At 45.3% G+C, this 72,089-nt stretch overlaps 1 protein-coding gene across 1 annotated transcript; it reads right to left on the reverse strand.

Annotated features, from left to right (window-relative positions):
- Window positions 1-7,414: 7,414 nt before the first annotated feature.
- On the reverse strand, window positions 7,415-37,723 carry LPCAT4 (lysophosphatidylcholine acyltransferase 4). Its single transcript, XM_069961553.1, has 14 exons — window positions 37,514-37,723; window positions 20,846-20,988; window positions 20,490-20,707; window positions 17,383-17,495; window positions 17,194-17,254; window positions 17,050-17,108; window positions 15,639-15,673; window positions 14,779-14,833; window positions 12,865-12,947; window positions 12,602-12,727; window positions 11,820-11,961; window positions 11,236-11,334; window positions 10,697-10,847; window positions 7,415-8,153 (listed from the first exon to the last, which is right to left on the reverse strand). The coding sequence occupies exons 1-14, from the start codon at window positions 37,625-37,627 to the stop codon at window positions 7,993-7,995; spliced, it is 1,560 nt and encodes a 519-aa protein (XP_069817654.1). The 5' UTR covers window positions 37,628-37,723; the 3' UTR covers window positions 7,415-7,992.
- Between the last annotated feature and the right edge of the window lie 34,366 nt (window positions 37,724-72,089).

The raw sequence follows: 72,089 nt of genomic DNA on the forward strand, positions 1-72,089 counted from the left end.
TTTAAAGGAGAATTTTGGGCAGGGGGATTTTTGCCAAAGTGCTGGGGAAGGGGAGGATGAAAGAAATAACATGCACTCACCTCCCTGGCTTCAACTTTCTGAAATACACAACATGTACTAGAGTGGTACATGCCAACATCCAGAAATCAGGAACAGGACTATTATTATATACACCTGATGGCCACTTTCTTACAGACATCCGTAGAGCAGCATGTTGGACCTGCTTTGGCCTTCAGAACCTAATAGATTCACCATATCATGGATACAGGGACAGGATGGCTTCTTGTCGCACATTAGATGGAGGTGCTGACATGCTCTTGGCAGCCCATTCAGCCTTATCCCAGAGGTGCTGTATAGAATTAGGATCTGGACACTGTGAAGGCCAAAGTAAGCCCGCTGTCATGTTCCTGGAGACAGTCCATTACTAGGCTATGTTTACAGTGTTTGGGGGAGGGGGTTAACCGTAATCAAAGGCAGCCTAAAAATAGACTTTTTCTTTAGTGTTGGGCTCTATTGAAATCAATAATTAAATAGCCAGTAGACCTGGGTAGATGACTGCTAGGGAAGCTGATCTCACCAGCTCCCCTCTCTCCTGTCAGACCTTTCAGGCCGTGCTCCATCCCTGCTGCCTTTGTAACTGACCTGCCGTACGGACCTTCCGTGCCGCTCTGAGCTTAGGGAGAGAGCAGGCTATGCCCTTCCTCCCCAAACACAGAGCGACACGGAAGGTCCAAACGGCGGGTCGCTCAGCCAATCAGTGATTGCGGTGGGACACTGCCCCAGTCAACAACTGGCTATAAGTGCAATCGCTCAGCTGGGCTGGGACGTTGTAGCTGGAAGAGCCATACCCGGTTTTCAGCCAAAAATGTCAGTCAGTGGGACCGGGGCAACACACGGACAGGTGAGTTTAGGTTGTTTATTATTTTCCCACACCCCCTGCCTTCCTGCCTTTTTTAAAATTTGGTGGGACTTCCCATTCTAACTAGAGATGAGCGAAATGGGTTCGAGTCGATCTGTTCGGTATTTGATTAGCAGTGGCTGCAGAACTTGGATAAAGCTCTAAGGTTGTCTGGAAAACATGGATACAGCCAATGACTATATCCATGTTTTCCACATAGCCTTAGGGCTTTATCCAATTTCAGCAGCCACCGCTAATCAAATGCCGAAAGTTCGGGTTCGGATCATCTCTACCTCTAACTTATCCAAGTGATTCTGAGACTGTTTTTCGTGACATGCTATTCTTTAGGTTAGTGGTAAATTTTGGCCACTATCTGTTTAATTTTCTTGTGAAAAATGCCCCCATTTCATGAAAACAATAGCATCATTAGCATTTTTCTACATTTACATTTTCTCTGGTCACCATGCAGATTTTCTGGCTCAGTTGCCCCTAGCAACCAATCAGATTCCACTTTTCATTCTTCACAGATCCTTTCAAAATGAAAAGTGGAATCTGATTGTTTGGTAGGGACAACAGAGCCAGGTCTACTTTACACCAGTTTGATAAATCTCCCCCTATGTGTTTATTGTACTTTTTTTTTGTTTTTTTGTTACCACAGTATCTATAGGGTTAACTTCCAGAAACCGAGCATGGCTCAGGTCCCAGCAGTTGCCTGGCCATCACTGACCACTAGGGCCCACCATCATCCACGGACGCACCACAAAAATGGACGTACAGTCAGCTTTTTTCGTTTATTGGAATTGAGCTGGAAAACCACAACCAATATTTAGATGATTGGTGCAAATTCTAATAGTAAGCGGCCATGTTTTCGTAAGCCTGGACAAGGTGATTAAAGCTTACTTGTAATACCACACATCCTGAGAAGAGATGTAATGCCTTTTTTTGTAGTTATGTGTTTTGGATAACACTAGGGACGAACAAATTTACAGTAACAATGAAACAAAACACTTTGCTAGGTTAGACCGGCAGCCCGTCAGGCTGCTGGCTCCAAAGCGTGTGTTGCTCCGCGTCCTGGGAAAAGCTGGATCCAGTCCTGGGACACAGAAAAGTTTCACAGGACTGGATCCAGCTTTTCCAAGCACAGAGTGGCACAGACTTGACAGGCTGCTGGCCAAACAGAGTTTTGCTTCATTCTTCCTGTAAATTCGCTCATCCCTAGATAACACCATCTGTATTTTTTTTAGTTGCCTATGCTAAAGTTGTTGCATAAGCTAAAAAAAATCTCTAACATCCTATGATGAAAAGAGCAGAGTCCATATAAGCATTCTAAAAGGCATGATGTTAGGCTTGTTTATCCTGGAAGGGACTTGTGCAATCCAGACCACAGCTGGGGACACCAGTGTTAGGACATTCATGACCTCTCTAAAGTGCATTGACTCGATAAGTAAGAGCCATTAGCCTCTCAAGAGAGGTCAATAACTGACATTAGCTGAAATAGAATATTCATGTTAGGATTAATAGGGGTTGCCGTAGGTTCTTCTCCAGCTGCAGCACCAATAAGTTCCCTAGCTGAGAGATGAGCTAACTTGCCGAAAGTTTTCATCACCGGGTTATGTTCACAGCAATGCAGCACATGCATGGATTTGTACATAAACATACCTAACAAAAAGTAATCTTTTATGGGTATATGTCTGCATTAACACTGTGAGAGACACACAATAGTAGTACAAACCACTGCTGTCTACAGTAGATTCCCTAGACTGGATACAATAATGCTCTCAGTAAGGGTATGTGCACACTGAGCAATTCTCGAGGAATTGTAGCTGAAAGTTTTCAGGCAGAATTCAAGCAGAATTTAAGCCCCCCATTGACTTCTATAGGATTCCTCTAGCAGCTCTACAGCAGAAAATTCTGCTTGGAAATTCTGCAGTGTGAACAACAGAGCAGAAAACCCATTGAACACAATGGGACTTTGCTCTGTACATATTTTACGGGAGGAATTTCAAGCTGAATTCCTCGCCTTTTCCTCAGTGTGCACATACCCTAAGGCTATGTGCACACTGAGGAAAAGGCGAGGAATTCAGCTTGAAATTCAGCTTGAAATTCCTCCTGTAAAATATGTACAGAGCAAAGTCCCATTGTGTTCAATGGGCTTTCTGCTCTGCTGTTCACACTGCAGAATTTCCGAGCAGAATTTTCTGCTGTAGATCTGCTAGAGGAATCCTATAGAAGTCAATGGGGGGCTTAAATTCTGCTTGAATTCTGCCTGAAAACTTTCAGCTACAATTCCTCGAGAATTGCTCAGTGTGCAAGGGCCCTCAGGGTTCACACTGAGTAAATCAGGCGGAATTCTGCCTGCCTTGGTGTGCCTGGGAGAGCTTGCGCACCTCCGCTGCCGCCACTCTCTGCTCAAAGAATTGACAAGTCAATTCTTTGAGCGGAGGCACACAGGCTCTCCCACAGACAGGCTATGGCACACCAAGGCAGGCGGAATTCTGCCTGATTTACTCAGTGTGAACATACCCTAACGTTGGATTCATATACGCAATACGCATAATGGGTGCATCTTTGCTCAGCATGGAATCTGCAACATTCACTGAGGATTTATTGCAGGTGTAATGTCAAAGGGAAACCTCATAATGTAACCACATGAAGTGACATGTTGCATATATAAAATCCGCACAGAAAGTCAGTATTCATGTTGATTTTTTTCTGCAGCAGGTGCATGAGATAGATAAAATGTCATCCACATTGCTCATTGTGTCATATGCTGTGGATTTTTTGGATCCGGAGTGTATCTGCAATGCAGAGCTCCATCCTCATGCAGTTCCAATGTGTTTTTTTTTTTTTTTTAATGCTGCAGCTTATATACAGTCAAGGAGCAGGTAAAGGGCTTTACTTATATGAGGAATACGCTATGTGCAAGTGTGAAATACCACATCCTAAGGCCTTATTCACACATCTGTCAAAGTTGTCAGTGACTGAAGATCCACAATCAAGGATCAACTTAGTGCCCATTGATTTCTATTGTGCTATTGACACGCTTTGTCACGGATCCACAATCCGTTCTGTAAAAAAAAAAAAGAAGAAAAAAATAGGACATGCACTAGTGTGGATTGTTATTGCGGTATGGATTAGCCAATAGAAGTCTAAGGGATCCGTGTTTTTTTGCAAACGTCACTGAACATGTGAATGAGCCCTTAGGTTTTTTTATTTCACGGCAATATAGATGGATAATTGGATACCCATCTATCTATACTGCAGTCAAAGTGAAAAATAAAAAAGGACAAAATGCCAGTTCTGCTACTTTTGCAGTATTATTCAGGCAATTTTTAGCCAGTAAGAAAAAAAAAAAAAAAAAAAAACACTTCCTTATTCATCAGGCGGATTATTCAGTTCTCTTAGGCTGCCACTACAGTTTTTGAGCCGAAACTAGGAGTGGATTAAAAAGGAATAAGAAATCTAAAGAAAGCACTAATACTTTTCAGGGCTCCAGATGGCGACCAAAATGGTCGCCAATGCGACTGACATTTTGCAAATGGCGCCCAGATTTATTAATCTGGGCGCCATTTGCGACTGGCCCCGGCGGCAGCGCGCTGTCTCTTTAAGATGCGCGGCTGATGCGCATCAGTGAGCTGCCTGGGGCCCTGACTTCCGGCACAGGAAGCGCACGTCAGAGACGCTTCCTATGTCAGAAGTCACAGCCCCGGCGTACAGGGAGCTCACTGATGCGCCGCGCTGCCGGGGATAGGACGGGACACCCCCGGCAGCCGCGCATCAGCCAGGGACAGCGTCCGAAGAAGAAAAGGATCGCCGGGGGAGCGGGTTGTCAGGTGAGTTTGTGTGTTTGTTTTTTTTAAATATTGCTTAGCATAGAGGAAAGGGGGGGGGGGCATCTATAATGGGGGGAGAAGAGGGGCCAACTTCAAGGGGGGGAGAGGGGGCCATCTATAAGGGGAGGGGGTATCTATAAGGGGGGGAGAAGAGGGGGCATCTATAATGGGGGGGGAGAGGGGGCATCTATAAGGGGAGGGGGTATCTATAAGGGGGGGAGAGGAGGGGGCATCTATAAGGGGAGGGGGTATCTATAAGGGGGGGGAGAAGAGGGGGCATCTATAATGGGGGGGGAGGAGGGGGCATCTATAATGGGGGTAGAGAGGGTCATCTATAAGGGGAGGGGGTATCTATAAGGGGGGGAGAAGAGGGGGCATCTATAATGGGGGGGAGAGGGGGCATCTATAATGGGGGTAGAGAGGGTCATCTATAAGGGGAGGGGGCCATCTATAAGTGTAGGGCAAACTGGCTGCATACACTGGGAGATAGATATATGCACAATTATTATTATCAGGGCCCCTCAGGTGTCTGTATTGTAGGGGGTCACTTGCATTAGTCACTAGGTGAGAGATATATCTATTTATATACACATCTTGTGGGGGGTCACTATGGCTGCAGTCAGAAGTCTAGCTCAGTATGTATAGACTGTTGCAAGCTTTTAAAGGGAACCTGTCACCCCCGGTGCCGGGGTGACAGGCTCCCAACCCCCCGTTAGAATCCCCTATACTCACCTCATCGCGCCGGGTCCCGCTTCTGGAGGTGGTCAGGTCACGGAGATCTCAGCCGCTGCAGCCCGGCGCGCACACTGAGAGATGAGTCCAACACTCATAGAGAATGACGGAGCGCTGGACTCTCCCGTCATTCTCTATGAGCGTTGGACTCATCTCTCAGCGCACGCCGGGCTGCAGCGGCTGAGATCTCCGTGACCCGACCATCTTCAGAAACGGGGTGAAGATGAGGTGAGTATAGGGGTCTCTAACGGGGGGTTGGGAGCCTGTCACCCCGGCACGGGGGTCGACAGGTTCCCTTTAAGTTCAAGTTCAGAAGAGTAAGCCTCATTAAAAGGCTAGCCAAGTGAAGCTGAAGTACTGAGTCAGACTGTATATGGTTGTCAAGTTGCAAGTTTCCATGTTGAACGTTTTCAAACTAAGAAAAGAAAGGATCTAAAGGAGGAGGAGGAGGAGGATGCTGCCGTGGCCTCTGCACACAGTAAGTCCCATTTAACATAACATTAATTTTACATGGTTTAAAATGTTGGCGACCAAATATTCTATTTGGCGCCTAAATTTTTCAGGTTAGGAGCCAATGGCTCCTAGGTAAATTTTTTAGTCTGGAGCCCTGCTTTTGCTTTTTGCTGGATCTACTCTCGGCCTTGGTTCTAAAACTGCAGTTTAAAAAAAAAAATAAAAAAAAAAACTGGTGTGCAATGTCCTTATACCTGCCTCAATGAATACCTTTTCTCCAACAACGACGTTCTCTATGTAGCTCAATGGTCTCCTACTTCTGCCCACAACCTGGGATAGTGATTGCTATATTTTGAGCCCTATTTTATTTTTCCATCTACAGGACTGTAAATGGCTGCGATTCGATGAGTGAACTTGAAGAGCACTCTGGTTCGTCCAAATCCAAAGAGTCAACGTTCTCGAGGTTCACTCATCTCTAATTGTGATATGTATATGTCTCGCAGTACCATTTTAGGGTATATTGGACTTTTTGATCACATTTTATTCTATACTTTCTGTGATCAAAAATAGGCATTTTTCCAGCAGTGCATTTTTGTTTTTATCCTTTACAGTAGTCACCTTGCAGGATCAGTGACATTATGTTTTATTATTTTGCATCAATACCAATTATTTGAAATGAAAACGAGTAAGTGGGAGGGTTTTATAAGCAACCATTTCATTGTTTATACAGTATCACTGTAGTATTGTATTGCAGTGCACTGGGGGATTGGTAATCCGCTAATACAGCCTGTCTGCGGCAGATCTGTAATAGCAGATCTACCATAGAAGCCACAGAGGACTTCAGATGGTCTCTGGCAACATGGCAACCAATCAGAACCCTGTGATGTTTGTCAGAGTTGCAGATGGAAACTCTTGGTGTGTTTACATGAAACGATTATCCTTAGAATTTTCGTTATTTGAGCGAATTTTCGTCATATGAGCGATAATCGCTCTTGTAAACACAGTGAACCATCAAGCAACGAGCAAGAAATCGTTCATTGTGATCTTTCAACATGTTCTCAAATCGTCAATGGATAAAACTTTTCAGATCGCTTTGTGTAAACAGTCTTTCACAGATTCACCCTGTGTGTGAGATGGGCTTAAACGATCTTATAAACAATCGCAATAACGATTTTTCTAATAAATATTCTAACGATTTGTCTAAAAGCTGATCATTCTAAAAACCAAATCATTGCTTCAAAATCGTTAAACGAAGGATTGGGCGAATTATCGCTTTGTGTAAACGTAGCATCAGTGTGGACAATTGCCAAATAATTGTTAAAAGTAACCATTTAAAAACAGATACGTTAAACGATATCTGGGCAGCCCAGCCTAAAGACAGAGACGTTTTTCATCGGAGATGATCTTTTTTTGATTCTTCTTCTCCAGCTATCAAAAAGCATATTGCACAATACTTGAGTATTAGGTGATAATAAGCAATAACCACAATACACGGAAATACTTTTTTATGAAAAATAATTATATCATTCAGAAACATGACAATAGCAGTAATACATGGGGATCGTCAGAGATAAAATGTTGAAATAAAGGTACAAATTTAAAATTCTTTGGGGGAAGGGAGGCTGTTTCCCTGAGAGCTAAGATATTTGGGATGCAAAGGTCACCCCCACTCTGCACCCACACCTATCCAGGCTACAAACATGCAGAATATTGCTCCTTCAGCATAGCTTTATCAAGTTCTGCCCTATTCCATTTCAGTGCATGACTCTCAATTGAATGTGTATTCCTTAAAATCCAGGCTCCATGTTCCCGGCTGCTATGCATACTACACTTCCCATTAAATTGTTGAACCCAGCTTTCAGCTAAATGAGTTAATGGAAATTCATGAGAATATCTTTCCCAGTATGCACATAAGCACATCTTATTGCATGTTCTCTATCTTCTGATGATAGAGCAGCTGGGCATGCTTATAGCAACCATGAAATTACCATAAAACCCCTCCCTTGTTAAGAAACCTTTGGAGTGAAACCCTCCCACCTCCCCAACCCCCAAATAAAACCCCTAACCCTTAATAAGTCAGTCTGACTTGGGTCTGTGCTCAGGATTATTCTTCCTGGCACAGTCCCCGTTCTGCTGGACACGTGATGGCTTCTTACGTCCTGATGCTGGAGGGCGCAGATAGAACAAGAAGAGATGGCGATAACAAGGATGGCTTAGAGCAAATTTCATGAATCCATCTGGGGAAAAACAAAAAGACAAATAGCTTTAGGGAATTCTCTGAAAAAATCCTCAGAACTGTTCTTGCTCGTATTTTAGATTTAACAAACCAGTGTTAGGTACCCAAGCACTTCAGAATTGAAATATACAACATGCTGAAATTTGGTCCCCAAGCTGTTTTGTAGATGTGACCATAAGTAGACCTGTGTTTTCTTGGCATACATACAGTATTGGTAGATCACAGTGTAAACAGACAAGGTGTTCACAAAGATTTCTGTACACACCATTTTCACACAGACTGCAAATACATAGGTTGCCATTTATTGAATTAGGTCTTAAATTAGGCCCCGGCCGAATTCACTAAGAGGCGCATGCTTCCAGCAGATTGTGGGTACAGAGTCGCTTTAAAACCCAAATGTCCCAATAAAGTGCTAATGCAAAGTTAACAAGATGGGTCAATAAGAAATGGTAGAAATACAAGTATAGAAAGAGGATAACATCACATGGAGATGGAAGGTTAACCACTAAAGTGCTGTATACTGTGGGGTGTTTCTTAGGCGTGAGGCCCGCACGGTATACAGCACTTTAGTGGTTATCTGTCCATCTCCAGCTCTTGGCATTTGTTTTGTATGTGAGCTTATCCTCTTTCTATACTTGTACGTCTGACATTTCTTATTGACCCATCTTGTTAACTTTGCATTAACACTTTATTGGGACACTTGGGCTTTGAATGCCACGCATATTTATTACTCTACTCACAGTGGTCCATGTAATACTGGTGGACAGCATTTGGCCCATACATTTTGCCACTGATTCTTTATATATTGCACTTTTTTTTTTATACATGTTTCAACGGCCAATGTGTGTCTAATACCTTTGTACTAACCATGTGGTTTCCTCCCCTGCTGCTATTGCCTGTCTACCTCCATGTTTACATAATCATGTTTTGTTTTTATCAAGGTAAGGTAATTTTCTTTCAAATAAAAATAGTATATTTTGCTTATATAAGCCTCTGATAGTGTTGAGCGGTTCTGGCAAAATGTTTGTGCTCTGCAACATTATCCAAATCTGAACACTCAACATTTGATGACCCGCAGCTGAAGTAGTAAGATTCTGCTCTAGGGCTGCCAGGATAATATACATACAGCCTATGGCTATGTTCACACTACGTAAAACTACGGCCTTAGTTCTCGTCACAGAACTATGGCCGTAGTTTTGAGTGGCGGAACATAACCTTACTTTCAATGGGATCCCGGCCGGAGCGTACACATATCGTACACGCTCCGGACGGGATCCCATGCGGCGCTGGAAAAAACTGACAGGTCAGTTTTCTGCGGCCGGAATTCAGTGAATTCCGCCCACAGAAAGACCTGTCAGTTCACACAGTGAAGCGAGCGGCTCTGGCCGCTGGCTTCACTGTGGGCTATGAGAAGCGCTGATGCGGGCGCACGCTGATACGCCCGCATCAGAGCTCTGCAGCCAGAAAGATCACCCCGGCCGGTACTTAAGAGATGATCCGGCCAGAGACTGGCCGTACCGTGACCCCGGCCGGGGTCACGGTACGGCCGGTCTCATACGAAGTGTGAACATAGCCTATGGCTGTAGCCATGTTTTCTATGACTCCCTAAGGCAGCATCCAACTTCTGCAGCCGCGGGGAATCAAATGCAGATCTTTCGGGTTCGCATAACAAGCACTTTGTTTCCACTTGGCACTGCTGTGTATGGATTTATGGAAAGCCTGAGAGACTAAATCTACACATGGCACAATTGACTTTCCGGATATATCCAAGCAGTAAAAAAATGTAAACAGTGCTTAGCCAAGTGCTTTTTCCCAATCGTAGGGGGTACATGGACCCCCACCAATCAAATCTTGTTAGAAGTATTTTGTAAGTAAATTATGAGTGAATTAACTAATAGCTGTGAAACATGTTTAGGGTATGTTCACACGTACCGCATCCTCAGCGGATTTGACGCTGCGAGTTAGCAGCAAAATCCCCTGCGGATCCAGTACGGTGAATATGAATGGGTCCCAAACACGCAGCGGAGCTGAGTGTATGGTACCCGGCCTCTTTAACCCCCGCGGCACCGACCGAAAGTCTGCCCGCCCGCAGCCCCGGCCCCCTTCCGCCCTGAGCATACATTACTAGCTCGGCGCTGCGGCTTGATTCAGGCTCCCAGCTCCCTTCGCTCCTCTTCAGCCAATCAGTGCTGCCGTGCACTAATTGGCTAAAGAGGAGTGAGGGGAGCCGGGAGCTTCACACAGCCGTGGCCCCTGAGCAGGTAATGTATGCTCGGGGCCGGGGCTGCGTGCGGGCAGACTTTCGGCCAGCGGTGCGGGGGTTAAAGGGGCCGGGTCCCAAACACGCAGCAGATCCGCTGCGTGTATGGGACCCACTCAAATTCACAGTACTGGATCCACAGCAGATTTCGCTGCTAACTCGCAGCGTCAAATCCGCTGCGGACGCGGTACATGTGAATGTACCCTTAAAGTGCTGCAATGTTTGTTGGTGCTAGATTATTATTACATTATTTGCAGTAGACAGTTCTGTGACGCGCTTCTTACCTTTTTTAAGGCCCCTAGTCTCATGTGGGCAAAGCTCCGAATATACTTTGCCACTTTCTGCAGGAGGAGATCCCACAAGTGAACGAAGAATGGACGAAAACCCATCAGCAGACAGTAAAAAGCAGCCATCAGCATCACAGGTGGAAAACAACTGGAAGGTAAACATTAGAGATAAAGTAAATAGCAATACAGCTAGACTGCCGAGTCTTAAAGGGTTTGTTTGATCAGAAACTAGCACTTTTAAAAATGTGGCCCTTCTGGTGATAAGCCAGCAACCCACCGAAAAATAGATTCTTCTGGGGGACAATGGCAGTCATTTTGATGAATGTCCCTCCTTGTAATACAAGGATAGCTCTGGTCTAGCCTATTAGGAGCTGCTTGTACAGAGCAGCTCTCCATTCTGCCTTACAGAGGAAAGCCCTCACCCCCAAGATGTACATATATCCTAATAGAGCAAATGGACAGGGTTTGTCTTCATGCGAGTTCTATTGTATTCATTAATACAACACTGAAAACCCAGCAGAATGTCAACAACTTACATCAAAAGCCAGCTTTGCCAACTCCTCCGCAGAACGCGTGGCATCCTGCGCTGCTAAAACTAACGAGACTTCTCTAAAATCAATCATTCCGCTGGCATCCTAAGGGGACAGAACAATGTCACATTATATACTACTTATAATGTGCAGATTAAGAAATATAATAGAAGATTATACGACTGTACAGTACATCCAATGTTATATATGTGCTCATCAAACTGCGAGGTGCATCATCATAATAACACTGAACATATAAGATTCAGACAAGGCCCCTACAACTTTTGCTAAAAAGAAAAAAAAAAATCTATGCACTGGGAATGCCTGCTTAGGCAATCACTGATTGGCCAAGTATGTATTACCTGTGTGTCAGTATGGGGAGAGGAAGTGGAGATCAGACACTGTCAGAATAGCAGCAGTGAGGGATTCGCAAGATGCCTACACAGTGAGTGGCGATAGTAATACATAGTAGTACATTGACCCAAATGTAAAATGCACTATATGTCTAAATGTATAAAAATCAAAAGTAATCCAAGAAAGTGATCAGTCCACTTTTTTTCATACTGCCCCTATGAGCACCAACTTCTCACCTTGGGGAAGTAGCTGAAGACTCGGGAAATGACATCAGTCTGTGTAAGCCCCAGCTTCTCCGCCAGCTCATCCAATCCCACGCGTGAACAGACCCCCTCCAAGCAGAGATCAATCAGCCCCTGTACACTGTCAAAGGAGAACCTGTGGGAGAAGGAAACATACTGATCAGAAAATGCAGGGTTCTTTTTCTACAGGACCACAGTTCTATGTTTTCTGGGTAATGCTGGTGTCACACACAGTTTTCTGTGCTGCAGATGTTAGCTGAAAGTCATTAATATATAACACTAGGAGGAGTGTGTAAAATCCTTACAGATGTCGGTATAACATGGTAATACTTTTAGAAGACTTTATGTTTTGGCCAAGGTGAACCTTGACCAAATGATCCTGTCCCCCCCCAATTCTCTTAATGACAAGATTGCAATTACTCCTCATGCCCAAAATTATTTAGTATTTAAATTTTCCCCTGACAAGTTCTGTAGCATGTTAACTGAGCCAAGTATAAACCTTCACTTGTCTACCGAAGGATCTAAAATGTCATGAGCTAAGAAAATCCGGAAAACTAGAGGAAAGTGTAATGAATTCCTGTCTGGGCGCTGCAGAAGGATTCTCTCCTCTACATTAGGAGTATCCCACCATTGGGACTGTCTGGCCAACAGGCCAGAGAATATATATGCACAAAGGGCTTCAAGGTTAGAGTCCACCTGGAGTTTGTACAATCTGCTGTATCTGCATCAGTGTGACAAGATTACAGGAGGCCTCATCCTCCTTACTCCTCACTTACCCAGCCTTCTTAAGAATTTTTCCAATTTCCCAGATTTTGGGATCCAGAGGAACTTTCAGGTGTCCCAGAGGTGAAACTGGTGTGTCTCCTATCAGCTCAAACTCAGTAGCTGGTTTTCCAAGCGCCCTAAAATTCAATAAATGGGAAATTTCCATTGAAGTCGAGGAACATATACATATATACACTCTAACTAAAAAAAAAAAAAAAAAAAAAAAGTCATTTTTTTCACTGATGACTTCACCACTTTCCTTCCACATACTCACTTTGCCATAACTTTCTGCATATTGTTGGCATATAACACAGGATCTGCTCTCTCTTCTGGACTAGGGTTATACACTGGCAGAAACTGCAAAAGATAGAGAGATTACATGAGACTGCTGAAAAAAAGAAGTAGATGGTACAGTGTTTATATAGGTCACTCATTTTACTGAATTTTTAAAGGTTCCTTGAAAGCTTTTTTCAGGTTTTCCACATGCTACGCCACCAGGGTGTGATTGGGAGAGTGCTTAAGCCTGGCCCCCCCGCTGATCAGAGAGCACCTGCATTGGCACCTATACACATGGTGCCAGAGGCAACGGCTACCCTAAACAGCTGATCAGTGGGGGTGCGGGGTGTCAGCACCCCACCAATCAGACACTGACGGCCTATCCTATAGACAGGTCATTACTGTTATAAACCCAGACAACCTTTTGGAACCCCATCTTTTATCATATATTCAGTATAATTGTGTGTTATTTACACACTGTAGGACAGATGTATCAGGGCTAGCATAACTACTGAGGCCCATGGCAACCAATCGAAATGGGATTATTTTTGGATATTTTTGGCCATGGATAGTTTTATTTTTTTTTTCCTTTGTGCCATTTTACATTAAATATGCCCTGTGTATTTAGGCTGTTATCAAGGAATACCCACCAAGGACTTAAAAGGGTTTATTCAGGAAAAACTGGATAGAAAAGTTTATAATGTTGCAGATAATCACAGACTGCACAGTCTCAAAAGGTAGGAAGAGTGACAAGCAGGGCACTGGAAGAACTCGTTTTATTTTTCTCAATGCTGCCCCAAAAAACTTTTTAGTCCCCAGATAATCCCTTTAACTGATCTTGTATATCGGTATAAACACAGATAATGTAAAAGTGAGATTTTAGATTTTTGTATACCAATACGTTTTTGTGGTTAAGGTAGTGAAATACTATTATAGTGACTTGAGATGCCTCACTACCATTCCCTTGAAGTGTTACAGTTTGCATACAAAGATAAACCAACAAGCTTCTTCCCATTAATAATTGAGATTGAGGTGGTGTCCCATGGAAAGCCACCCCATAAATCAGATATCCTGTCTCTCAAGTAACCATCAAATCAGAAAAGTTACAAGGGGAAGAGAGAGAGAGAGAGAGAGAGAGAGAGAGAGATTGTGCCAAGAACCTTACTAAGAGGGTTTGTATAGTACACCATTTCTACCTTTCAATGAACTTGTGTGTGCTAGTTACACAATACAATTGTGGTTGTGACATTTTACAACCACATATAACAAATTACTTTTCCTGTCCTGACCACACAACAAGCAGATCTGAACAAAACAAAGCTGTGTTGATTTTTTAAAGGGACGGGTCACTAAGGCTATGCTGTCCTATCCGAGAGCAGCATAAGCTAGTTATTAAAGAGGAGCGCAACTCTAGCATGCTCAAGTACGATCGTTCGGCATTTGAATACTGGTGGCTGAAGATGGATGCAGCCCTAGAGAGTCCGAGACAACATGGATACGGCCTATGACTGTATCCATGTTTTCCAGGCAGCCTTAGGGTTGCATCCAACTTCTTCAGACACCAGTATTTAAAGGAACAGCCTGACAAATATTTGCAGTTAAAATACAGATATACTTTCCTCTGCTTTAAATTCAGAGGCAATATTTAGATCACTATTATTGACTTAAAGGGGCACTCCAGAGAAAATAGAAATGGCAGGACTCCCCTTTAATGCACCACTAACAATAAAATACACGAGTCATACTGCACATGAATAGTTCTGATAGAATGTGACTTGTTCTCCACTTTTCTCGTGTAGTCATGTTCATTGTGTAATCCAAATATCTGTGTATTTGTACAGAACAGTTCAGCAAGATTCCGTTAGACATGCCATTAAGTCCAAAGACCAATATGAGCGTTACAGTTTCTTACTTCAATCTCCAGGTTGATGTAAAACTGAGACATTGTCAGCCAGAGGACCTTTAGCCTGTAAAAAGATAGACTCATAAGGAACTGATGTAAACAAATAACTATTACATGAGTAAAATACAGGAAAAGTAACAAAAAAGTAAGCCCATGTAAATAAAAAGCACTCCCTAAACTGGAATATTGGGGAGGGGGCATAAAACACAAATGTAACAGAAAAATTAAAGGGGTAGCCACTCAAACATAACTTTTGATATGTTGCTGCCCATGGTGAGAACAACAATTCCTTCCATACTTATTATCTATTCAGTTATCTATCCTTCCCTCAGTTCTGAGCTGCTGCTTTCTGCAAATCTGTGGGTGAGCTGTTCTCTGTCTCTAACCCCGCCCCCCCTTCTGCGACAGATGGTGTAAACAAGCCCCTGGCAGGATTTATCAACCTGGTAGTTAGGGTGATGCTGGGAGGGTTAATCACAGTGAGTTTATTAGCAACTTGACCTCAGATTAAACCTCACAGCATTTACAGTGAAGCTACAATGTTGCAGATAAAGCCTGACAGTGACCTTTTAACATCAGTTGTCTTAGAAGGGAGGGGGAGGAGGGGAAGACAGAGAGAACAGCTCATACACAGATAGTTGTGTCTTCAGCAGAAAGCAGCAGCTCAGAACTGGGAAAAGGAGAATAAATAGATAATAACAAGTATGGAATGAATTGTTAGTTTCACCATGGGCAACAACATATTAAAAGTTATGTTTGAGTGGCATACCCCTTTAAGGGGATACAAGAAGGAAAATGCAGCCAGAAAAACCACTAGCTAGAAACCAAGTTATCCGAAGCTCATTAAAAGAAACAGAAACATTACTTACACCCCGTTCCCTTTCCAAGTCCAAATTGTTGCCGGCTGCAGAAAGAAAAAAAAAGAGAAAAGTTACAAAAATAGATAAAATTAACCTCTTTAAGATAACCTGCTGTTAATGTCCCTATAGTGCACGGGGCGATTAGAATGAAAGTTATTTTCTTAACTTGATCCTTAGTGCAGTTTTTGGGAAAATTTTAGTTTATACCCTATGCAAATTAAAAGGTGGGGTGCCCACCCGCCTCTCTGAATGAATATTCAGCCGTCACTCTGCATAAGCGTCTAAATGATGTAACTGCAGGACGCCCCCTTAATATTCATTAGGAGGGTCAACAGGGGCAGATCGATGAACTGAGGGTAGTAGTCCTGCCCCCAGTGCGCCAAACGTTCTCACTTGCATAGGGAATAAACTATGATCCTCCCAAAAATGGTGCTGAGGATCAAGGTAAGGAAACTACCTTCATCCTCAACAACCTGTGCGCTATAGAGACATATCAGCATGTTAGATGCTTCTAACTTGCTGTCAGTTCCCCTTTAAAGTGTAACTGTCAATTAAGGTTTTATTAGGCAAAAAGTTTATTTCTGTACTCAAAAAGCAGTTTTTCAGCCTCCCTGCCTCACTTCTTATCTGTTCATTATCAGAAAAAGTTGTCTACATTACAGAGGAGCAAAGTAAAGACGGGTTTGCTGTGTCCATTATAACCTATGGGGGAGGGGCAGAGGGGGATGAGTGAGCAGGAAGAGCATACGAACAACCCTGCAGTGTGGAGACTGCCAGGGAAAATAAAATGCTGGATTCAGAGGTCAGACTGCTCAGTGCTGGTCTAGGAACTTGGTGAGATAAGATTGCAGGGTGATGTGCTGTGCAAGTCTGCCTTTTCTCCTCTCTGTGCTCACTCATCCCCCTTGACCCCTTCCCCCTTCATAGACCATAATGGACACAGAAAACCTGCTTCTTTCTAAAGTGAGGGAGGGGAAGTAGGAAAACATATTTTTGAGTACAGAAAAAAAAAACTCTTTTGCTAAATAAAACCTATTACAGAGTTTCCTAAAAATCGCTTGTACTATTGATTACTGCATAGTGACATTTAAATGGATACACTTTACGGGTTTAATCACACTGAGTAAAGTCAGGCTGAATTCTGCGGCAAAATTTTATGATGGAATCCTGTCTGTCTTAAGTGACATGTCACCTCTTTGAGTGGAAAGCGGAGGCACGCAAGCTCTCCCATAGACAGGCTATGGCACACAGACAGGCGAGATCCAGCAGCGGAGAGTTCCGCCATGGAATTCCACCCGATTTACTCAGTGAGAACATAGTCATAGCCTTGATATGAAAGTACATGGATAAACCTTTTCTTTTAGATGTTTGTAACTTTCTAGCCAATCTACACTTTCCATATTCTCTTCATATAACTTACCTGTCTGTTAGGATATCTCATCAACACTGGCTGTACAGGCACTCCAGCCACAAAAGCACCTGCAATAGTAGGGAAAAACAATTTGTAAGTATGCATAGCAGTATATGGTTTTTCCCATTTATCGGTAAATTAACTTTTACTTACCAGGTTTAAATTTCAACAAAACTTCTCCATTACCATTTGTGCCCTCTGGGAAGAACAAAACCTACAGAAAAAGATGCATGGACTCAAGTATAATAAGCCTAATGGACGTACATGCAGAAGGAACATGGTGGAATGGAGAAGTTGACGTCAGTTAATAACGTTCTAATAAACAGGAATTACAACTCCAACCTGAGGCCACTCTCCTTGCGAGGTTGCTCTTCTTTTCACCTCCTCCACTACTTTTTTTCGTGATGCCGGATCATGACGGGATACCATAATAGATTGATTGAATCGAAGGAGTGCTGAGGGACAGATGACATAACTGTAGCAAGATTCGGTTCAAATGACTGAATTCCTCTACAAATAACTTAACAAGCCATACATCACAAGAAAGTCAACAAGCTTTAAAGGGCTCGTCCAATTTTGAAACCCAATTTTATAACTGAATTAGGGAGTTCTGAGTACTTACAAGGAGCGTCCCGCACTCGCTAGTGTTGCCTTATCCAGAAAGCTCACTGATCTATAGGGACACTGTGTAATATTTCTTTTCCCCTGTGGTGGTGCTGCATGGAAGTTTTACAATTGCTTCCAGGAATTTGCATCATTAACAGCTGACTGCTGGAGGTTCCTGAAGATGAGCTTATTGTTAAGGAACCTTTCTAAGAAGCAGGAATTGTCCAAAGCAGAGAAACCCTTTAAGGGTGCCTTCACACCTACCGGATCCACAGCGGATCTCACTTCTGCGGATTCGAAGCGAGAACCGCTGCGGATCCGGTACAATTCACCCCTATGATAGCACATATTTGCAGCGGGATTAACATCCCGCTGTGAATATGTGCTTTAACCCCTCGCTGTCCGCAGCCCCGCCGCCGAGAGCATAAAGTACCTGCTCGGCAGCGCGGCTGCAGTGAGGCTCCCGACTCCGGTCCCGCTGATGAGCGCGACCGGAGTAGGGAGCCTCACTGCAGCCGCGCCGCCGAGCAGGTACTTTATGCTCTCGGCGGCGGGCTGCAGGATGCGGCCGGGTATAGGGGATGCGGCCGAAGATGGGGATGCGGCCGAGGATGGGCTAATGCGGCGGCGGGGCTGCGGACAGCGGGGGGTTAAAGCACATATTCACAGCGGGATGTTAATCCCGCTGGGAATATGTGCTATCATAGGGGTGAATGGTACCGGATCCGCAGCGGTTCTCGCTTCGAATCCGCAGAAGTGAGATCCGCTGTGGATCCGGTAGGTGTGAAGGCACCCTAAGGATGCGTTAACAGGTATAAGATCCGCAGCAGATAACAATGTAACTAAATGGCTAAACCCAGCATTAAATGTGCAGTGGATCCTGTAGGTGTGAACGCACCCCAAGTAAGCAAGCGTGCCCACTTCTAAATTACATAAATGGCATCTCTCTGTAAGGGTGCGTTCACACGTACAGGACCCCAGCAGATTTGATGCTGTGTTCAGTCCAGGGGCGTAACTACCACCATAGCAGCCATAGAGACTGCTACGGGGCCCACCACATCAGGGGGCCCAGTGGCCCACTTCCGCAATACACCGGGTCCCCTGAGCAGTCATCATTTGCAACACACGGTGACCGAGTGGGCCTTCAAATGATGCATATATCCCTTTAACAGCAAGTGGTTCTGCCGAGCACTTGCAGTTAAAATGTTAAAAGGGTATGACTAGAATTAATAGGTTTGTGGTCAGTCACGAGGAGGGGCCCAACCAAAAGTTTGCTATTAGGCCCAGCCATTTCTAGTTACGCCCCTGGTTCAGTCATTTAGTTACACTGATATCTGCAGCATCAAATCTGCTGCGGATCCTGTACACGTGAACACACCCTAAATGTAAGTTCATAATGACCTTACATTTTAATTATACAGTCATTACATCTACATGAATAGTTTCATAAGCATTCTCATCACAAGATGGCTACTGCAAGTACAACTTTTTCATGTTCCTAGAAATTATCTTCTAGTTCCTGAGGCCTCCATGTATGTAGAACATAGACCGGCCACAGGACATGGGAAAAGTGGAACCTGTGCTAACCTAGAAACGATTTAACTTGTTCAATGGAAAACATAAAATCCCTTTATTCAGAATCCTTGAAATAGTATCTATTGGTTTGAAGGACCTGACCTGCCTTATAGAGGACCCATTCATGTGAATGGGCATTGTGTAGCTATTAAAGGGTTTATCCAGTGCTTCAAAAACATTGCCATTTTCCCCCTCTCGTCTCCAGATTGGGTGGGGTTTGGAACTCCGTTCCATTGAAGTATATGGAGCTTAATTGCAAACTGCACCTGACCTGGAGACAACAGAGGGGGGGAAAGTGGCCATGGTTTTTTTTAGAGCTGGATAACCCCTTTAATTTCTCCTGTGAAGTCACTGCAGAAAACGTGGACACTTACTGCCAGATCTTACCATAAATTACAACTGATCACTAGGATCCAAGCAAGAAGACAATTTTTGATCTGCTGATTATAAAGGACAGTTTTTTCTAGAGGATCCCTTTAAACAGTAAAACATATAGGGGTTTGTTATGCAACATGTCTCCCCAATCGCCTGTGTTAAGTACTTTCGGATGGCAATAAAGAAACATTTGTTCCATTAGAGCACCAGTAAAGATCAGCTATAGCATGCTTAAAGGGTTTATCCAGGATTAGAAAAGCACAGCCACTTTCATGCAATAACAGCCCCACCCCTGTCCTCAGGTTATATGTGGTATTATAATTCAGCTACATTCACCCTATTGGAACTGAGCTGCAAAACCTACAACCAAACTGAGAACAGGAGAGGTGCTATTTCTAAGTCAGCCATGTTTTTCTAAACCTGGATAACCCTTGTGAAGGTAGGGTATTTTGGTGTTTTAAATTTATTTATATTGCAGGGGCTAGTAATAAGAATACATACTTACATACCCCCAGATCTCCACAGATCCCATTCGACCCCTTCCACCTCCCCATTGCTTGTCTCTTCTGCCAGCTTCCAAGACCAGGGCAGCGGTGTCCCATCTCGGTCAGTGATGGACCTGCCTGCTCAGAAGAGACAAGCATTGGGGGATTTTACGGAGCTGGATAGGAGCTGCAGTAGACCAGGGGAAGATAAGCATATATTATATAAACAAACTGAAAACCCCAGAGTACCCCTTTAAAAATGGTGGAAGTCCAAGCTAACAGACTTTGATGTGATCTCCTTACATACATGAAAGGCATTCTGAGTAAATAGGCATTCTGAGTAAATATTCCTATGTAAATCTCCAAAAAGGCATGGGACCCTCCTTAAGTTGTAGATATTCTGCTCACCTCCAATCACAGGAATGTTGAGATTCTCCACTCTGGACACAACGGATGGGAGGTCACAAACCACAGTAACAATGGGATCAAAGAAGGTGGAGTGAGGGGCCACAACCAGAAGTGGGGCCTCAGAGCTGGAGGCACGGCGTCCACGGATGGTGATCCAGTGGAAACCACACATGAAGAACATAGTGCGGCTTAGAAGGTAAATCAGGTGATGCAGAATGCTGTGTGCATAAGGAGACAGATGGAATGGGGAATGGAGGGGGAAGAGATGGGCATAAATGAACATGTTGAACTGTATAATGGGGACATAAAACTCTATATACTTAAAATACAACTATTGTGACTGGCTTTAGACTTACGTGCGTCTATGTCTTATTGGTCGGCTGAGCTCTTCCTTTGTCATTCCAGCTACCCGAAGAGCGGCGATTGGCCACATCAGAAAGAGGAAGATGGCAGCCAGTAAAAACCGCAAGGGGAATAGTATTGGACCCAGGACATAGAACTAAAGGTGAAAAAAAAAAAAAAGCATCACAGTTAAAAATGAAAACAGAATCTGATTAACATAAATATACAATCACCCCTTAGGGCCCTATTACACGGAGCCATTATCTGCTGAATCAGGCCGATTCAGGCAGATATTGCTCCATGTTATCAAGACCACGATTAGACGTGGAACCAACGATCGGCCGATCACAGTCTTTCATTGTGTTAAAAAACATTGGCCACCGGCCGCACATTGCTATGTGTAACAGCTGATGTGAGGGTAATGAAAATAACAAAGTAGCATACTTACCTGCCCACATTCCTGCAGTATTATCCTGCCATGTTTTTGTGGATTCCCACTCACCGCAGCCACCTCCAGCACTACCACACCCATCTCTGAAGTGACAGAGGCTGCTCAGCCAATCACTGGTCACAGCGTTGTCCTGTCTCGGCCAGTGATTGGCCGAGCAGCCTGTCAGAGACGGGCCCAGAAGTTGAACCCTTTAAAGGAGAAGTCTGGCGAATTATAAAATCCTCCCGCAAGCCGGGGTGAAATTGATTACAAATACTAACCTCCCTCTTCCCGTGCCTGTGGTAAGTGGCAGGCCCAGCTGCAAGACCCCCGTCGTTAGCCATTTTCCCCCCAAGTTGTGATGACGAGTAGAGGGAACTTAGTACTTGTAATCAATTTCCCTCCCTCCCCTCCGGCTGCAGGATTTCATTATCTGCCAGACTTCTCCTTTAAAAAACAAAAGGGTGTTGTGTAGGTGACAGTACTGCCCTGCCCGATCTGACACAGAGTGTGGGGACATGCAGCTGCACACTGGGCAGTAAAGTTGCTTAGGCCACTGACTATCCTGTGTGCACCTCTTTAATAATCAGATTTGTGCACAGTACTTAGTAGGTGTTGTATAGTTGCCTTCAGCCTAGTGTGCAGTTATGGCTCTAAACACCACGGTACATGTGTGCGGTGTTACAATTTATATCGAGCCATTACCACTGACACATACAAAGTATGGTATATGAAACCATTGATAGCAAACAGCAAAAGCAAAGGAGATTCAGCTCACCCAAGTCCTTAGGCCTGTATATACCAACCCTCAGTGGAGCACGGATGCCGATGGGCCGACTCCCATCCAGAAATACAGGTGCAATGTGCAAAAAACAGCAATGTAAATCCAGTTCCAGCCAGTGCGATAAAAATCCAAATTTATTCAAAAATACATAATTAAAAGTACATGGACATCCACACAGGAAAAAACAGACGCGTTTCACAGCCTAAGCTCCTTAGTCATGGCTGATGTGGCCATGACTAAGGAGCTTAGGCTCTGAAACGCGTCAGCTTTTTCCTGTGTGGACGTCCATGTACTTTTAACCCCTTAAGGACAGAGCCTGAAATGGCCTTAATGACAGAGACAAATTTTATGAATATGACCAGTGTCACTTTAGTCATTAATACCTTCGGGATGCTTTTACCTATCCGGCTGATTCTGAGATTGTTTTCTCGTGACATATTGTACTTTACATTTCTGGTAAATTGGAGTCGATACTCATAACAAATCTTTATGAAAAAAACCCAAATAATGTGAAAAAATGTGAAAAAATGCATTTTTCCAACTTTGAAACTTTTTTGCGTATACAGAAAGTGGTTATACCACATAAATTATATATTAAATAGCATTAGCAACATGTCTACTTTATGTTGGCGGCATTTATTAAACTATCTTTCATTTTTTTTAGACGATAGGAAGCTTAAAACATTAGCAGCAAATTTCCAAATTTTCAGTAAAATTTCAAAATCAGATATTTTTAGGGACCTGTTCAGGTTTAAAGTGTATTTGAGGGGCCTGTATGTTAGAAAGCCCCACAAAGCACCCCATTTCAGAAACTGCACCCCCCAAACTCTGCAAAAGCACATCCAGAAAGTGTTTTAACCCTTTAGGGGAGTCACAGAAATAAAAGCGAAGTGTGTAAGGAATTTGAAAATTTTAATTTTCTGTGCAGAGATTTTATTGTAATCCAATATTTTTCATAATTATAAACCTATTACCAGAGAAATGCACCCCAATAATTATTGCCCCGTTTCTGCAGTTTATAGAAATACCCCATATGTGACCCTATTGCGCTATTTGACGCAACCACAAGCCTCAGATATAAGGGAGCGCCTAGTGAATTTCAATGCCTCCGTTATATTTGGTCATTTCTGACTGTACCACTTCAGGTTGGCAGAGGCTCTGGGGTGCCAAAACCTAAAAAACACCCCTAAAGGGACACCATTTAGAAAACTACACCCCTCAAGGAATGTAACAAGGGGTGCGGTGAGCATCTGGACCCCACAGGTGCTTCACAGATTTTCCGAACAATATGGCGTGAAAAAAGAAAAAATTATTTTTTACACTAAAACGTTGTTCTAGCCTTCAATTTTTCATTTTCTTAAAGGGATAAGAGGCAAAAAAAGACAAAAAATGTGTAGCGCAGTTTCTCCCGAGTACAGAAATACCCCACATGTGGCAATAAAGTGCCAAGGGGGCGCAGGACGAGCCTCCAAAGGGAAGGAGCGCCAATTGGCTTTTGGAAGCTGGATTTCACTGAAAAGGATTTCAAGGGCCATGTCGCATTTACAGAGCCCTCGTGCTGCCAAGACACTGGAAACCCCCCACAAGTGATTCCATTCTGGAAACTACACCCCTCAAGGAATCTAACAAGGGGTTCAGTGAGCATATGGACCCCACTGGTGACGGGCACAAATGTGGAACAATGTGACGTGAAAGGGAAAAATTTCATTTTTTCACTTTCATGGCACAAATGTGTCCGTCATCAAGGGGTCCATATCCTCACTGCACCCCTTGTTAGATTCCCTGAGGGGTGCAGTTTCCAGAATGGGGTCACTTGTGGGGGGTTTCCAGTGTTTTGGCAGCACGAGGGCTCTGTAAATGCGACATGGCGTTCATCATCCATTCTAGCCAAATCCAACCTCCAAAATCCAAATGGCGCTCCTTCCCTTCGGAGGCTTGCCCTGCACCCACATGGCGCTTTATGTCCACATGTGGGGTATTTACGGACTCGGGGGAAATTGCTCTACACATAGTGTGTTTTTTTCTCTTTTAACCCCTTGTGAAAATGATAAATTCAAGGCTAAACCAACATTATAGTGTAAAAAATGTAATATTTCATTTTCACGCCACATTGTTCCACATTTGTGCCCGTCACCAGTGGGGTCCATATGCTCACTACACCCCTTGTTACATTCCTTGAGGGGTGCAGTTTCCATAATGGGGTCACTTGTGGGGGGTTTCAACTGTCTTGGCAACACAGGGGCCTTTTGAATGCAACATGGCCCCTCGAAATCCATTCCATCCAAATCCAGCCTTCAAAAACCAAATGGCGCTCCTTCCCTTCGGAGGCTTACCCTGCACCCGCATGGCGCTTTATGTCCACATGTGGGGTATTTACGGACTCGGGGGAAATTGCGCTACACATTTTGTTTTTTTTCTCCTCTTTTAACCCCTTGTGAAAATGATAAATTCAAGGCTAGACCAACATTATAGTGTAAAAAATGTAATATTTCATTTTCACGCCACATTGTTCCACATTTGTGTCCGTCACCAGTGGGGTCCATATGCTCACTACACCCCTTGTTACATTCCTTGAGGGGTGCAGTTTCCATAATGGGGTCACTTGTGGGGGGTTTCAACTGTCTTGGCAACACAGGGGCCTTTTGAATGCAACATGGCCCCTCGAAATCCATTCCATCCAAATCCAGCCTTCAAAAACCAAATGGCGCTTCTTCCCTTCGGAGGCTTACCCTGCACCCGCATGGCGCTTTATGTCCACATGTGGGGTATTTCCGTACTCAGGGGAAATTGCTCTACACATTAAATGTTTTTTTTTATCTTTTAACCCCTTGTGAAAATGAAAAAACATGACAAGATTAATAATTTAGAGTAAAAATTTTACAAAAATTACACTAAATGTTGGTCTAGCCTTGATTTTTTTCCATTTCCACAAGGGGTTAAAAAAGAAAATGAACACAAAACGTGTAGGGTAGTGTCCCCTGAGTACGAAAATACCCCACATGTGGGCATAATGTGCCATATGGGCACAGGGCAAGTCACCAAAGGGACAGAGCGCCATTTAGAGGCTGGAATGGAGGATGGAGGCCATGTCGCAATTACAAAGCTCCTGTGCTGCCAGGTCAGTAGAAACCCCCGACAAGTGACCCCATTCTGGAAACTACACCCCATAAGGAATCTAACAAGGGGTGCAGTGAGCATATGGACCCCACTGGTGACGGGCACTTACGTAGAACATGTGCCGAGAAAATAAAAAATACAATTTTTTTCATTTTCACGTCCCAAATGTGGCCGTCACCAGGGGGCCATATCCCCGCTGACCCCCTTGTTAGATTCCATATGGGGTGTAGTTTCCAGAATGGGGTCACTTGTGGGGGGTTTCTACTGTCCTGGCTGCACAGAGGCTTTGTAATTGCATCATGGCATCCTCTAATGGGAATGGCGGCCATACCTATTTAGCTGGGGAAAAAGGGACAATTCTTATTTATTTGGGGGTGTTAGGCCAATTATTAGTTTATAAGGTTGAAAATGACAGGTGTCCATCAAATTCAACCTGTGTTGATCCAGAGGAAGGCAAAAAACCCTCGTAATGCAGACGACAGTAGCCTCATCACAGGGGAAAAATTCCTTCCCGAATCCATAATAGCGATCAAAATAATCCCTGAATCAACGTGACCCCTGAAATAGGAATAAGGGACAGAATTTAGATAATGTAGAACCCCAGTGACGTGTGGTGCGCCTTGGAGCGATCCAGTATGCAGAGGTCGGGGCGATCAGGACAGGTGTCACACTGGAAAATGGTGTCCTTCCTGATCCCCCTGTTACCCCACACTCTGCACTTCTTCTGGAGTCTCCTGTTCTCCAGTGTGGGGGACGTCACCTGGAGAATGTTGTCCTGGTGCGATACGGGGTCCTTCATATCCAGAAGCGCTGGGTCCGCTCCATGGCTGCTAAATATTAGGGCGCTATTACTACTTCTGATATTTACGGATCGTGCCGCAAGCTACAGGGCAGCGAGGGACCGGAAGAGGGGGTGCTGGTATAAAAGTTATCCCCGTACAGGTGGTGACCTTTATCCAGCAGTGGGAAGATCAGTTCCCGGACGATCTCCCCATTAACTCCGAGGATGGGGGGGGAGGGGGCATCTGGGGGCTGGATTCGGGTGTCCCTTCCTTCATACACTCTAAGGGTACGTGCACACTGCGGAATCGCGACAGATAACCCTTCGTGCATTCCACAGCTGGCACCCGCCGGCGGACTGATGCGGGCGCACGTCTCCACACGTGTCATAGACTCCATTCTATGCACGGGCGGATTCCGCTCTCCGTCCAACGTGTTCATTCTTTGGATGGACGACGGATTCCGCCCGTGCATAGAATGGAGTCTATGACACGGATAGAGACATGCGCCCGCATCAGTCCGCCGGCGGGTGCCAGCTGCGGAATGCACAAAGGGTTATCCTTCGCCATTCCGCAGTTTGCACGTACCCGAAATCTGTAAGTGTACCCTGAGGTACTCTCACAGAGTTTGTAGAATTTCACACCATACCGCCATCTCTTATTGGGACGGTACTGGCGGAAAAGACGTGTCTGGGGGGCAGCGTACGCTACGCTACCCCCAGACACGTCACTGGATGATGAGGATGAATGGAGGAAAGAAGGATCCCCCCCATTCATCCTCACTGGCTGTTTCGGTGTCGGAGGCAATAATAACGTATCCCTCTGACGCCGAAAACACCCTGGGGGCCATCTTTATATGGGGATTGGTATATGGGGTATGTAGTGGTGTAGTGTCAAACTTTATTCAATGTAGTGTGGTGTAATGTAGTGTTTTTTACGTGTTTTTTTTACAGTAAGTATAAAAAAAAACCTACGCCAACAAAGGAGTTGCTGATAAATGCCGCACTTATGTGCGGCACTTATAAGCAGACCGTGGCAGTAGAATATAGAAAAAAAACACCCTACGCCAAAAAGGAGGAGTTGCTGATTAGCAGCGCACTTTCGTGCGATGCTGATCAACACTCAGCGGCGATAGGGTGCGGAAAATAGAAAAAAAAAAATTTGGGAAAAAAAAATAATTTTTTTTTATATTCTGAATATCCCTGTAGCTGCTGATAAGTGTATTACACATATCAGCCGCTAGGGGGCAGCAGAGCGCAAAATCCGGAAAATGACGAGGCTGGAGCCGAAAATAGCCGAAAGAAGACGACGAGGACCGCCGGAAAGACCCGAAGACCGAACGGAATGACGGAGGACGCCGCGAACCCGGAAGACGCCGATCAGGAGCCCGGGACAGGTGAGTAATGTACAAATACCTGCTCTGGACCCCTCGGCTCTCTAGCTGAGGGGTCCAGGGCAGGTATTTACTATTTTGTGGGACTCTGATCGCCGTGCCACCGGCCCGATCGCCGTGAACGGCCGGCCGGCCGTTCACGGCGATCGGGCCGGTGGCACGGCGATCAACATTACTTTTTACAGTAATGGCGGTCGGTGCCGTCCTCGGACAGCACCGACCGCCATTTTTTTCCGGGTCATCGGGTCACCGATGACCCGGAAAGGTTCCGATCGCCGCTATTGGCTGATCTGAATTGATCAGCCTATAGCGGCGATCGTAAGCACGGGGGGTGTTAACCACCCCCCGTGCCGTGAAGCTAAGATGGCCTGCTATACATTATAGCAGGCCATCTTCCCCGACCGCTGTGTGTGAACACGCAGCGATCGGGGAAACATCGGGCGTACCCATACGCCCGTTTGCGTTAAAGCCCAGGCAACGGGGGCGTATGGGTACGCCCGATGTCGTTAAGGGGTTAATTATGTATTTTTGAATAAATTTGGATTTTTATCGCACTGGCTGGAGCTGGATTTACATTGCTGTTTTTTGCACAATGCACCTATATGAAACCATTGCACTACTGGCCATACAAACTCTTACTTGAAGTATACGAATCCCTGCTTTATAGCATATAAGGCCCCCTGTATGGGAATACAAATACTCAGCTAAATAAAAAAACAGTACTAAAGACATCTATCCCCTGATGTTGCCGCCCATACTCCCTTTAGAAAACTGTTCATGGAGAGGAGGCCTATTCCTCTGAAGTCCTATGTATAGATCATTGTATACATCCCATTAATAGGCTTCCAAGGCCTGGAGCCAGAACTACGCAAGCCAGAGATGACAAGAACAGACAGCGATGAGATACGGCATCATACAACACTAACATTATTTCTCAGAGACTTGTAGTCAAGCTGCCAAATGGATGACAAACATTGGACAGGAAGCTTGGGTTCACCGAAAAGACAGATCCCATATCTTGGGTGTTGTTGTTTTACTACATATGTAACAATGGTGGTGGCTGCACCTCAGGTTAGAAGCTAAAAATTGACTGGCAGGTTATTTAACATGTTAATGTTCTCCTTTTATGGTTCAGCATTTTGTTTGCTCTGCTATTTCTGTATCTCCCACAGAATATACTAGAGACCAGCCTGAGGTTATGCTCGCTGGCAGAACTGCTTGGATACCCCCTGTACTTCCAAGACTCTCAACCCTTCCTTTTGTTCTATATGTACACCTCCTTACTGTGTACTTTATATATCGAAAATTCAGTTTGTTCGACATTCGCCTCGGGATCCAATCCAACCTGTGTGTCAGCACGTATTATGGTGCTGGAAAACTATGTTGTACTCTAAGGGCCCTATTACACGGGACGATTATCGTGCGAAAAATCATTCGAATTTAAACAATAATTGTAAGGGTCCTATTACAAGGGCTGATCAATACTGTAAACAAGTGCCGATCTGCTAGACTGGCGCTGGTTTACTGAGCCCATTACATGGCCCAATAATTGTTTAGCAAGGACTGCATGGATACTGTTAGCAATGTCCATGCATCCTTTGCCCAAACAGTTTACCTCTTAACGTTCCCAGTGTTCTCCCTTGCTCTTCTTCCTCCCCGGCCCTGTGCGCTGCAGTTTCAGAGCTGACAGGCCGCTCAGCCAATCAGTGGCCGGGATTACCGCAGCCAGTGATTGGTTGAGTGGCCTGTCACTCAGACAGGTCGTTCTTAAGCTGCGGTGCTCAGGACTGAGAAGGAAGCAGAACGAAGGAGAACATTGGGAAGGAGGAGAGGTGATATCTACTGTTTGTTGAATCGCCAGCCATCAGCCGCGCATCGCCAATGATTGTTTTATCGGCTGATCATTGTCTCTATTACATGGAGCGATAATAGGCTGATTATCGCTCCATGTAATACGGCCCTCAGTTGTTACAAGATATTTCACTTTTTATTGATGTTTATGCACCTGTCTTTGTTTGAAATTGGGATTGGTCCCAATGTTTCTGCCTGGCATCCATTTAAATTAAGAATTTTGAAAAAAATAATACAGACTGCTAATCCAAATACTGAACTAGCCAATAGTCCACAGCAAGGATGAGTAATACAATCCTGTCCCGTGAGGCTAAAGGTTTGGGCACTCATAAAAGGTGACTTGTCTTGTCATAAAGACTAGCTACTGTTGTAGAGATTGTGGGGGTCTGTGCTCATGGAAGGTGCAATAGTGAATACCCAGAGGCAACTGTCGGCAAGATTACAACTATCCTATAAGCAGGGAGGCAGGTTATTGCTCCAATGAGGAATAAAGCACTGACCAACAACAACAATATCTGTATGTCAATAACACAAGATTACTGAAGAAGAAGAAAGGAGTTTCTACTGTGCTGCAGCATGGTGGAAGTTGTAAGATAAAAGTCAAAGGTCTAAAGTCAAAGGAAAGCCTGCGATGAATGTCCGTTTCACTCTAAACCTTCTGATAAAGCGGTGTCTCTGGTATTTACCACCGGCCCTGTATGCAGAATACATCACATTGGTCCTCACCCCCAATGGAGCCAACAACCAAAGCTCCTTACGATAAACACAAGGGCCTGTTTGACTGAAAAGACAGCTGACCTACTTGAATGTTTTTGGAGTGTAGGAAGAAACAGGTGTGTCTGCAAGACGCCTAGGAGAACACTCATGCAGATGTTGCCCCCTGGTAGGGAACAAATCCAAAAGCACTGCTGCCGATGTCAGCAATCTAAGAGTGGGGTGCTGACGTCCGTGCCGTCAATAAGTACAGGACAGTCAATAATGCTGCGTTTACACAATGCGATAATTCGCCCAATCGATCGTTTGACGATTTTGAAGCAAGCAACGATTTGTTTTTTATACCAATCAGCGTTTAGACGAATAAATAGTTAGAGAATTCGTAAGAAAAAACGTTATTGCAATCATTTTTAAGATCGTTTAAGCCCATCTTTCACATAGGGTGAATCTTTGAAAGACTGTTTACACAAAGCGATCTGCGAATTTTTAGCGAACGACGATTTGAGAACATGTTGAAAGATCAAGCGATGAGCGAGAAATCATTCATTTTGATCATTTGCTGTGTTTACGCGGAACGATTATCGCTCAAAGGCGATCGTTATTGCAAAAATTTGAACGATAATCGTTCTGTGTAAACGCAGCTTAAGTAACTGAGAACCTGGTGTTTTTGCTTATTATGGAGCACATGTGGACGTTGTTGCATTCTTAAAAGGGTATTCTGGCCTATTCTCATCTCCCCACCACTTCCAAGACTGACTCTCTCCGCAGTGACAACCCACTCAGACAATCACTGGCCACGGCATTGTCCTGCTTCAGTCATTGAGTCGGCCGCCACTGCCAAGACAAATCAGCCTCAGAAGTGGCAGTAGAAGCATTCGGTGGGGCATCCGAACAAGATCACCCCAGTGAGTGTGGTGAGAATAGGTTCTTTATTATTTTTCATATAAGGGCAGCAATACGTAGAAAACATTTTTACAGGACCGGAATACCCCTTTAAGATATTAAAAGGACATAACTTTTGCAGGGGACCAACTGCTGGGGCTCCCTGCTGATTAGAGAATCGGCAGCATTCGGCTCTCTTCGGCGGCTCCATAGAGAATGAATACAGCTGTGGCGCACATTTGCAACCTTTCTCTCTATTCTGCTGCGATTTCGAGCCCCTCATTCTTGAAATCACGAAGGGGCCCCAGCAGTCAGACCCCACCCCAAACACAATCTTAGGGTACTATTACACGGAACGATAATCGGCCCGATTCGGCGGATTATCGTTCCGTGTAATAAATACAACAATCATCGGCTGATGGTTCATATAGGATTGAACCTATATTTGTCTGGCGTCGTTAATCGTTACTATGTTCGTTATTGCGATCGTTACTATGATCGCTTATTCCTTTTGATTCCAGAAAAACAAACAATGTGCAATTACACTGATCGATTAGTGAAAAAAAGCGGAACTTGAGCGAACGAACGTGGAATTACAGAGAACGATTAACGATAATTTTAGGTTCAGATATAAAAAAACGATCAACGACATACAAACGATTTTTCGATCGTTGCCTGCAATTACAGAGCGATTATTGTTTAAATTCGAACGATTTAACGATTTTTCGTAAGATAATCGTCCCGTTTAATAGAGCCCTAACACTATGTCTGGTCCTTTTTTCTCTCTACAATTGTACACAGCCCATGTGATTCTTCATCTACAGCCTATATGAGTTGCCCTTCAAGAATTTCTCCCTCCTTATCCACGATCATGCCTTATATTGTATTCAGCAAACAAATGCCCCATGCCCACCCACCACGTATTGGCAGGGGAAGGACACCGCTCTGTACATTGCACTTCCTGTGTGAAGAGGAGGAGACCTGGAAGAAGAGCATAGGAGGAAGCAGGGCACTGTCAGAATGGCATTCAATTAGAGGTTATATTTTATTATTATTGAAAAAGGATGGTTTTGGCCTAATCCTTGTGGAGTACATTATCCAAAGTTCAGGTGCAGCAGGAAGGTGCTTCTCTACAACACTGGAAAGACATTTATAAAAAAAAAAACTATAACCAAGCTATAAAAGGGTGGTGTGTGAGCTATAATAAATGATGCCCATAGAGTAAATAGAAATAAAAAAAATATACAAAAAAAAATAATTGAAAAATCTGGCCATTTGCTTGTACAACGCAGAACACCTTTTAAAGTGGTTGTCCCAAGATAAACGTTTTCCCCTAGGGTATTTCTATCTGATCCACAGGGTCAGGGTCCCTCAAGTGAACGTTGCATGCATGCTTGGCTACCACACTATTCCCCGTATGGGACTGAAAGCACCTGAGCACATTCCTCTTGTGACCAGTGGGACTCCCATTGTTCAGCTAGTTATCTCCTATCTTATGCAAAGGGCTTAACACTTAGAACATGGTTCCACAATGCCCTCTCAAAAAAAAAAAAACTGAAAAAAACCTATGAAGACATCATTAGGCTATGTGCCGACTACGTAAGAGACCGGCCGTTCCATGACCCGTCCGGGTCACAGAGCATCCGATCTCTGAAAAGATCCCAGCCAGTACTGCAGTACCGGCAGGATGATTTTTGCAGCCGCAGAGTTCTGATGCGGACGCATCCATATTGAGCACTGACAGTGTCTTCTGCGGCTGCTATTCATTGAATAGTGTCCGCAGAAAACTGACATGTCAGTTTTCTACGGCGCCGCGACAGATCCTGCCCGGAGTGTATACTATGTGTATATACTTAGGTCGGCATCCCATAGAAGGAAAGGCAACACATATCTTTTATAAAGTTTGGGCGCTGTCGCCGATTGCAACAACGGACGTACTTTTATGAAAATATACGTTGTGTTAACATAGCCATACAGCGGATTTTCCAGGACTATACACACTGCTGATCATGACAGTTACAAGCTCAGCCTGAACAATGGACCAGCCATGCTTCCCCTCAATCAGTAGGAAATACCCACTGCCACCCTGTATATGTACTATTCTCTAACGTATACTAGTTCAGCTCACATCACCACATATATCATCACAGAACCTCTTTACCAGTTAATAAAGTTTCTGTTTTGCTGCTTAAGGTCGTGCGTTTTTGTTGAGTCTTCAGATACATTTTTGCACCATTTCTGCCACGATTTTGCCAAAATTGTGACAAACGTCCATTTTTTTAAAAAAAAAAAGAAAAATGCTCCAAGCAACGCCTTGCATGACCTCATATTTAGAGTACCTGAGGAGTCTGCAGCCAAAAGGAGCGCACCGAGGACCTGATGAATCTGCAGCAGAAGGAGCGCGCCGAGGACCTGATGAATCTGCAGCAGAAGGAGCGCGCAGAGGACCCGATGAATCTGCAGCAGAAGGAGCACACCGAGGACCTGATGAATCTGCAGCAGAAGGAGCACACCAAGGACCTGATGAATCTGCAGCAGAAGGAGCGCGCCGAGGACCTGATGAATCTGCAGCAGAAGGAGCGCGCAGAGGACCCGATGAATCTGCAGCAGAAGGAGCACACCGAGGACCTGATGAATCTGCAGCAGAAGGAGCACACCAAGGACCTGATGAATCTGCAGCAGAAGGAGCGCGCCGAGGACCTGATGAATCTGCAGCAGAAGGAGCACACCGAGGACCTGAAGAATCTGTAGCAGAAGGAGCACACCGAGGACCTGAGGAATCTGCAGCAGAAGGAGCACACCGAGGACCTGAAGAATCTGTAGCAGAAGGAGCACACCGAGGACCTGAGGAATCTGCAGCAGAAGGAGCACACCGAGGACCTGAGGAATCTGCAGCAGAAGGAGCACACCGAGGACCTGAAGAATCTGCAGCAGAAGGAGCACACCAAGGACCTGAAGAATCTGCAGCAGAAGGAGCACACCGAGGACCTGATGAATCTGCAGCAGAAGGAGCACACCGAGGACCTGAAGAATCTGCAGCCTTAGAAGGAGCGCACCGAGGACCTGATGAATCTGCAGCAGAAGGAGCGCACCGAGGACCTGATGAATCTGCAGCAGAAGGAGCGCGCCGAGGACCTGAGGAGTCTGCAGCAGAAGGAGCCCGCCGAGGACCTGAGGAATCTGCAGCATGCTCATATTTCCATGCAGAAAATGACTGCAGCACGCGGATGACCTCTGTAAAGTCTTCTACATGTGCAAAGCCACAGATAAAATTTACAGCATTTCCATCATGTGTGAATTTAGCCCGATATGGTTACGACACAAAGCAGGCGGTCAAAATACAATATGCAATAAACAATAATAAAAGTAGAAGCACATAGAAGGTAACTGTACAGTGCTCCCTAATCATGTCATTATCTGTCCCAAGGTTCAGTATTATCAGTCCCTTATCAGGACTTCACAGCCACACAGGAGCTAAAGGCGTGAACTGTATGCCACATTCTGTTAGATTACTCTTCAATAGATCAGTAAAACTTATAAGCAATGCGGTCACTTGTACAGAAGGTAATAGACAGTGAGGTAATCTTCCAGATCACTGATCCTTGTGAATCATACAACAAGGCTTTTTCTGTGACTTTTTCTTGCAATTATAATCTGGTCATTATAGCAGACTGAAATACTGAGCTGTTTATGGTTAGAGTTGAACAGATATGTCACTACAGTACCCCGCCGGGTCAAACAACGGCTGATGTTCTTGCTATGTGTGAACATGGACTATGACTGTATCTATGTTTTCCCGGACGCCCTAGGGCAGCACCCAACTTTTGCAGTTGTGAGGAATCATATGCCGATTGTTTCAGTTCGGAGAACATTGCAGAACCCGAACAGTTTGACAGGTCCGCTCAAGACTATTCATGGTCAGAATAATCCAGATTTGAGAACATAATTTAGGGGCCTACACAAACTATATCATGATACCCTCCCAAGCTCTGTGATCAAAAATTCTACAATGACTTGTAGAAGCTTTCTGCAAGCTTCCGTGTGCTTTCATACAGATTATGCCTGTACAAATCCCCCCCCCCCCCCAAAAAAAAAGAAATGTGGCCGCACGCTCCATTACACCCCGGATGTACAGAGGTATACATGAAGCCGGTGTGGCTGTCTGCCCATGTGCATGACACAAACTAAAGCGCACTTTATGATCACTAGTGCAAGAAAAAAAAAACAATAGAGTCGTTTTTAAGGGCGAAAATATCTATTTAAAGGGTATTCCTATATAACAGAATAAGGCCTGATGACAAGCATATTCCCTCACTTTAAGATCAGCAAGGGCCTGACCTCTGGGACACCAACCAATCCTGAGAATAAAGAGTGTGTAGTGCGGATTTAATGCTGTTGCTCCTTCACAGCGGGGCCGCCCCACCGACTACCGAGGGAACCGCAGCAAAGCTCTACACAAGTGCATGGGGCCTACTGCGACAAGGGAGCCGGGAGTGATGATGTGTAGGGAAAAATTAATCAAGGCTGCTCCCCTGGACCAGAGATCAAAAGGTGATGGCATACCATTACAGATGAGCGAACCTGGAGCATGCTCGAGTCGATCCGAACCCGAACTTTCGACATTTGATTAGCGGTGGCTGCTGAACTTGGATAAAGCCCTAAGGCTATGTGGAAATCATGGATATAGTCATTGGCTGTATCCATGTTTTCCAGACAACCTTAGAGCTTTATCCAGGTTCTGCAGCCACCACTAATCAAATACCGAACGTTCGGGTTCGGATCGACTCAAACCTGGTTCGCTCATCTCTACATACCATAGCTATAGTATATGCCGTAAAAATGGCCGATAAACTCAGAGCTATCCTTACATTACCACACATAGCTGCCATATTGGCCGTCACGTTTGTTTCCGAGCAACTGACAAACATTACTACCAGCAAAGTGTCACAGAGTGACGGACTGTGCTGAATGAAGAAGCGACAACAAGCATGGAAGCAGATCCTGTTACTTATCAAGTACTTAACGCAGGATCAGGTTTTGGATGGAAATACTCACTGCAGGGTAACACAAGAGCTGGCACTCGGGCGGACGCTACACCACTTTCACACTGCAGTATTTGGGTCAGGACTTTTATATTAGCGGAACAAATGGAGAGAAAGACTAGAATGGAGAGATTTACATCACTTCTGCGTAGAGATGAGCGAACCTCGAGCATGCTTGAGTCGATCCGAACCCGAACTTTCGGCATTTGATTAGCGGTGGCTGCTGAAGTTGGATAAAGCCCTAAGGCTATGTGGAAAACATGGATATAGTCATTGGCTGTATCCATGTTTTCCAGACAACCTTAGAGCTTTATCCAAGTTCAGCAGCCCCAGCTAATCAAATACCGAACGTTCGGGTTCGGATCGACTCGAACCTGGTTCGCTCATCTCTACTTCTGCGCTTTCCGCTTATATATAGGAAGAAAACTATGGACCCGTATACTACCAATGTGAAGGAGGCCATACATTTATGGAGTCATTGCCCAACCCAAGGCCTAGGGACCTGACCCTACAGCATCATCGATCCCTACAGTCACAACTAGACTAAGAAATCGTCTGTATTACATTCATCTGACGCAGCAGCCAACATGGCAGCACATTTATGCCCCCTGTACACACAATGTGCTATCGGGGCCTATGGCGTTCAACCTCAACACTGCGGTCAAAGCACAGTGTGTGTATTACAACATGTATATTTCAGTTACTAAAGGGTTACCAGGATACACAAGTGCTGTATACACCCCACTGACGCAGGACGCTCCGTCTCCATATACATGGCTATAACAACAAGGCCCAATAACAATAGTGAAGCATCTCGGATGGACTGTTCTAGTTGTGCCATAGGTTCAGCACCCCATTCATAGCGCTGACCTTCTCCAGCCGCCAGAGCTGTCATGGACGACTATTTATAGAGCGATTGTGATCCGGTCAGACGGCGGTATCAATAATGTATATGTGAATACATAATGCCTCCGCTATACGTGCTATTCCAGCTTACACGCACTTCTTCTATAGATGAGGCACAGATCCAGGAACTGCTAACAGCATGAAGTGATGGCTCTGTATACATATATATACACTTGTGTATACACTGCCCTTTGTATACGCGGGACGTCACATGCCAGAGACGGCCATGTTACCGTGGTTACTAACCAGCAGTTAGTGCGGTTAGGCAGGGTACACTGCTGTCTCCTTGTTATACCTCCTTCTAGAAGGGACAGCGGTGTGCACTATATAGCGGTGACCTCAATCTGTCACAGTGGGGACCTTCATGGCAGCACAGACAGCCTCTTCCTATATGACCTTGCCCTGGTCTGCTCACATGGATGACCTAAAGCACCAACATACAGGCTATAGGAGCAGCAGTTGCCATTAGAAACCAGTCAGCTTCCTGTCAACTGGCCAGGTCAGGTTACAGGATGCCAGGGGGCCCTTACCCCTTGTATTAGCTTTGGTACATGGGTCAGTATCAGCAAAATCAGCATCATCAGCAACATTGTGGGTTCCCATCCCTGGCCATGGAGCCGCATTCACACACAAGCCTCAATGCCGCAGAGTTTGCTCCGGTCTCTGCCCCCCAGTCCCTCCCACCCTCACACTGCAGAACTTTAGCCCGGTGGCGGCCCCCTTGTCGGCCCTCACGTCTTCACCAAATCCTCTCATGCCCCCCAGCACGGACGCTGCAGCTCACCCTTAATTTCTGGAAGAAGCCCTCCGGGTGATACTCGTGGAGGAAGGGGTTAAAGGGGGTCCCCTCCCGCTGGCTGCCCCCCGCTGTGTCCCTGGGCTCCTCAGCATCGTCCATGCTCACTGCTGCCGGGATGGGAGCGGGACAGCTGTGCGGCCTGGGCCGGGTGGGATCGCTGCTAGCTGGGGGAGGAGCCGCCGCCGCTTCCGCCTCTCCTCCGCCGTAACCCTCTCACTGCCGGCGCCCTGATACGTGCGGGCGGGAGGGGATCGCCTCAGGGATCTGCAGACGGGATCAACGAGATCAACCTGTTCTGCTGCATGGATCCGTGTGTCTGATATATATATACATATATATATATATATATATATATATATATATTTACTGTATGTAGATGTATGTATCTATATCACATATGGGTCCAGGATGGTGGCAATGCGGCAATGAAGAACTTTAGGGCTTGTTCATACTATGGAAACTGGGCCAAAGAATCAACAACAATTTTTTTTATGTCTTTTTACCTCCAAATTCGCACATGCGCACAGTAGTCTCCAGCTGGATGTGAAAGTAGCGTCGTCGAGCAGACCGTGGAAGTACGGCAATGTTCTTTGAACTCGAACACTTGGCGTTTAACACCCGACGTATGCAGAAGTTGGGTGCGACCATGGGCAGTCCTGGAAAACATGGATAGAGCCATAGGCAGCCTAAGGGCCCTATTCCACCGGACGATTTATCGTTCAGATTATCGTTAAATCGTTCGAATCTAAACGATAATCGTTCGGTTGAAATGCAGTTAACGATTAACGACCGAACGAGAAATCGTTGATCGCTTTATAAGACCTGGACCTATTTTTATTGTTGCTCGTTCGCATTGAATAAGACGTCGTTCGGTCGTTCGCAGTAGATACGAACGCAATAGAGAAGAAAAAATGATCGCAAATACGATAATAAGTAACGATTATCGTTCCATGGAAATGAGTGAACGTTTTCAGGTCTTTCGCAATAGCGGCCGTCTGAGATCGTTAATCGTTAACGATTATGCGAGCGATAATCATATGGTGGAATAGACAGCATGCAACTTCTCCAGATGCCGGGAGTCAAATGCCATGCGTCTGGGTTGAGTGCAAAAAGTTCGGCAAGTCCGCTCAACAGGGGCGGATTAAGGGTACCATGGGCCCCGAGCTGTTCAGAAATTGTGGGCCCCCTGCTAACCATGCCCCTTCTAGCCCTGTCCCCATGCAAACATGGAGGGAACGTACAAACTCTGTGCAGATGTTGTCCTTGGTTGTATTTGAACCCAGAACTGCGCCGCTATTATGTAGCGGGCTTATAATGTAGTCTATCTCCCTGGGCCCCCCCTGTAGCTAAGAGCCTCAGGCGGTAGCCCAGATCCCCTCATAATCTGCCTATGCCGCTCAACACTATCCGCAAGTGAAGAAATACATAGGTGATGTCCACATTAGGCAAACTGAAAATCTGCAGCAAAAATTTGAGAGTACACCTTGGTCATCTTCAACCTATGAACAGTTCATTAGTCCCAAGGGTGTTCGCTCTGCTAAGTGGTCTTGTTCCCTGACGGTGCGGCTTCTTCTGTCATCTCTGGTAATACTCACCCTCACCCTGGATTTAGTCTGTGTCTGGCACTACTGCAGCCAGCAGTGTCTGAGGCCTAATCTACAGCTCCAAACACCATACAGGCCCTGTCTGGCATAAGGTCCTGTTAGACTAAGTGATTTTTTTTTTTTACTCCGATAAACGAGCGCTTTTTCGAAGCACCTGAAGTCATTCACCATAATACATAAAACGATAGTCGTTTGTTCTGATCGCAATTACAATCATAATTACGATCGTTCATATACTCTAGTACAGTGCTTCCCAACCTTTTCCACCTCGGGGCACCCCTTGGAAAAAAAAAATTCCTCGGGGCACCCCTACTAAATAATGTTCTACAAAATAGGAAAACGGTCATACAGTGACTCACAGGTGACGTCTTCTTTGATCTGAGGCGTCACTTTCCCTTTTCCTCTCCATCTTGTCCAGTCCTCCATGATGATTCCTTCCAGATACGTTTCATCTTTTCAGAACCTGTGAGACAAACAATTTAGGCTCCGCACATTTCTAGCAACTTCCTTTCCTTTCTCCCTCCTGTCGGCTCCCAAAGTAACTGCACTGTTTGGTGTTATGTGCAGTAAAGCGAGTAGGAATGTGGGATGCCCCCTGTATGTAGGATTCCCTGCTGTGCCCCCATGAGCTAATAATGCCCCTAGAGGTGGCCCCCATGAACTAATAATGCCCCCATAAGTGCCTCCATATACTAATAATGCCCCCAGAGGTGCCCCCATGAACTAATAATGCCCCCAGAGGTGCCCCCATGAACTAATAATGCCCCCAGAGGTGCCCCCCATAAACTAATAATGCCCCCATAAGTGCCCCCATATACTAATAATGCCCCCAGAGGTGCCCCCATGAACTAATAATGCCCCCAGAGGTGCCCCCTATGAACTAATAATGCCCCCAGAGGTGCCCCCATAAACTAATAATGCCCCCAGAGGTGCCCCCTATGAACTAATAATGCCTCCAGAGGTGCCCCGATGAGCTAATAATGCCCCCAGAGGTGGCCCCCATGAACTAATAATGCCCCCAGAGGTGCCCCCATGAGCTAATAATGCTCCCAGAGGTGGCCCCCATGAACTAATAATGCCCCCAGAGGTGGCCCCATGAACTAATAATGCCCCCAGAGGTGCCCCCATGAACTAATAATGCCCCCAGAGGTGCCCCCATGAGCTAATAAAGCCCGCAGAGGTGCCCCCCATGAGCTAATAATGCCCCCAGAGGTGCCCCCATGAATTAATAATGCCCCCAGAGGTGCCCCCATGAGCTAATAATGCCCCCCAGAGGTGCCCCCATGAACTAATAATGCCCCCAGAGGTGCCCCCCATGAACTAATAATGCCCTCAGAGGTGCCCCATGAGCTAATAATGCCCCCAGAGGTGCCCCCCATGAAATAATAATGCCCCCAGAGGTGCCCCCTATGAGCTAATAATGCCCCCAGAGGTGCCCCCATGAACTAATAATGCCCCCAGAGGTCCCCCTAAAAAAACAAACATCCTACTCACCTAATCCGCGCTGTGTGGCTGCAGGAAGCAGCTCTCCTCCTCTTCTGGCTCCATCTTGCGAGCCGCAGGGACGGGACCTCCAGCAGACGTGATGATGTCACATCATCACGCCTGCCGGAGAGGTCACATCCCGGCGTCCCATAGGATGCTGGTATGAAATGCCGGCAGCCTATGGGAGGGAATGAAGGAGGAGGACGCTGACAGGTCCTGCTCCTGCATTCTGCTCGCTTGAATGTTCCGCCTGCTCACTGTGCGGGCTAAACATGAAAGCGATCTGTGCATCCCGAGAAGCTGCGCGGCCTCAGCTTCTCGGGATGCTTAAAGAGACAGTGTCACATTTCCCACCAGGATCCCGCGGGTTCTCCCGGCAGATCCTGGCGGGTTCTTCCGACACCCCAGTGTGCCGCTGCATCCCGGTTGGGAAACACTGCTCGAGTATATGACTGATCGTATATACAAACAAACGAGTACATACTCCCAAAGATTAGCGAACAATTAGCACTGATTTTATGGTCAGTTAAAAAGATGCGATCAATGACATACAAACAAATTTTCCTTAGTTGTTTGACTGTTGCCTGCATACACACAGAAAGATTATCGCTTTAATTTGAACAATATAACGATTTTTCGCACAATAATCTTTCCGTGTAGTAGGGCCCTTAGAGGCAGACGCTGCCCAAGGCGAGGTCTCTGCATCCATTGTCACACAGCATGACCGCTCCACAAACTGAACTGCACTAGCTCTCTCCCCTGACTCGTCTTCTTGGCTTCACTTCAGGCCGTTCCATCTGCAGTCAGTCTCTTGAATGTTTGTTGCCTTGTAGCCATTACGTGGTGTCCGTAGGTGCGATGACCACCACTTCTGGTTCTTAGTTGCCCCGTCAAGGACTAGTTGACAGACAGACTGTGCTCACAGCATGGGGGATATAAGCCATGCTGCCGCCCCTACACCAGTCCTGGGTCATAGCGCCAGTCCTTCTTGAGCAGTCATGTCAAACTCTAGCCCCTGGTGCCATTATTTTTGGCCTGCCAGGCAATTCAGAGTTTGAATTAAATCTGGCCCGCCATGCAGGGCCGTATTTACCATTAGGCACCCGTGGTCCGGTGCCTAGGGCAGCACCTTGCAGGGGGGCAGCACCAGGGAGCAGGGGGACAGAAAAAACTTTTTTTTTTATTTTTTTTTTATTTTCCCTCCTCCCGTTCAGACTTGCCAGTAAATCTGGTGTCTTTTCCAGGGGGGTGGGGGGTATGGTAGTATTGGTCAGGTCTGATATTGCCAATAGGTGCGTGAAGATGGGGGGCCTTCAGGTTTAGTGCCTAGGGCAGCAGCAGCTGTTAATACAGCCCTGCCGCCATGGCTACTATAAACCAGACTATGGAGCAGGGCTGGCTACTATATAAGAGACTATGGGGGAGGGCTGGCTACTATATGAGAAACTATGGGGAGAGCTGGCTACTATATGAGACTACCGAGGAGGGCTGGCTACTATATAAGAGACTATGGGGCAGGGCTGGCTACTATATGAGAGACTATGGGGAGAGCTAGCTTCTATATGAGACTACCATGCCATGTGCTAGGGAGTGTGGCAGATACCGTATGTTTGGCAAAAGCCTAAAATCCCAGGGGGTGGCACAGTCTGTGAATACAAGCAATTAAAAAAAAAAACATCAGGGGAGATTTATCAAACATGGTGTAAAGTGAAAATGGCTCAGTTACCCCTAGCAACCAATCAGATTCCACCGTTCATTTCCCAAAGAGTCTGTGAGGAATGAAAGGTGGAATCTGATTGGTTGCTAGGGGCAACTGTGCCCGTTTTACTTTACACCATGTTTGATAAATCTCCCCCTGAGTGTCTATAATCTAGGTCTTGACTGGGTAAAGGGGGACCTAAAGTGGTGGTCAAAGCATCTACAGTATAAGACCACATAACTGCTACAATAGGTTCAACACTGGCTGCAGGTGCAACAGCCTGAAGTTAATCTGAAGCATGAGAAGAAAGAAGGACAAGGGAAAGAGAGTCAGGCAAGTCAAGGGAGAGAGAGCTGCTGCAGTTCAGCGGGTTAAAAGAGTCTCCTGTATAAGGGGGCTGAGACCTCGCCTTGGCCAGGGGCCGCCAGAGAAGAGCTGTATGGAGTTTGGGGCTGCAGATTAGGCCTCAGGCGCTGCTGGCTGGAGCCGTGCTTGGTACAGACTGAATTATGGGCAAGGATAGGAAAAAAACAGCGGATGGCTAATAGTAGTCATTTTCGGACTCCTGGAATATCATCATCCCGTGGCTACTCCAGTAATAGACTCTAATCACTCTTATTATTCTGTGCTGTGATATTACTCATTTGGCGCTGTGCATTTTAATCCAACCAGTTTACTAATACACTTCCTTCTAAGTACACCCATGGCTGGAGGCAAAGATTTGTGCCTTAAAAAAAAAAAAAGTTGCATTTCATATATGTTGCTTGTATGCTAAGATATAATAAGAGTAAAGAGCATTCGTGGGGAGTGTATCCATGACAAAACAATCACAACTTGCGCATGCTCATCTCTGCAATTTTCAATAGGGGTCAGAGATCTGTTTTCTGGCTCTGATCCCTATCACACACTTTAAGAGGTTGTGCAGGATATGATCGCACACTTCTGTAGAGGTAGTGAAAGGTGAAACACACCAGTGCACTCAAGACATGATTTTCCATTGCTCTAATGCTGCGTTTACACGGAATGATTATCGTGCAAATTTGCACGATATTGATCGGATTCGAACGATACGTGTAAACTCAGCGAACGATCAAGCGACGAGCGAGAAATCGTTCATTTTGATCTTTGAACATGTTCTCAAATCGTCGTTGGTCGTTCACAAAAAATTCGCAGATCGTTCCGTGTAAACAGTCGTTCACCGATTTAACCTATGTGTGAGATAGGCTTAAGCGATCGCAAAACGATTTTTCCGTACGATATATCGTACCGTCTAAGCGCTGATTGTTATAAAAAATAAAAAATAAATCTTTACTTTGAAATCGTTAATCGTACAATCGTGCGAATTATCGCTCCGTGTAAACGCAGCATCAGGCCATCAGCTTTAATAACTAGATATTTACAGTTCAATATCACAAGAAATCTGCATTTTCTATAAGTAATCAGCACTTACCTATTCATTCAGTTTGTTAGTATACTATCATAGAGGACGTTTCAGTCCTTAGACCTTTATCCACAGGGTAGACATAGGAAGGGGCAAAAAGAAGGAAAGAGATGGTGCTGATACATGAATGGAATAAGGCTGGAGGCCGGAGCTCCATTTCATACACATAGGAGCATGGTCCTTGAAATGTAACCTGCAGGATGGTGCTCCTCCACATTTAGATGTTCGCCAGTACTTGAATGAAATTCTATCAGAATGTCGGATCGACTGTGCCAGAAACTATTCACCCATGTTGTGTTGGCCTCAACGATGACCAGATCTAACACCCTGTGACTTCTTTCTGTGGGACCACATCAAAGGGCCCTATTACACGGGACGATTCTAGTTGGCTTAATTGTTACCGATAAACGATCCAAACGACCGCTATTGCGAAAGACCTGACATCGTTCACCCATTTACATGGAACCATAATGGTTACCTATGATGCTTCTTGCGGTCGTCTTGTCGTCGCTATTGCGTTTGTCACTACTGCGAACGACCGAACGACGTCTTATTCAATGCGAACGATTTGCGAACAAGCAACGATAAAAATAGGTCCAGGTCTTATTAAAAGATCAACGATTTCTTGTTCGGTCGTTAATGGTTAACTGCTATTCAACTGAACGATTATCGCTAAGATTTGAACGAATCGTCCCGTGGAATAGGGCCCAAAGAATCAGCAAATCTGCCTCCCAGCCGAAAGGACCTGAATGACCTGAGAAAATGCATCATTGGAACTATGGAGTCAATATCTGAGAATATGCTAGAATGCATCTGGACTAGAGATTAGAGCAACTCGAGCAACTTAAACAATGGTCACTATGAACTGGGTTGCTAAAGCAATAGACATTCTTTGTTTTTAAAGGGGTTATCCAGCACTACAAAAACATGGCCACCTTCTCCCAGTGACAGCCCCACTCTTGTCTCCAGCTTGGGTAGAGTTTTGCTGCTCAGTTCCATTGAAGTGAATGGAGCTTAATTGCAAACTGCACCTGAACTGGAGACAAGAGTCGTGTTGTCTCTGAAAGAAAGTGGCCATGTTTTTGTAGCACTGGATAACCCCTTTAAGTCGGTACATAGATTATTGATGACTCTGCGGGGCAAACAAGTGTAACCTGAAATTCATTGCAGCCCATAGGTTATCTTCAGGTTTGGTTTATCTGCCGATAGCAGTTTACCCCCAGTTTGCTTACCATTTTAAAACTACATGCTATTATACATACTACATACTAATATATACCATAAAATTGTTATTGGTGGACAACCAAGCTCTGGGCTCTTCTGGCATTTTTCCTACACTTTGGTGCTCTTAGCAATAGACCTCCATTTATGTGAACCAGAGCAATGCTTGCAGTAAAAAAAACTGAAGAAACTGTAGTGATTTAATTCTTACAGTGGTATTCCTGTCTCAACTAACATAGTTAACCCTTTGAGGACCAAGCCCAAAATGACCCAGTGGACCTCGCAAATTTTCATTTTTGCGTTTTCGTTTTTTCCTCCTCCTCTTCTAAGAGCTCCAGCACTTTCAGTTTTCTATCTACAGGGCCATGTGGGGGCTTGTTTGTTACAGGAATAGTTGTACTTTTGTAATGGCGTCTTTCATTCTACCATAACATGTATGACGGAATCCCAAAATATTATTTATGAAGATATAAAATGGTAAAATCGTAAAAAAAGAATGCAATATGGTAACGTTTGGGGGCTTCCTGTGTCTACGTAATGCACTATATGGTAAAAGCGACATGATACCATTATTCTATAGGTCAGTCCGAACACAACCATATGCAGGTTTACACAGATTCTCTAATGTTAGATATTTTTTTTTTTTTGCAATTAATTATTAATAAAATGGGCCTATTGTGACGCTTATAACGGTTTTTGTTTTTTACCTACGGAGCTGTATGGGGTGACATTTTTTGCGCCATGATCTCTAGTTTTTATTAATACCATACTTGTGAAGCTCGAACGTTTTGATCACTTTTTAATACATTTTTTTAAAATATATAATGTAACAAAAAATCTGTAAACCTGGCACTTTTTTCACTCTTTTCGTTTATGCTGTTCCCGATGACGATGGTATATTTTAATAGATTGGACAATTACACACACTACAGTATATAATATGTACATTTTTTTATTTATTTTTATATGTTTTATTTATATAATGTGAAGGGGGGGGATTTTAACTTTTATTGGGGGAGGGGCTTTGGGGTAGTTATAAAAACATTTTTCCTTTTTTTTTTTTACACATTTTAAGTCCCCCTAGGGACACTGTACCCATAAGGCATAGCATTGATCAGTGTTATAGGCGTTCTGCTCATTAAACCTGCCTGTGGTGAGAGACCTCCGTCGGTCCGATACAGCGATCAGGACCCCCACAGTCACACTCAGTAAGTGACAGGGGACTGCGGTGTTTAAGGGGTTAATGACACGCTGCAGCACGATTGCTGCAGCCTGTCATTAACGGTGATGGCCGGGCTGCTCACTGCAGCTGGCCCCCTCCTCCGCTTCATAGCACAGGACGTACCGGTACGCCCAGGGTTGTCTGGGGACAGTCACCCATGGCGTACCAGTATGTCCTAGGTCACCTAGGAGTTAAAGGAGAAGGCCAGTGAAATTTTTTTTTCCAGTGCCCTGTGTCGCTCAGTGTCCCCCTGCCATCATCCTCTCCAGCAGCCACAGCCCGCACAGCTCTGGGAGTCGGGGCGTGACATCACCATGTTATCCAGGAAGTGACATCACCATGTTATCCAGGAAGTGAAGTCTTGATGCAGTAGTAAGTGCAGGGAAAAAAGCACTTTATAAGCATTTCCCATAATAAGTGTATATTGGTGATTTGTAGGGGCAATTTTTTGGGGGCAATACAATACTTAATAAAAAATTTTTGCTAGACTTCTACTTTAATCTTGTAGGGCTCATCAAGTTAAATGGGTGCTGTCACTAAAAATAATGCCGGAAGAGTGATGTACTTGTACATCTGCTCCATAGGAATAAATAGAGCTGCGGGTCAAGTGCCGTATACTGCATGGCCGGCTGGTGATTGGATCACACTACTGCAATCTCTCCCCGGCTATATCTTCTGATCACAGCGGGTCTCAGCAGTGAGACCCACTCTGATCAATAACTTTTTACATCTCTGATGATATAACAAAAGTTATTTTTAGAGACAGGTACTTAAAATACTTTTGCAAATACATTAATTTACCAAACCTGCCTCCTCTTGATATTCCTGCTCCTTTCCTCCCATTGTTGACAGAACGTTGTCTAGGTTACTAACTACTCCTCCGCTCGAAAAGCAGCAGTCTGGCTAGTGCATACAGTATGAAGCTATATTATACATCTTTATATGTATTATACAGTACAGTGGTACCTTGGTTTAAGATTAACTTGGATTGAGAGTGTTTTGCCATTAAGAGCTCACAGATTTTCAAAATTGTAACTTGGTTAAGAGCATTGCTTTGGTTTAAGAGCTCCCTGTGCTGGGTGGGAGGGCGAGTGGGGGAGGGGCATGGTCTGCATAGCGGGGTCTGCAGCACTGTACTCTGACCCAGGAAGTCTCCCTCACCTTCCAAATCAGAGCAGATCCACTTCAGGCTGGGGCTTGCATCAGAAGACAGAACTGTAACCCCTGTATGTGCCCACATCTGTCCCGCTCTTTCCTTCATAATCCCTACATTCTCTGTCAGTCCTTGTGTTTACCATCCTCTCCATTCCTGCTATAATATGCCTGCACTAACACTCAGCTATGCACACTGCTGTATGTGAAGAGCGGAGCAGGTACAGTATGCTACGACTGGTGGGGGGTTAATGGGGCTGTCACTTTCATACTCACAGCAGCATGACAATCCCGCTTCAAGTATGTATTCTCATAGAAACTGACAGGCAAGGAATCCGCAGCAGATTACGCGGATCCACTGCGGATCCGGTCCATGTGTTTGTACCCTTACAGCGAATCTGTACCATCCACCACCCACCCAAAACTGCCAGTACTGTCCGGTCCTGGGGTCTGCCTTTCCCCTGGGGCCGGTATTGTGTCTAAACAAGTTTTATTCTGGCGGCGCCTCAATGAAGCGGCGCCTAGAGCATCCATGCCCTAGGCCTGCAGCACCTCACTCCATGCCTCTCTTCTTTTTTTACATGCCCCTGGGCTGGATGGAGGCGCTGCAGGCCTAGGGCAGGGATGCTTTGGGCCCTGCCTCATTGACTCACCGCTACAATAAAACTTGTTTAACACCAGCCCCCGGCCCAGGCATTATTAGGGTTGCAGCCTAGGCTCTGGTTTGAGCTGTTTTAACAGCATTTAGTACTATGCTTTACAGCAAACCCTGTGGACATCTCCAGGCCCAATACTTTGTATGAGGAAAATTTGTAAGCATGCTTTGTGACATGTGCAAAGGTCATACCACAGGACAGGAGGCAAATAGAATAGCAATTGAAGGTGAATGACCACCATAAGATTGCAGTGTGAAGATAACATTTAAAATAGCTTCTGTGCCTTTTAGTGCACTAACCTCTTCATTCTAAATTAGACCCCTCCGATCACTGATATGAGGCATATGTTATTGAAATAGTATTTCAGTATATTCTTGTTCAAAGAAATCCTCTACCCATGGGAGCAGTCTAAAAATAATACTCAGGACTTCAAAGAATTTGGAGTTTCCCACGCATTTCTGCAGAGCCATCAGTATGTGTTGTCCTAAAACTGAACTTGCTGCAAGTGTTCCTGGTGTGTGTTCGGCAAAGTATTCCATCCCTAGGCCAGATTCCCTCATGCAGCTTTCAGAGGTAGGAAGACTGAGGAAAAAATAGGTATTTACAAGAGATGAGTGTGACTTGGGCATGCTTGAGTCGGATCATTCAGCATTTGATTGCCATCGGTGGCTGATGAAGTTGAATGCAGCCCTAGGAAGTCTTGGAAAACATGCATAAAGCCTATGGCCAATGGCTGTTTCCATGTTTTCCAGGACTCCCTAGGGCTACATCCAACTTCATCAGCCATAGTTATCCAAATGCCAAACCATCCAAGTTGGCCCCAAAACGTACTTTAGGTCGGTCTCACGCACACAGAGGTATTTTTGCATCCATTTTATGGCCTCCAGTCCTAGTTTCACTATTTCACTAAAGACCAAAACTGACAGCATCATAATTCATTATCACTCAAGACGGCACTACCGAGACATTCAAGAGGGCTGATGGGATGCACTAGACCAGCGTTTCCCAACCGGGGTGCTGCGGCACACTGGGGTGCCGGGAGAACCCACCAGGGGTGCCAAGGGACCCCAGTGGGAATTGTGACACTGTCACTTTAATATCTCTAGAAGCTGCGTCTGTGCAGCTTCTAGGCATATACCAATCAGTTTGATGTTCTGCCGCTCATGGTAAGCAGGCGGAAGATTCAATTGAGCAGAATGTCGGAGCAGGACCTGTCAGCGTCCTGCTTCTACATTCAATCCCATAGTTTGCCGACACTTCATATATGCAGCCTATGGGACTCTGCGACGTATCCTCTTCAGCAGGCATGATGATGTGACGCCATCACGCCTGCCGGAGGTTCCGTCCCCGCGGCTCGCTAGATGGAGCCTGAAGAGAAAGGAGAGCTGCTCCCTGCAGCCACACAGCCCAGATTAGGTGAGTATGATGTGTTTTTTTTTTTTAAATTGGTGCACAGCATGGAGGACATTATTACTAGGGGCAGAGCAGGGAGGGGGGCATTTATACTGAGGGGAAAAGCATGGGGGAATTATTATGATTAAAGGAACACTAGGGGGTATATTATTACTATATGGAGGGCACAACAGTTGGCCTTATTACTATGTGGGGGCACAGCATGGGGCATTATTAGTATAAGAGGCACAACATCTGCATTACTATATTGAGGGCACAACAGGGGTGTTATTACTATATGGAGGGCTCAGCAGTGGGGGCATTATTACTATATGGAGAGCACATTAGGGGGCATCATTACTATATGAAGGGCCCATTAGGGGGCTCTATCACTATGTGGGGGCACAGCATGGGGCATTATTAGTATTAGGGGCACATCAGGGGGCATTATTAGTATAAGTGGCACATCAGGGTTCAAAGAAGACGTAACCTGTGAGTGACTAAATGGCGTTTTTTATATTGTGTACAACATTATTTAGTAGGAGTGCCCTGAGAAAAATCTTTTTTCTAAGGGGTGCCCCGAGGTGGAAAAGGTTGGAAAACACTGCGCTAGACTGTGCATAAAGTTCTATAAGAAATATTAAAGCTTGCAGGATATTCTTGATGGGAATGTTGTGGTGCTCAGCAAGCAGTAAAGAAGATGGTTCCACGGGTTACTGCACAAAAAAAATTAGAAAAGTGGAGATTAGCCGCACTCACCAATATCTTTGGCTATTTGGATTGGATTTAAATATAAACATTACATGCAGAGAGATGGATGGTCAGCAGTTGCTGAAGGGGCTGATGGACTGATATTTAGACAGTATATGATATTATATGATACAGTATATGATTATATGAGTATACAAGATTATATGATAGTATTTGATAATTAGACAATTGGGCTTATTTAAAGAAGTCTGGTGAAAATGTTTATTAAGGTAATGTATTGTCCCCCAAAAGTTATACAAATCCCAAATATACACTTATTACGGGAAATGCTTATAAAGTGCTTTTTCCATGCACTTACTACTGCATCAAGGCTTCACTTCCTGGATAAAATAATAATAATAAATTTATTTGTATAGCGCCAACAGATTCCGCAGCGCTTTTTTCTATGCATACAGTACAGAGGTACATAATACACAGTTAAATAATTAGAATAAATAAAAATAACATAAAAATACAAAGTATAAACAAGACCTGCTCGTTGGAGCTTACAGACTACAACTTGAGTTGACACCAGGCTTAAAGCGTAACTGTCATGTTTTTTTTTATTGCAGAAATCAGTAGTATAAGCGATTTTAAGAAACTCTGTAATAGGTTTTATCAGCCAAAAAAGCCTCCTTCTGTACTCAGGAAGCAATCTCCCAGCCTCCCCCCCTGACTTCTTATCTGTGCATTATCAGGCAAACACGTCTTCATTACAGAGAAGCCAGTGAAGACGGGCTCTGCTCTCTCCATTGTAAGCCTATGAAGGGGGGAGGGGCCGAGGGAGATGAGGGAGCAGGAAGAGGTGACATGAAGGTCAGCTGTTTGTAGACTCTCTGGGCACCTAAAACGCTAAATTCAGGTGTCAGAAAGGTCAGTGCTTATCTATGAACTTACTGAGAGAAGATTGCAGGGTGTTGTGCTGTGCAGAAATCCTCCGTGCTCAGTCACTCCTAACAGCCCCTCCCCTCTCCATAGCCACATAATGGAGACAGAAATCCTGCTTCATCTGATGTGAGGGGGGAGGCTGGGAGATTGCTTTTTCACTACAGAAGGAAACTCTTTTAGTACATAAAACCTATTACAGAGTTTCTTAAAATCGCTTGTACTGTTGATATTTAATGTTTTCAGAAAAATGACCCTGAAATGACAGTTACGCTTTTATTTGTCCATGGTCCAGCCATTGTACATAGTTAGAAATACAGGATGAGCCAGTAACAACGCCAATATCTGATTGCAAGTAAACATATAAAGTGCAGGAACCGTCAGAGATAGAGCAAGGGAAACAACAGAAGGGGAAAACAAGATTAGGGAACGTTATAAGCGAGCCTGAAGAGATGAGTCTTCAGGACACCCTTGAAACTGTGAATATTGGGTATGAGTCTGATGTGTTTGGGTAGGGCGTTCCAGAGAACTGGTGCAGCACGAGAGAAGTCTTGGAGGCGGGAATGAGAGGTTCTGATTATGGAAGATGGTTAAGGTTAGATCATTTGCAGAGCGCAGAGCACGGGAAGGATGATAGGTGGAGATGAGGGAGGAGATGTATGGAGGGGCAGAGTTGTGGAGAGCATTATGGGTGAGGGTGAGGAGCTTGAAGTGGATTCTGGATTTAATGGGTAACCAGTGCAGTGACTGGCACAGAGGGGAGACGTCAGTATAGCGGCTGGAGAGGAAGATGAGCCTGGCTGCTGCGTTAAGGATAGACTGGAGAGGGGAGAGCTTAGAGAAAGGAAGACCGATTAGTAGGGAGTTACAGTAGTCAAGACGAGAATGGATCAGGGCGACAGTCAGAGTCTGAGCGGTGTCAGTGGTGAGGAATGGGCGGATTCTGGAGATGTTTTTGAGATGTAGGTGACAGGAGCGTGTAAGAGCTTGGATATAGGGAGTGAAGGATAGATCTAGCATAACCCCCAGACATCGAGCCTGATGCACAGGAGTTATGCTAGTACCACAGACTGATAGTGTGATGTTGGGTTTAGGTTGGTTAGAGGGAGGGAATACCAGAAGTTCAGTTTTAGAGAGATTAAGTTTGAGAAATAGAGAGGTCATAGTGTTAGAGAGCGCTGATAGATAGTCACTGGTATTTTGCAGGAAGGCAGGGGAGATGTCGCGGGAGGAGGTGTATAGCTGGGTGTCATCAGCATAGAGATAGTATTGCAGGCCAAACCTGCTGATGGTCTGTCCGATGGGGGCTGTATACAGGGAGAAGAGGAGGGGACCCAGGACTGATCCCTGGGGAACCCCAACAGAGAGAGGTAAGATAGAAGAAGTAGAGCCAGAGAAGGATACGCTGAATTAGCGGTCAGAGAGGTAAGAAGAGAATCAAGAGAAAACAGAGTCCTTAAGGCCAAGAGAGCAGAGCATGGAGAGGAGAAGCTGGTGGTTCACAGTGTCAAACGCTGCTGAGAGATCCAGGAGAATCAGCAAGGAGTAGTTTCCTTGTGACTTGGCCTTCAGGAGGTCATTTGACACCTTGGTAAAAGCAGTTTCAGTGGAGTGAAGGGATCAGAAGCCGGACTGTAGAGGGTCAAGAAGAGAGTTATCAGAAAGATAGCGGGTTAGGCGAGTTTGGAGATGAAGAAGAGATTTGAAACAGGCCGATAGTGATGTGGTAGTGATGGTGATGTCACGACCCGACTCCCAGAGGGGATCAGCAGGAGGGATGGAGGTCGGACCCCCGCAATCTCTTACTTGTCCGCTATCCTGTGGATAGGGGACAAGTTAATTTTCCCTGGACAACCTTTAAGCAATCTTTTTTCTAAACTAAAGTAAACTGTCATGTTGGTAATGATTCCATTATGACTTCTGTTGCCCAGCTCTAAGCCCTCCCAGGCTCTGCTATGTGCACTGGTGCCCACAACTGCACACAATATTCCAAACAGTGGCAGAACAGTTTTCGCCATTTGCATCTATACGTAAATCTATTTTACACTTTTTGCCTTGGCAGCCGCTGTCAGACACTTCACTTAAATTTACCGGCAGCTAAAATTCTTAAGTCTTTTTCCATGTCAGTATTTCTCATTTAGTATGTAAACTTGGATCATGTAGAAAGTACTGTTAAAATTGTACACATTTACAGCGAGTACTGGCCTGTGGAGGTGTTGGCAACTATAGTGTTAAAAAGAAAACCATTCCCACTTCCACTCCTGTCTCAGCCCATGGTCACATGCCCAGATTGTATTCCTTCTATGGGCCGCACTTTCTGGTGAGGTTACTACAGGGCACAGAGGAGCTGCGACTACAAGACATGAGTGTGGCTAATCTCTGTATACAGCTATGTGGAAGCAATGTTTAGCCTGCGGTGGGGATCAAAACCCTCCAGGCACAAAATATTCAGCGCTCAATATGAAAGTGTGACTGAAGTCTTCTTCTGTTTCCATGACCATACAGGTAGAGTGCAAAACACAGCACAATATGAACTAGTGCTCACTAGAGATGAGCAAACTCGCCAACATTTAGGGTTCACGCAAACAAGAACAATCGGTATTTGAATCCAACTACCTGGATCCACCTTCTCTTTGTTTGTGTGAACCTGAACTTTCGGCAAGTTCGTTCATCTCTAGTGTCCACCTTCTCCACGGTGACAATATTAGCACTTGTCCCATCAATGTTACCTGGGTGCACACACCTTGCTGGCTTTCACAAGGCAGAAATAGCCAATTCATTTGACAAACTTCACGTTCCGGCACACCTCTTCATAAAATTCACTCTTTATTAGGCTTTTTAAAGCATGTATCTTGCATAAAACGCCTCTCTTTACTGCATAGGAAATGGCGTGTATTGTATTAGGTCCTGCCAACACTCGAACAAAGGGTCCAAAGGACCCAATACGTGTGCCATTTTCTAATGATAGGTAATGAAAGTAATTTTATGCAGGATACATGCCTTATGAAGCCTAATAAAGAGTGGATTTTATGAAGAGGTGTGCCGTAACGTGAAGATTATCTAATGAAGTGCTTGTAGGTAGAGCAGCTGTGGCCCACACTTAGGCTGTGTTCACACTGTGTATATTTTAAGACAAGAACAGCCGTTGTTGGTGAGTAAAACAATGGCTGTTCTTGCCTTCAAATAATGCTCTGCACTAGACTCTATGGGAACAACAGCCATTGTTCACACACTGTATTGAACAACAACCGTTGTTCGCTACAGCTGCAGATATAATTGACTTGTCTGGCCGCTAAGGCAGGAACAACGCCCATTGTTCCTACTTGGTTCACACAATGTATGGCCGTTATGTACATTGTACGAACTTCAATGGTTAACTGGATTGCAGGCACACCGCAATAGGTCGCAATCCAAATAAAATAAAGTTAAGTTTCTGCGGCCGATATGGTAATATTGGTCCCGGAACATGTCAAACAGCGCCCATTGTTTGACATGGCTTTAGGCTGTGTTCACACATGTTGGAGTTTCATTGTAGTACCATTGCAGTACTGCAGCATCTTCAAATAAATCATGTAGTACCGCAGTGAAACAGCAAGATGTGAACACAGCCGTTCCTAATGCCCCTATTCGACAGGTCGTTTAGAGGAGCAAACGAGCGCTCTCAGCTCGCTGCCGCTCGTTCCCCGCTCGCTGCCGCCTTTAGGGTTTTATTCCTTTTGGATTCCAATGAGGATTCTGTGTCATAATCCACGTGAAACCTAAGTTTTATTGTTTTAATTTAAAATCCACATCACAGTCTATATGGCAAAGATTTTTTTTCCTATGTGGATTTGTAAATCTCTATGCCAAAGAAATTGTCAATTCGCTTCTTGTCACAGATTCCACACAAAAAACGCTTTGCGTATTCTAGTCTTATACCATCTTATTTTAGGACAATGTTGATAAATCGATTTTTTTTATGTAATAAAGTGGCAGTGCCTATAACTGCATCTTATTCTAGCACATTACACACTTTTCCCTGCTATGGTACGCGTGATGCAATGGAAGACTTTGTGCTGTTGGTGTGACTATATGCAGTGTCCCAGAACATGCAGACTACTACTCCTATTATGGCCATTTCTCTTGCTGTGTCAATGCCTGTTCTGGTAAGTGTTTGCACTGCAACTGCTGCTGGTTTTCCCCTAGTATTCTCTGGTATTGTGCATTTTCATGTGTATTCTCATGTATTCCTGTGTATTATTACAGTGTACAGTGGTATGCAAGGCTGTTGATCACGTGACCTGTAACCATGGTTCCTCCAATGGCCGACTAGCTCTGGCCAGGAGCAACCATGTGACCTCCCACTTCCTGCTGACAAGTTAGTCTTCCCCCTGCTTCCAAGCAAGGAGGTTGTGTGGTTCTATCCTCTCCCACAGAAGAGTGACTGATTCTGCTGCTATATACCAGTCTTCGGCTGTTTCTGCCTGCTCAAGTGACCGGATTCTTTTCTCTCATCTGGGTGTCATTCCGTTATCTCTCCTCATCGCTGCAAGGATTCACAGCAAGTATTATTCTCAAGCTAATCCACCCAGCCCCGCTATTTCTCTCATACTCCTACTCCCATCATCCGGCACGTATTCTCACAGCCTATGCAGCACCACTCCTGCCTTATTTGTCAAAGCCTGCTATATACCCGGTTGCATCCGGACAGAACTGTTGCTACTAGTTACCTCATCTATAATAAAACCGCTGTTACTGAACCCTGGCATTGGTGTCCACTAACTGGTGCCCTGACTAAGTGCAGCGAAGAATCGCATGCCCATCATCACCCGCAGATTCCACAGACCGGCCCTACAGCTGTGCCGCCCTCGGGCCTATACCGTGACAAGTATAACCCCTGCAGCTGCCCCGGTCATTGCCCGCTCATAACACCAGCACTGCGGAAGTGGCCCCCAGGGGCCAGGGCATCGCATTTTTGGCGTCACGAACAGGATACAGACTGTGTTGTGCCAACTGTCAGTGCCCCCAGAACTGTACTGAAACCCCCTAGAGACTTTGCCGATTACTATGGGGGTGATTGAAGTGTTTCGGGCCCTAAACAGTACACAAGATGGCCGCCGTCCTCTTCAATTTCTGGCTGCACCATACCCCGGAGAGGAGGGGGTTAACCGCCATGCTGCCAAAGCGTGGGAATCGCCCCGCGCCATAGACTTTGCTGCTGCCTCCCCTGATTGGCTATATCAGGCTGCTGATGTCATAGTTGCTGGGCAGATTGGGGAGTCGAGCTTTCTGCCCTCTCGCTCCTCCTCCTTCCTCCTCAAAGAGACGCTGGAGCGTGACAAGATGGCGGCCCCCGAGAAACATTTGCCTGCAGCCGCAGCTCCAGTGATACCGGAGCTGCCGGGGAGCAATCCTGGCTGCCTGCTAGCACCGCTCCCATCCTACAGCGACACCAGCTGGGGCGCTGCCCCATCGGACGACAGAAGTCTTCGCCGGGCCTTCATCCCGGCCTCTGCTGATCAGACTGAGGGGACCATAGCTGAGACCAGCATTCCTCCGGGACCCGGTCACTCCAGCCCCGCTGGTACTATTCCTATGCCCACAGCTGCCACAGGGGTGCAGTTCTTCATCGGCTTCTCCCGTCTCTCCGGCTACAAGGAAGAGCCTCCGGACTCGCAGCTCACCCAGGCCGAGGAGGACTCCCCAGACGAGATGGACACTGCTCCAGTGTCCCCGGAGGGCACCCCGGATCCAGAGGAGGTCCAAAAGGCTGCCATTCTGCATGCCTGGCGTCACCAGCTCCAAGCCCTCTGGGAGCATCATCGGGCAGAGGTCATGGCCGCCAATGGGGAAGCCACGATTGCTATCTGGCAGCCGACTGATCCTCCACACCCCGGGCAAGAGTAAGCTTCTCTGGGAAGCTAGGCCGATATGGCCGTCCTAACTGTTCTCACTGTTTCTGTTGTCTAACTGTTTTGTTCCAGTTCCTGCAACGTTCAAGGTTCGTGCCTGGTCCTCCTGACCAAGTTCCCTGTACTAACCAGCCATGAGCTGATGGACACTTACAATAACAAAAAGTTCTCTAGTGCCTGTCCCAGAGCCTTTTACATGGACGATGTCTAATTGCCTAAAAGAGACTCTACCTAACAGAGACACTTAACCCATTCCCTCCTAATGCACTTTCCTGTGATTGTGTGTTCCACACAGGGTATTATTGCACTTATTTCATTATTGTACTTTTTCTATTGCATTCCAGCGTTATCAAAGTCTTTGTATTTCCTCTTCTGAGTAAGCACAAGGTTACATAGATTGCCTCAGAGTAGAGTACCTCTTTTGTAAAACAGTATATTTTTCCAGTGTCTAAGTCAGATAGCTCCTCCTCTGAGTAAGAGAAGTCAGTTTACATATACCTCAGAGAAAGTCCAGTTTATGTAGGAGTGTATTTTCTCATCCAGTCTCATTATTGTGTATTATTATCATATCTATAGCTGGAAAGATTTAGTTGAGCCAGTTTGTATGTAGATTTTTCTCAGATTTTCATTCAGATTTCTCTCAGATTTTCATTCAGATTCATGTGAGCCAGTTCTCCTCAAGACCTCGCAGTATTTGTTGTCTTTTGTGTTTCCCTTCCTTTTTGTTTCCAGTATTTGTTCGCCTCCGTCTTGTCCCAACACAGTAGTTATCACACATAGTCATACCTAACCTTCACACTGGTCCATACATATCGCACCTTGGATACCCTTTCGTGTGTTTGGCCTGTGGAGTGCTTGTGTGTGTGATTGAATGGTATGAAAGGGAGCTCCCCATGTATGTTTGCTTTTATTATTTTGTTCCTTTCTCTTCCAGGTATCCAAGACACTACTCAGACACGCCAAGGTAGTACACAGGTCTTCACAGTTCTCTTTTCCAGTAGGGTAACACATTTAACAGAAAACCTACTGTCTAACTGGCTGGAATATTGAGGGTCCCCCGCCAGCAGTTAAGTTGTCCTGGCTTACACGTCAGATGGTTCACGCACTAGCTACCTGGTCGCCAGAGTACGTTAGGCACCCCTAGGTGAAGTCCTGCCACTAGGGTTTCTCATCCTCTCTCTCTTCTCACCTGTGCCTTGGGCGTGGGAAACACACACCTCATCACACTCACTCTCATCATTCATTCCTGTTGTTTGATTGTCCAGTCTATTCATGTTTGCTGCCTTCTAGATTCGCCGAGGTCGGCTCAAATTTGCTAGGGAGGTATGCAGTGTCCCAGAACATGCAGACTACTACTCCTATTATGGCCATTTCTCTTGCTGTGTCAATGCCTGTTCTGGTAAGTGTTTGCACTGCAACTGCTGCTGGTTTTCCCCTAGTATTCTCTGGTATTGTGCATTTTCATGTGTATTCTCATGTATTCCTGTGTATTATTACAGTGTACAGTGGTATGCAAGGCTGTTGATCACGTGACCTGTAACCATGGTTCCTCCAATGGCCGACTAGCTCTGGCCAGGAGCAACCATGTGACCTCCCACTTCCTGCTGACAAGTTAGTCTTCCCCCTGCTTCCAAGCAAGGAGGTTGTGTGGTTCTATCCTCTCCCACAGAAGAGTGACTGATTCTGCTGCTATATACCAGTCTTCGGCTGTTTCTGCCTGCTCAAGTGACCGGATTCTTTTCTCTCATCTGGGTGTCATTCCGTTATCTCTCCTCATCGCTGCAAGGATTCACAGCAAGTATTATTCTCAAGCTAATCCACCCAGCCCCGCTATTTCTCTCATACTCCTACTCCCATCATCCGGCACGTATTCTCACAGCCTATGCAGCACCACTCCTGCCTTATTTGTCAAAGCCTGCTATATACCCGGTTGCATCCGGACAGAACTGTTGCTACTAGTTACCTCATCTATAATAAAACCGCTGTTACTGAACCCTGGCATTGGTGTCCACTAACTGGTGCCCTGACTAAGTGCAGCGAAGAATCGCATGCCCATCATCACCCGCAGATTCCACAGACCGGCCCTACAGCTGTGCCGCCCTCGGGCCTATACCGTGACAAGTATAACCCCTGCAGCTGCCCCGGTCATTGCCCGCTCATAACACCAGCACTGCGGAAGTGGCCCCCAGGGGCCAGGGCATCGCATATACTCTGACAGAAGTCCGGCCAGATTGTCTGTGGCTGAATACTGGCACTGATTCCAGTCTCTGTATTGTGTGAATGGAGGGAAGCGGAGTGTGCTGATACCGCAGCGGCCCTTCTCCCTCCAATCACACAATACCGCTGCCATAATCACTGTGGATGAAGCTGGAGAAGAGCTGCAGGTAATCTGATTCCTCCTCTGCTGTGCGCCTCTGCTTCCTGTGTCGTAGAGTCAAACAGAAAACAGACATATATATATATATATATATATATATATCAGCTAATTTCTCCTATGTATTAAAGTGGTTTCGTATCTGACACAACATCTTAAAGGGAATCTATTTGCTTAATGTTCTCAACCTACTTATAGATTCCAATAGGGCAAAGGACATGGAGGCAACACAAACGTTTATTATATGGATGCACCCCTTGCATATGCCTGCCGCATCCCCCGCTTGCCCAATGGACGGGCAGGGGGGACTCGGAGGGGGCGCAACAAGGTGAGGAGGAGGCATGGCCTCATCCTGCACCTCATTTATCTTGCTTGCGGCGTAAATCATGATCCAAATGTATACCTCCTGGAAGCAGGTGTAGATTTGGTATGCCGGGCACAGGTGGTACACCGGGCCCAGGTGAAAAGGGGGAGGGGCCTAATTTAAGATTGGCGTACGAGTACACCGGTCTTCATAAGTCCCCCCCTTAGAGTACTCAATAACGATGTGGCGCACCAACATAATAGAGGAACATGTGGCCTCTTTGTTCCCTGCTCTAATAGAATCTGCTGCTAGATTCCCTTTAATACTTACATCATATTTATCTGTTCTCATAGTTCACGCTCATTTCACAACATAGCACCAATGTCATTTTTGAATCCTTCCTTAATATTTTCAGTTCTTTTTAAATCCACTTCAGGCTTTGACTCAAAAGAAAAAAAATACATCGAAAACTGCAGTGATGTTTAAAAAAAACCACAAAAACTGTATGACATTGCCTTGAGGATCACGCATAGTGAAAAATATCAGTCTTTTTTTACCTCTTGCTTAAAAGTGCTTAGCTTTTCTGGCATTGTAAATCGTGTGATTTAAAGAGAACCAAATACATTACATGGTTTGTAAAGGGAAAAGATACATTTTGTTAAAAAGCCACAAAAAATATACCTATAAAAGACATAAAAAACTGGTGTTTTCAGGTGCCCTTTCTTAAGCCAATACAGTATTTTTCAGGAAAAATGCAGTTTTTTTATTTATTTATTTTTCTTCTCAGTAAAAAATGCTAAACTGTGTAAAATGTGCAACTCGACCATGCCTATGGCTGTATCCATGTTTTCCTGGACTTCCTGCATCCAACTTGTTCAGCCACTGGTATTCAAATGCCGAACGAATGGACTTGAGCATGATTGAGTTGCGCTCATCTCTATGTAAAATAGAAACTGGTGTAAACTGCTCATAGCAACTGAAGATAGACAGAGCTGGAAGCCGAGTTGTGGTTGGTTCAGTGGCGTAGCTACCATAGAGGCAAGGTAGGCAGTTGCTATGGGGCCCAGTGTAGGAGGGGGGCCCGGAGGAGAAGGTAAGAGCGAGTGTCCTTCTGCTTAACCCCTTATGTACTGCTGTGTGTAAGTGACCCAGTGTTTACTTACATGCTGCAACACAAAAAAGGTTTAACTAGCTGAAGACAAAGATATCTTCCAGAGATCTAACCTCTGACCTCTGTTCTCCAGCTGTGGCCATCAAGTAGGAAAATTTTACCATAAGGCCTCCTAATGGGCTCACAAAGTATACTGTGTTTGTGTTTTTATATATATATATATATATATATATATATATATATATATATATATATATATGATTATCATCATGGCTGCCTTCCAACATATACAGTCCTGCAGTGGAATTTATAGGCTTGTGTCCTTCAGATGAACTGCTGGTTATACATTTATATTTTTTTACAACTTGCATAATTGAGCAAACGTTAAGGACTAGCTGTACTAACCAACATTACAGTAGGTCATGAAGCCATGATGGAACTGATTGAAATGGAGTCTGTCAGAGGGATTTTCATAGTTACTTTAATGCTGGATTTACACGAAGCGATAAGCGATAATCGTTTAACGATTTTGAAGCAACGTTTTGGTTTTTATAACGATCAGCATTTAGACGACTAAATCGTTAGAAAAATCGTTAGAAAATTCGTAAGAAAAAACGTTATTGCGATCGTTTTTAAGATTGCTTAAGCCCATCTTTTACATAGGGTGAATCTTTGAAAGACTGTTTACACAAAGCGATCTGCAAATTTTCAGCAAACGATGAACGGCGATTTGAGAACATGCTGAAGGATCAAAATGAACGATTTTCCGCTCGTCGCTTGATCGTTTGCTGTGTTTACATGGAACGATTATCGCTCAAATGCGATCGTTATTGTGAAAATTCGAACGATAATCGTTTCATGTAAACACAGCATTAGGGTCCTTTTACAATCGGCCCAATCAGGCAGATTTGGCTGATTATCGCTCCGTGTAATGCTGCGTTTACACAAAGCAATAATTCGCCCAATCGATCGTTTAACAATTTTGAAGCAACGATTAGACAGCGTTTAGACGAATAAATCGTTAGAAAAATCGTTAGAAAATTCGTAATGCTATGTTTACACGGAACGATAATTCGCCCGATCGTACGATTAACGATGTCGGAGTAACGTTTTTTTTTCCAGAACGATCAGCGTTTAGACGGTACGATATATCGTACGGAAATTTGTTTTGCGATCGTTTTTGCGATTGCTTAACCCTTTGAGGACCAGGCCCAAAATGACCCAGTGGACCGCGCAAATTTTGATCTTAGTGCTTTCGTTTTTCCCTCCTCCCCTTCTAAGAGCTCTAGCACTCTCAGTTTTTTATCTACAAGCCATGTAAGTGCTTGTTTTTTACAGGAATAGTTGTACTGTGTAATGGCGTCATTCATTTTACCATAACATGTATGATGGAATTCCAAATATATTATTTATGAAGATATAAATAGGTGAAATCGTAAGAAAGAATGCAATATGGTAACGTTTGGGGGGTTCCTGTGTCTACGTAATGCACTATATGGTAACAGCGACATGACACTATTATTCTATAGGTCAGTCCGAACACAACCATATGCAGGTTACACAGATTCTCTAATGTTATATATATATTTTTTTTATGAAATCCTTTTTTTGGCAATTAAATATTAATAAAATGGGCCTATTGTGACGCTTATAACTGTTTTATTTTTTCACCTACGGGGCTGTATGGGGTGTCATTTTTTCCGCCATGATCTCTAGTTTTTATTAATACCATATTTGTGAAGATCGGACGTTTTGATCACTTTTTATTGATTTTTTTTAATATATAATGTAACATAAAATCGGTAATCTGCGCACTTTTTCCCCTCTTTTCGTGTACGCCGTTTACCGGACGCAATGACGCTTGTTATATTTTAATAGATCGGACAATTACGCACGCTACGGTATATTATATGTTTATCTATTTATTCATTTTTATATGTTTTATTTATATAATGGCAAAGGGGGGTGATTTAGACTTTTATTGGGGGAGGGGTTTTGGGGTTGTGTGTTAGTGTTTTGAACTTTTTTTTTTTACACTTTTGAAGTCCCTTTGGGGGACTTCTACATACAGTACTTTGATTTCTACACTGATGAATGCTATGCCATAGGCATAGCATTGATCAGTGTTATCGGCGATCTGCTCATTGAGCCTGCCTGTGCAGGCTCAGTGTAGCAGATCGCCGATCGGACCGCACGGAGGCAGGTAAGAGACCTCCGGCAGTCCGTTTCAACGATCGGGACCCCCGCAGTCACACTGCGGGGGTCCCGATCGGTAAGTGACAGGGGACTCCCCCTGTCACTTACACTTAAACGCCGCGGTCGCGCCGCGATTGCGGCGTTTAAGGGGTTAATGACACGCGGCAGCGCGATCGCTGCAGCGTATCATTGCCGGTGAGATCCCGGCTGCTGATTTCAGCCGGCCCCCACCTGCTATGAAGCGCGCTCCGCTCCGGAGCGCGCTTCATAGCGGGAAAAACACCCAGGACATAAGGTTACGTCATGGGTCGTCTGGGGACAGACTTCCATGACGTAACCCTACGTCCAGGGTCGTCTAGGGGTTAAAGCCTATCTCACACATTGGTTAAATCGGCAAACAACTGTTCACATGGAACGATCTGCAAATTTTTTGCGAACGATCAATGACGATTTAAGAACCTGTTGAAAGATCAATCGTTGATCGTTCGCTGCGTTTACACGTACGATTATCATTCGAATTCGACCGTTATCACACAGCATACACAGCATAAGAAAAATCGTTATTGCGATCGTTTTTAAGATCGCTTAAGCCCATCTTTTACATAGGGTAAATCGGTGAAAGACTGTTTACATGACGCTATCTGCGAATTTTCAGCGACGATTTAAGAACATGTTGAAAGATTAAAATGAACAATTTCTCGCTCGTCGCTTGATCGTTTGCTGTATTTACACGGTACGATTATCGCTCAAATGCGATCGTTTATGCGAAAATTGGAATGATAATCGTTCCGGGTAAACACAGCATAATAGAGAATGATCAGCCGATGAAATCAGGCTCAGACCTAAAATCATTGGGCGTCGAGCACGCAACGCTATGTGTAAAAGCAACGGCTGATGATTGTAGTGTAAAATAATAAAATATTACCTTATCTTACCATGTTCCCTGGTGTTCTCTGGCCTTCCCCAGTGTCCTCGGAGGCCTCCCCGGTATCTGTAGCTCTGCTTTCTGATCCGGTCTCTGCACTGACAGGCTGTGGCCACTCTGCTAATCACTGGCCAAGACAGGCCCCGGCCGGTGACTGGAACAGATGGCAGAGCTGCAGACACTGGGAAGGCCTCTGAGGAATGGGGAAAACCGGGGTAATACTTTATTATTTTACACTAAAGGAAAGGGCTGCACCGACATCGCTAACGATGTCCGTGCGGCCCCTTGCTGCCCAATAGTCACCCTGTGTAATTGCTCAGTAAACGTATGCAACGATCTAGCAGATCAGCGCTCGTTTACACTTTATGATTGGGCCGAGTAATAGGACCCTTAGGGTCCTTTTAGGCATGAGGACCTTTGAGCGTCCGTGGCTGCAAACAAGTTTACAGTGTGGCTGGGCCGCACTAATGATCAGTGCATTGTTCATGCAGCCACTTATAATGCATTGCTTTTGGGTGGACATCTCCTGTTTACACAATAGCATTTTTAGCACCGCACAAAAGATGTGATCAGATGATGAGCAGGTGTTTTCCCGCTCCTCGGCTGATCGCTGTCAATTTTACCTGGGACAATTATCAGCATTTCTAGGAAAGCTTGCTGCCACTAATCAGCCAGGGTAAAAGAGCATTTAGAATATTCTTCCTAGTGCTAGGAACAGTGATGTTGGACAGTGATCTGTCAATCAAGGGAATGGGGAATGCATGGGTGTGGGATAATGGAGGGAGTGAGCACTGGCTGCTTGTTACCATACTGCACAAATGTGGATTTACTCTCAACAGGAGCTGAGCGTCAATTCAGTTAATGTATGACTGTAAACCTCTACCCAGCGCTGTAGTTAGTTTGACTCTGACTGTTTCACAGACTGTTCATTCAGTGGTTTGTAGATTACATTAAATTATCCAGATTTAGCAGCTCCATAGACGTCACATAACATTTGGCCGGCCGTGAGAAAGTAATCTAAACAAAGGTTCCTTGTGCTGACGTTCATAACCTCAGTCACAGGATAACATTTGTTCTGTAACAAACTTTCTTCATTGTATTATTTAAGAACAGGGTTAAGCCAAAATCCACTCAGACGCATGCGATTGAGCTATGGAGGGGGCAGAGAAGTTACTGAATCCTGAGGATGTATGTAGGACTGATGTGGCTGCCACGAGGCATGGTTTGAGAGAGCTAGTAGCCTTCTGAGGGGGTCACCAAAGAGAGAGAGACAGAGAAGGTTGTACCTGGTAGCCAGAGGCTTCACATTGCGACTGATTGGTAAGTTTACCAATGTGTGGACTGATTGCCCCATAGCCTAGTCAAAAGCTAAAGGCTCTATTATGGTGCGTTTACACGAAACGATAATTGGCCAGATCGTGCGATTAACGATGTCGGAGTAACTATTTTTTTCATAACGATCAGCGTTTATACGGTACGATATATCGTATGGAAAATTAGTTTTGCGATCGTTTTGCGATCCTTAAGCCTATCTCACACATTGGTTAAATCGGCGAACGACTGTTCACACGGAACGATCTGCGAATTTTTTGAGAACGATTTGATAACATGTTGAAAGATCAAAATGAACGATTTCTCATTCGTCGTTTGATCGTTTGCTGCGTTTACACGTACGATTATCGTTCGAATTCGATAGTTATCGCGCAAATTCGCACGATAATCGTTACGTGTAAACGCACCTTTACACGGGACAATGTGTAGGAGCAAGCAAGTAGCAACCTGTCGCATCAGCGCTTACTTGCTCCTCGTTCTCTGCTCGCTGTCAGTGCTATTACACACAGCAAGTGGAGAGGGGCGCAGGGAGCTGTGGGTGGGCTGTACATTGTCCGGGTGGCCCATAGGAGAGAACGGCGGCTGCCACTGCTCCTATTCCGCCGAGCAACGGGCAGCAGACCATCGCTATCGTTCTAGTTTTTTTCCAACATGTTGAAAACAAGGATCAGCTGACATTGTGCATGCTGACTGATCGTTGCCTTTTAACAGGAGCTATAACACCAAGTGATTATCGGCCAAATACAGACGATTGGCAGTTATCTATCCATGCAGTATATAGGCAGTCAACTGTCAATCAGAATCTCATTCTACTGCACATTAGGAGAACGGCTGAACAAAATGATGGAAGTAATACACTGATCTGTTCAGCATTTTGGTCACTTGTTTATGCTACCCTCATTTAAGGCAGCAGAAACCTAGTGACAGATTCCCTTTAAATGAGAAGTCCGGTCATTAGCATAATTTTTGACCTGGCAGGGGGAACATAGCAATCAACCATTGCCTACCTCTCCCCATGCCCGCAATGTGCCACTTGACGGGCTCCAGGCCCGCTGCTGGAAGGCATTTTCCGCCAAGTTGTGATGACCTTGCCACTCAGGGGAAAATGCCCATCCCGGCTGATGGACAGCATACTTAGCCAATCGGTGACTGCAGCGACATCCCACCTCAGTCTTTGGCTGGCTGAGCAGGCTGTCCATCAACTGGGTTGTGACGTCGTCTCTACAGGAGATCCCAGAGCCCGGCGGGGGATCCGGACCAGCGATCCAGCTCTGGAGAGGCGCAGGGAGAGGTGAGTCTGGATGGTTTGTTATGTCCCCACTGCCCCTGCCATTTTAGATCTTTTTTTCATGGCCGGACTTCTCCTTTAACCCCTTAAGGACAGAGCCTGAAATGGCCTTAAGGACCGGAGCAAATTTTATGAATTTGACCAGTGTCACTTTATTCATTAATAACTTCGGGATGCTTTTACCTATCCGGCTGATTCTGAGATTGTTTTCTCGTGACATATTGTACTTCACATTTCTTGTAAATTGGAGTCGATACTTATAACGAATCTTTATGAAAAAACCCAAAATAGCGTGAAAAATTGTGAAAAAATGCATTTTTCCAACTTTAAAACTTTTCTGCTTATACAGAAAATGGTTATACCACATAAATTATATATTAAATAGCATTAGCAACATGTCTACTTTATGTTGGCGGCATTTATTAAACTATATTTCATTTTTTTTAGACAATAGGAAGCTTAAAACATTAGCAGCAAATTTCCAAATTTTCAGTAAAATTTCAAAATCAGATATTTTTAGGGAACTGTTCAGGTTTAAAGTGTATTTGAGGGGACTGTGTGTTAGAAAGCCTCACGAAGCACCCCATTTCAGAAACTGCACCCCCTAAACTCTGCAAAAGCACATCCAGAAAGTTTTTTAACCCTTTAGGGGAGTCACAGAAATAAAAGCTAAGTGTGTAAGAAATTTGAAAATTTTAATTTTCTGTGCAGAGATTTTATTGTAATCCAATATTTTTCATAATTATAAACCTATTACCAGAGAAATGCACCCCAATATTGATTGCCCCATTTCTGCAGTTTATAGAAATACCCCATATGTGGCCCTATTGCGCTATTTGACGCAACCACAAGCCTCAGATATAAGGGAGCGCCTAGTGAATTTCAATGGCTCCGTTATTTTTGGTCATTTTTGACTGTACCACTTCAGGTTGGCAGAGGCTCTGGGGTGCCAAAACCTAAAAAACACCCCTAAAGGGACACCATTTAGAAAACTACACCCCTCAAGGAATGTAACAAGGGGTGCGGTGAGCATCTGGACCCCACAGGTGCTTCACAGATTTTCCAAACAATATGGCTTGAAAAAAGACTAAAGTATTTTTTACACTAAAATGTTGTTCTAGCCTTCAATTTTTCATTTTCACAAAGGGATAAAAGGAAAAAAAAAACACAAAACATGTAGCACAGTTTCTCCCGAGTACGGAAATACCCCACATGTGGACATAAAGTGCCAAGCGGGCGCAGGACGAGCCTCCAAAGGGAAGGAGCGCCAATTGGCTTTTGGAAGCTGGATTTCACTGGAATGGATTTCAAGGGCCATGTCGCATTTACAGAGCCCTCGTGCTGCCAAGACACTGGAAACCCCCCACAAGTGACCCCATTCTGGAAACTACACCCCTCAAGGAATCTAACAAGGGGTGCAGTGAGCATATGGACCCCACTGGTGACGGGCACAAATGTGGAAAAATGTGACGTGAAAGTGAAAATTTTCATTTTTTCACTTTCATGGCACAAATGTGCCCGTCATCCAGGGGTCCATATCCTCACTGCACCCCTTGTTAGATTCCTTGAGGGGTGTAGTTTCCAGAATGGGGTCACTTGTGGGGGGTTTACAGTGTTTTGGCAGCACAAGGGCTCTGTAAATGCGACATGGCGTTCATCATCCATTCTAGCCAAATCCAACCTCTAAAATCCAAATGGCGCTCCTTCCCTTCGGAGGCTTGCCCTGCACCCACATGGCGCTTTATGTCCACATGTGGGGTATTTACGGACTCGGGGGAAATTGCTCTACACATTTTGTGTGTTTTTTTCTCTTTTAACCCCTTGTGAAAATGATAAATTCAAGGCTAGACCAACATTATAGTGTAAAAAATTTAATATTTCATTTTCACGCCACATTGTTCCACATTTGTGCCCGTCACCAGTGGGGTCCATATGCTGACTACACCCCTTGTTACATTCCTTGAGGGGTGTAGTTTCCATAATAGGGTCACTTGTGGGGGGTTTAACTGTCTTGGCAACACAGGGGCCTTTTGAATGCAACATGGCCCCTCGAAATCCATTCCATCCAAATCCAGCCTTCAAAAACCAAATGGCGCACCTTCCCTTTGGAGGCTTACCCTGCACCCGCATGGCGCTTTATGTCCACATGTGGGGTATTTCCGTACTCAGGGGAAATTGCTCTACACATTGTGTTTTTTTTTATCTTTTAACCCCTTGTGAAAATGAAAAAATCAAGACAAGATCAATGATTTAGAGTAAAAATTTTAAAAAATTACACTAAATGTTGGTCTAGCCTTGATTTTTTTCCATTTCCACAAGGGGTTAAAAAAGAAAATGAACACAAAACGTGTAGGGTAGTTTCCCCTGAGTACGAAAATACCCCACATGTGGACATAATTTGCCATATGGGCACAGGGCAAGTCACCAAAAGGACAGAGCGCCATTTAGAGGCTGGAATGGGGGATGGAGGCCATGTCGCAATTACAAAGCTCCTGTGCTGCCAGAACAGTAGAAACCCCCGACAAGTGACCCCATTCTGGAAACTACACCCCATAAGGAATCTAACAAGGGGTGCAGTGAGCATATGGACCCCACTAGTGATGGGCACATGTGTAGGACATGTGCCGTGAAAATAAAAAATACCATTTTTTTCATTTTCACGTCCCAAATGTGGCCGTCACCAGGGGGCCATATACCCGCTGCCCCACTTGTTAGATTCCTTATGGGGTGTAGTTTCCAGAATGGGGTCACTTGTGGGGGGTTTCTACTGTCCTGGCCGCACAGAGGCTTTGTAATTGCATCATGGCCTCCTCTAATGGGAATGGCAGCCATACCTATTTAGCTGGGGAAAAGGGACAATTCTAATTTATTTGGGGGTATTAGGCCAATTATTAGTTTATAAGGTTGGAAATGACAGGTGTCCATCAAATTCAACCTGTGTTGATCCAGAGGAAGGCAAAAACCCCTCGTGAGGCAGACGACAGTAGCCTCATCACAGGGGAAAAATTCCTTCCCGACTCCATAATGGCGATCAGAATAATCCCTGGATCAACGTGACCCCTGAAATAGGAATAAGGGACAGAATTTAGATAATGTAGAACCCCAATGACGTGTAGTGCGCCTTGGAGCGATCCAGTATGCAGAGGCCGAGGGGATCAGGACAGGTGTCACACTGGAAAATGGTGTCCTTCCTGATCCCCCTGTTACCCCACACTCTGCACTTCTTCTGGGGTCTCCTGTTCTCCAGTGTGGGGGACGTCACCTGGAAAATGTTGTCCTGGTGCGATACGGGGTCCTTCATATCCAGAAGCGCTGGGTCCGCTCCATGGCTGCTAAATATTAGGGCGCTATTACTACTTCTGATATGTTCGGATCGTGCCGCAAGCTACAGTAGCTCGGGCAGCGAGGGACCGGAAGAGGGGGTGCTGGTATAAAAGTTATCCCCGTACAGGTGGTAACCTTTATCCAGCAGTGGGAAGATCAGTTCCCGGACGATCTCCCCACTAACTCCGAGGATGGGGGGGGGGGCATCTGGCGGCTGGATTCGAGTGTCCCTTCCTTCATACACTCTAAGGGTATATGCACACTGCGGAATCGCGAAGGATAACCCTTTGTGCATTCCGCAGTTGGCACCCGCCGGCGGACTGATGCAGGCGCACGTCTCCGTCCGTGTCGTAGACTCCATTCTATGCACGGGCGGATTCCGCTCTGCGTCCAACGTGTTGATGGAATGACGGATAATGGAATCCGCCCATGCATAGGATAGAGTCTATGACACAGGCGGAGACGCGCCCCTGCATCAGTCCGCCGGCGGGTGCCAGCTGCGGAATGCACGAAGGGTTATCCTTCGCCATTCCGCAGTGTGCACGTACCCTAAATCTGTAAGTGTACCCTGAGGTACTCTCACAGAGTTTGTAGAATTTCACGCCATACCGTCATCTCTTATTGGGACGGTACTGGCGGAAAAGACGTGTCTGGGGGGCAGCGTACGCTACGCTACTCCCAGACACGTCACTGGATGATGAGGAGGATGAGGATGAATGGAGGAAAGAAGGATCCCCCCAATTCATCCTCACTGGCTGTTTCGGTGTCGGAGGCAATAATAATGTATGCGTCCGACACCGAAAACACCCTGGGGGCCATCTTTATATGGGGATTGGTATATGGGGTATGTAGTGGTGTAGTGTAAAACTTTATTCAATGTAGTGTAGTGTGGTGTAATGTAGTGTTTTTTTACGTGTTTTTTACAGTAAGTATACAAAAAAAACCTACGCCAAAAATGGTGTTGCTGATGAATGCCGCACTTATGTTCGGCACTTATAAGCAGACCGTGGCAGTAGGATATAAAAAAAAAACACCCTACGCCAAAAAGGAGGAGTTGCTGATTAGCAGCGCACTTTCGTGCGATGCTGATCAACACTCAGCGGCGATAGGGTGCGGAAAATAGAAAAAAAAAAAATTGGGAAAAAAATTTTTTTTTTTACTACATTCTGAACATCCCTGTAGTGGCTGATACGTGTATTACACTTATCAGCCGCTAGGGGGCAGCAGAGCGCAAGATCCGAAAATAGACGACGCTGGAGCCGGAAAAATACGAAAATAGACGACGCTGGAGCCGGAAAGAGACGATCGGGACTCACGGAAGAAGCCGAAGTCCCAACAAGAGGAAGTGGACGCCGGGAACCCGGAAGACGCCGATCAGGACCCCGGGACAGGTGAGTAATGTACAAATACCTGCTCCGGACCCCTCAGCTACCTAGCTGAGGGGTCCGGAGCAGGTATTTATTACTTGTGGGGACTTTGATCGCCGTGAACGGCCGGCCGGCTGGCCGGCCGTTCACGGCGATCGGGACGGTGGTACCGTGACCACCATTACTTTTTACAGTAATGGCGGTCGGTGCCGTCCTCGGACAGCACCGACCGCCATTTTTTTCCGGGTCATCGGGCCACCGATGGCCCGGAAAGGTTCCGATCGCCGCTATGGGCTTATCAGCCAATAGCGGCGATCGTCGGCATGGGGGGGGTTAACAACCCTCCATGCCGACAGGGAGAGATGGCCTGCTATGTATTATAGCAGGCTATCTCCCCCGATCGGGACCCGGCCGGCCGCGGCGCCCGTTTAAAGGGATGACGTACCGGCACGTCATGGGTCCTTAAGTGACAGTGATCCATGACGTGCCGGTACGTCATGGGTCCTTAAGAGGTTAAGTAATGACTTTGAGGAAGAGCCTGCTGGGTATGGAGGTAGATATGCTGGTAGGATACTATAATCCACTCAATTTCAACAGTATGTGAACATAACGTTTCTGTGTTTTCAATCCACTCCTGGTTTTGGTTGCAAAATACTGACCAAAAATATTGTGTGGGAACATAGCCTAAGGGTACTATTACAGAAAGCGATTTTTCGACGATCAAGGATTAACAATAAACGATCTCAAATGGTGAACGGCCACAGTACCCAGTACAGACACAGTACCCCAATTCCTAGAACATGGACTTGAACTGTGTTGGCCATAGAGTGGTCAGAAACTATAGTATGGAACACAAGTGTCAATGGCACACAACTGTGCATCCGCAACTATAGGTGGTCAGACAAAATTTTATGAGAAAGTTGGCAGTCTGCCTTTGGATCC

Source organism: Dendropsophus ebraccatus, chromosome 3 (genome assembly GCF_027789765.1).
Source record: "Dendropsophus ebraccatus isolate aDenEbr1 chromosome 3, aDenEbr1.pat, whole genome shotgun sequence".
NCBI lineage: Eukaryota > Metazoa > Chordata > Amphibia > Anura > Hylidae > Dendropsophus > Dendropsophus ebraccatus.

Coding starts and splice junctions, on each gene's coding strand:
- LPCAT4 (XM_069961553.1), bottom strand. CDS start 37,627: ATGGACGATGCTGAGGAGCCCAGGGACACAGCGGGGGGCAGCCAGCGG. Junction 14,834..15,638: donor ACTTGGAAAGGGAACGGGGT/GTAAGTAATGTT, acceptor ATCTTTTTACAG/GCTAAAGGTCCTCTGGCTGA. Junction 10,848..11,235: donor TGGCAAAGCTGGCTTTTGAT/GTAAGTTGTTGA, acceptor TTTACCTTCCAG/TTGTTTTCCACCTGTGATGC.